This window comes from Crocuta crocuta, unplaced genomic scaffold (genome assembly GCF_008692635.1).
Source record: "Crocuta crocuta isolate KB4526 unplaced genomic scaffold, BGI_CrCroc_1.0 scaffold32, whole genome shotgun sequence".
NCBI classification, from domain to species: Eukaryota; Metazoa; Chordata; class Mammalia; order Carnivora; family Hyaenidae; genus Crocuta; species Crocuta crocuta.
In genome coordinates, this window is record NW_027529424.1 from 2,498,119 (window position 1) to 2,569,762 (window position 71,644).

General features: G+C 44.1%; 2 protein-coding genes across 4 annotated transcripts in view; both read left to right on the plus strand.

The window, feature by feature from the left end:
* The first annotated feature begins 10,476 nt into the window (after positions 1 to 10,476).
* PHYH (phytanoyl-CoA 2-hydroxylase) lies at positions 10,477 to 28,344 on the plus strand. Of its 2 annotated transcripts, none has more exons than XM_077758488.1 (10): positions 10,477 to 10,852; positions 12,070 to 12,128; positions 13,763 to 13,873; positions 14,510 to 14,678; positions 18,852 to 18,933; positions 19,674 to 19,855; positions 20,038 to 20,187; positions 22,527 to 22,661; positions 25,653 to 25,741; positions 27,485 to 28,344. In XM_077758488.1, the coding sequence occupies exons 1-9, from the start codon at positions 10,778 to 10,780 to the stop codon at positions 25,704 to 25,706; spliced, it is 1,017 nt and encodes a 338-aa protein (XP_077614614.1). In that variant the 5' UTR covers positions 10,477 to 10,777; the 3' UTR covers positions 25,707 to 25,741; positions 27,485 to 28,344. The 2 variants fall into 2 exon arrangements, with proteins under 2 accessions (XP_077614614.1, XP_077614615.1); XM_077758489.1 differs by lacking the exon at positions 27,485 to 28,344 and adding an exon at positions 25,995 to 26,445.
* Positions 28,345 to 63,028: 34,684 nt separating this feature from the next.
* Positions 63,029 to 71,644, plus strand: part of UCMA (upper zone of growth plate and cartilage matrix associated) — a 9,431-nt gene continuing 815 nt past the window's right edge. The window contains exons 1-4 of one of the 2 annotated variants that reach the window (XM_077758495.1): positions 63,029 to 63,086; positions 63,379 to 63,444; positions 63,531 to 63,626; positions 68,210 to 68,308. In XM_077758495.1, the coding sequence (XP_077614621.1) occupies positions 63,029 to 63,086; positions 63,379 to 63,444; positions 63,531 to 63,626; positions 68,210 to 68,308 (319 nt within the window). Of the gene's footprint in view, positions 63,087 to 63,378; positions 63,445 to 63,530; positions 63,627 to 68,209; positions 68,531 to 71,644 lie in introns of those variants that run through there. The other variant, XM_077758494.1, reaches the window with a different exon arrangement.

Consider the following 71,644-nt stretch of genomic DNA (forward strand, 5'->3'; position numbering starts at 1 on the left):
GTAACCTATTCTCAAAAGTGCAACATGGGAATATCCCTGCTTCTGCTTGGTCCAGTCTCCTTCAACCTAAACGTGGTTCAATGAAGTGAACCGTGGTTTCGCTCAGCCTTCACTGAGTGAAGCCATCGGTGCGACAGGGTGCTCATTCATGGATGTCTGGATGCACTCAGGAGTTGCTAGAATCCAAGCTGGCCCGTGGCTTTCAGTAAGTCGGTGGACACTGGGTGAGCAGGTCTTGGACCTGTTCTCCGCAGGGTTTCCTGGATTCCCTCTAAGTTACATGTTTGATGTCCAACTCTGGGTTCACAGTTGATGCTTTTGCTGGTTTCGGATTCTCCTGCCAGTCCTCTCGCCTGTGGAGGGGGCTTCCTGCTTGGAGGACTGCATCTAATGGAGCCCATCAAAACTTTGTGGAAGGAACTAGAAAATCCACTCCACCAGTGGTCTGGGTGCAGAAGAGCCAATGTATTTTGTGCTCTATATTTCAAGAACGGAAGCATATGCACATAGAAGTTGATGGAGATCTATGAAATGGTAAGTTAATTATCAAGTCCTATATTTTGCCTAGTTCCTAAAGGAGAATTGTATAAAACTGATGTCTAGAACATGGCCCTGCTTTGGTCCATTTTGAAAACTTAAAATTCTAGTAGCCCAGTCCCACTCTGCTGCTGCTGCTATGCTCACCACATCTGTCACTATATAACACTATCACAACACCCTGTATTCCACATGCTGGGCCTTTCACCCCTGTGTCCTGCCCTTTCCGTAACTGGAAGCTTGTACCTCCCATCCCCCTTCAGCCCGCTTAGCCCACCCTTTCCTCTGGACACTGTCAGTTCTCTGTATTTATGGGTCTGCTGCTGCTTTTAGTTTGTTTGAGAGTCCACACAGAAATGAAATCATATGGTATGTCTTTCTCTGACTGCACTTAGCATAGTACTCTCCAGGTCCGTCCATGAGCCCTCCGGTTTTTATTTTTTAAAGAAAAGACTGGAGGGGTGCCTGGGAGGCTCAGTCGATTGAGCATCCGACTTCGGCTCAAGTCATGATCTCTTGGTTCGTGGGTTAGACCCCCATGTCGGGCTCTGAGCTGACAGCTCAGAGCCTGAAGCCTGCTTTGGATTCTGTGTCTCCCTCTCTCTCTGCCCCTCTGCCTGCTCATACTCTCTCACTCTCAAAAATAAACATTAGGGGCGCCTGGGTGGCTTAGTCAGTTAAGCGTCCGACTTTCGCTAAGGTCATGATCTCGTGGTTCGTGGGTTCGAGCCCCGCGTCGGGCTCTGTGCTGACTGCCAGCTCAGAGCCTGGAGCCTGTTTCAGTCTGTGACTCCCTCTCTCTCTGACCCTGCCCTGCTCATGCTCTCTCTCTCTCTCTCCTAGAAATAAATTTAAAAAAAAATAAACATTAAAAAAATTTTTTAAATAAAGGCTAGATCTTATTTCTAGTACATTAAGAAATAATACAAAGGAGTCATGGGGCACCTGGGTGGCTCAGTCAGCTAAGTGTCTGACTCTTGGTTTCAGCTCAGGTCATGATCTCATTCATGAGCTCAAACCCTGCATCAGGCTCCATACTGGTAGCACAGAGCCTGCTTGGGATTCTCTGTCTCTCTGTCCCTCCTCTGCTTGTGTCCCCCCTCCTCAAAATAAATATATAAACATTAAAGGGCGCCTGGGTGGCTCAGTCAATTAAGCATCCATCTTTGGGTCAGGTCATGATCTCGTGGTTCATGGGTTCAGTCCTGCATCGGGGCTCTGTGCTGACAGCTCAGAGCCTGGGGCCTGCTTCAGATTTTGTGTCTTCCTCTCTCTCTGCCCCTTCCCCACTCACACTGTTTCTCTCTCTCAAAAATAAATAAACAACAAAAAAAATAATACAAATGAATCAGATACACATCTACAAAGGATTTCTCAAATAACAGAATAAGACCATTAATCTTAGAATAAAATTAAGTATAATATTAACAAGAATTGTGGAGCACCTGGGTGGCTCAGTCTGTTAAGGGTCTAACTCTTGGTTTCGGCTCAGGTCATGATCTCGTGGTTTGTGAGTTAGAGTCCTGCATCAGGCTTTGTAATGACAGTGTGGAGTCTGCTTGGGATTCTCTCTCTTCACTTCCCCTGCTCACTCTCTCTTTCTCTCAATATAAATAAATAAAAACTTCTTTTTAAAAACTGTGTACATGGGTCTGCTGTGTGGGGCTGGCAGGGAGGAAGATGTCACAGTCACTGGTTGCCAAGCCCTGTATCCCAGGCCTCCAGGCAGACTGTGGCATAATTTGCTTTCCAGGAGTCCAAGGAAAGCTAGCAGATTTCAGGCAGTAATTTTAGAGAAACGCCCAATCCTCACGTATCTGAATCGTAAAACAGCAGGGAAATTCTGGGCATGACACATCCCTGAGGTATCCTTCCCTCCTTGGGTTTATGGTATTTCCCTGTGGCCCATAAGCTTCCCGACTCACTGTTTTATCCTTCAACTTGACTCCTGGTTCTCAGAGGGTGGAGCTGGCCCCAGTCTCTCCAACTGTCAGGGCCACCATTATGGTCACTTCCCTCCCACTGGTGCCCTCAAAGGGCACAGGTTTTGGGTGGCAGCATCACAGAGCAGATGTGGGGACCCCTGAATCACTGTGCAAATGAGAGTTGCTGACTCACATTAATGGTGACATGATTGGGAAGCAAACTATTTTGTTGTACCACTAAGATTTCAGGATGTACTGGGGTGCCTGGGTGGCTCAGTCGGTTAAGCTTCCAACTTCGGCTCAGGTCATGATCTCACGGTTCGTGGGTTCAAGCCCCACGTCAGGCTCTGTGCTGACAGCTCAGAGCCTGGAGCCTGTTTCAGATTCTGTGTCTCCCTCTCTCTCTGACCCTCCTCTGCTCACGCTGTCTCTCTCTCTCTCTCTATCTCTCTCAGAAATAAATTAAAAAAAAAACATTAAAAAAAAAAAAAGATTTCAGGATGTACTTGTTCCTACAGTATAGCTTAACCTACCTGAATACAGAAATCTAGAGGCGAATCACAGAAATGCTGATACCAATGTATACATAGAAGCTTATTCATTCTCAAGAGGCAGGCAAGTTATGACAACAATATGAAGTTGTTTTTTTTTAACTTTCATAATTGGCAACGATTTAAAAATGGATAAAGTCCAGGGTTTTCTTATCAATGCTCATGATTACTGTCAAGTGGTTGAAAAACACAATAAAACTTTTAAGAATTATCTGTAATAAGTCCAGAGAGTAGAATGGTGGTTGCCAGGGGCTAGAATAAGGGAAATTGGCAGATATTGGTCAAAGGGTACCAACTATTTTTTTTTTTAGCATTTATTTTTGAGAGATAGACAGACAGACAGAGTATAAGCCAGGGAAGGGGCAGAGAGAGAGAGGGAGACACAGAATCCAAAGCAGCCTCCATGCTCTGAGCTGACAGCACAGAGCCCACCACAGGGCTCAGACTCATAAACCATGACATTATGACCTGGGCCAAAGTCAGGCACTCAACCAGCTGAGCCACCCAGGTGCCCCAAAGGGCACCAACTTCTATTTGGAAGATAAATAGGTTCTGGGGATTTAGCATATAAAATAGTAACTATATTAATAAAAATGTATACTTGAAACTTGCTGAGAGTAGACTTCTCACCACACACACATACATACAGAGATAACTCTGTGAGGGGTGCCCAGCTGGCTCAGTCAGTAGAGCATACGACTCTTGATCTTGAGGTCATCAGTTTGAGCCTCATGTTGGATGTAGAGAGTAATTAAAAATGAAAATCTTGGGGCATCCGGATGTGATATATATATATATACAATGGAGTATTTTTTATAAAAATTTTTAATGTTTTATTTATTTTTGAGAGAGAGAGGCAGTATGAGCAAGGGAGGCTAAGAGAGAGAGAGGGAGACACAGAATCTGAGGACAGGCTCCAGGCTCTGAGTTGTCAGCACAGAGCCCAACACGGGGCTCGAACCCATTAACCGTGAGATCCTGACCTGAGCCAAGGTCAGCAATTAACCGACTGAGCCACCAGGTGCCCTATATACAGTGGCATATTATTCGGTGATCAAAAAGGATGAAATCTTGCCATTTGCAACTACAAGGATGGAACTAGAGAGTATTCTGCTAAGTGAAATTAGTCAGAGAAAGACAAATATCATATGACCTCACCCATCTGAGACTTTAAGATACAAAACAGATGAACATAAGGGAAGGGAAGCAAAAATAATATAAAAACAGGGAGGAGGTCAAAACAAGAGACTCTTAAATATGGAGAACAGAGGGTTACTGGGGGGGTGTGGGGGGGGTGGGCTAAGGGTGAGGGGCATTAAGGAATCTACTCCTGAAATATTGTTGCACCACATGCTAACTAATTTGGACGTAAATTAAAAAAATAATAAATTTTTAAAAAGGAGTGATTAGATCCAAGAAGGAGTCACAGGAACTGCCCAATCCCCCCAGCCTCCGCCAAAAAAGAAGTGTGCAAAGCCTCGTTGGCTGATTTATCCTCATTTCCTGCTAGATAATTTACCCCCATCCTCTTGACATTCCTCAATCCACACAATCCCATAAGTGATAATTTGTCCTTTCCTCTTCTGCTGGATTTATGCATACATATATTTGAGATTCTAGTTTGTGCTGAAAGATTGCAGATCTCTCACCACACACCATGGTGGTTCTTCAGACTTGTTTTAATTATGGTTGACATCAGAAATGGGCTTGGAGAAAATATGCTTGCTTCTCTTCGTGTGGAAGTGACTTATAGAAAGTTTGTCTTACAACTCTAGCACACAGTTTATTTATATTTGTGCTCTTAGAAATATTTTTATCCTAAAAAATATCTTTATTCTGTTTTTCTTCAAATATTTTCATAAGAGAGGACCGAGATCTTTATGGGACAGATTCTGAAATTGCAATTCAGGTTTAAAGGAATGGAAATGAGTAGGGTTTGTGTGTGTGTGTGTGTGTGTGTGTGATTTTTTTTCTTGTTTCCTTCCTCTCTACCCTGACTTCACCACAAAATACCAGAGATCAGTGCTTCTCAACAGGATAGGAGTGGGGGTAGTGAGATGTCATTCACCTGGAAAGATTTTTCCCTGGGTTTAGGGTTCACTCAAATAATCCAAGGTGAATTCATTTTGAGATCCTTAATCATATCTGGCAAGACCCTTTTTTCAAACAAAATTGCATTTATGCTTTCCAGGGATTAAGATGACACATATTTTTTATCTTGGTGGTGGGCGGCCATGATTTGGGGGGTTGGTAGGTCAGGAATTCTGTTTTGAAATGTCTGTTAGAAATTCTGGTGATGGGGTGCCTGGGTGGCTCAGTTGGCTAAGGTACCAACTCTTGATTTCAGCTCAGGTCATGATGTCACAGTTTATGAGTTCGAGCTTTGTGTCAGGCTCTACGCTGACTGCACAGAATCTATCGGGATTCTCTCTCTGCCTCTCCTCCACTCAGATGTTCTCTCTCTCAAAATAAACAAATAAACACTAAAAAAGAAAGAAAGAAAAGAAAGAAAGAAAGAAAGAAAGAAAGAAAGAAAGAAAGAAAGAAAGAAAGAAAGAAAGAAAGAAAGAAAGAAAGAAACAACGAAAAGAAAGAAGGAAAGAAATCATGGTGATGGCGTGAAAGCAAGCAGTTGGATACAGAGCCCGGAATTTCAAAGGGTCCAGGCCAGAGATATAAATTTGGGGATCGTCAGTTTACAGAAAGAGCTTATAGTCAGGAGACTGGAGGAGATCACTGAGGAAACCCCTGTGTATAGAAAAGAGATGCCAAAGGAGTCTGGGGGATGAGAGTGAGCCAGCAAAGGAGGCTAAGAAGGAGCAGGGAGTAAAGTCATGTCAGTATCTCACTGGGTCCATGATGCTTGGGGGTCTAATAAGCTTCGAGATGAGAATCGACCCGTCGGTGCCTCACACGGCGATCCCTGGTGAACTTGAGAAGAGCAGTTTTGGTGGAATGAGGAGGGTAAAAGATGGATTGGCTTCCAAAGAAAATGAGAGGCGAAAAACCAGAGACAGTGAATTGATACAATTTTTTCAAGTTTTGCTGCAAAAAGAATGGAATGTCAAAAGAATGGAGAAATGTATGAGTGGAGACCTATGAAAGCGGTTTTGTAAGCTTGGGAAACAGCGACTGTGCATCTGCTGAAGGGGGGCGGTGGGGGGAGATCCAACAAGGTGGAGCGGGAGGGGAGAATCGCTGGAACCAGGTTCTGGAATAGTCAAGACAGGAGGTGGGAGTTAGGGCGGGAGGGCTGGCTTCTGCTGGGAGCGCTGGACTCCCCTACCCTATGGGCAGATATGCAGGGGGGATGGCCAAGGAGCTGGCCTCTGGTGCATGAATGCATTCGATGAACTTTAAAACTTGCCCCTGGGGTGCCTGAGTGGCTCAGCCGGTTAAGCGGTTATGCATCTTCTTACTTTGGCTCAGGTCATGATCTCACAGTTCGTGGGTTCGAGCCCAACATGGGGCTCTGTGCTGACAGCTCAGAACCTGGAGCCTGCCTCAGATTCTATGTCTCCCTCTCTCTCTCTGCCCCTCCCCAACTCCTGCTGTGTGTGTCTCTCTCTCAAGATTAAATAAATAGTAAATTATTAAAATAAATAAACTTGCTACTAAACCACTTCGCTACGATCATCTATTCTCAAAAGGAATGGCATTTTGAATCTGGGATTAACTGCAATTTTTCATTCATGTAATGGAATTGTTGTAAGTGTGCACACCCCTTGAACAATTTAATTCAGGGTTCTGAGGTCAGAGGTCAGACTGTTTTTTCTTAGCTGCTCCACTATTACTATTATTAAAAATCATTTTCTTTAACTTCTATACATTTGGAGAAAACTATTCCTTAGGTGGTTTAGAAAATCACTGCGTCTCAATATCTGTCTTCAAGGTTACTTTCAGTGTTTGAGTAAATCAAGCACATTGCTTGAAAGGGAGGGAAAAAGGTAATTTTGAAATAATCTTCAAAATTTCAACTTTAACAGGAAATGAATAAATACCAAATGCTGAAGGAGAAAGAAATTATTCTTGTGATAATGTTTGTGCTCCATTAATGTTCCATTTCAATCATTCCAAGATATTTTTATTTTAATAACACAATTGCTAAAATTGCCTACTTCGGGAATTTCCAAATAATCCAAATTGCTATTTTTTTTCAAGTTTATTTATTTATTTTGAGAGACGGGGGGAGGGACAAGAGAGAGGGAGAGAGAGAAAAAGAGAGAGAGAGAATCCCAAGCTGGCTCTGTGCGTCAGTGTCTAGAGACTGATTCAGGGCTCAAGCCCATGCACAGTGAGATCACGACCTGAGCCAAAACTGAGAGTTGGATGCTTAACCGATTGAGCCAACCAGTTGCCCCCAAAGTGCTATTTTTAAAAATAGTAACATTCATCAAATTACCTCTTTACCTAAGGGGAAATATTGTTTTAATTCCCCATGGGATCTTAAATGAAAAATTTTAAACCCAGCATCCTCTAAATTTAAAAAAAGGCAGATAACAAGTGGAAAACATTCAAGGAGTTCCTTCATGTCTTTTAACAACCATAAACTTTTTAAACATTTTTAAAAAAATGTTTATTTATTTTTGAGAAGCAGAGAGAGAGAGAGCACAAGCAAAGGAGGGGCAGAGAGAGACACACACACAGAATCAGAAGCAGGCACCAGGCTCTGAGCTGTCAGCACAGAGCCCTATGCGGGGCTCAAACCCACCGACTGTGAGATTACGACCGAGCTGAAGTTGGACGCTCAACCCACTGAGCCTCCCAGGCGCCCCAACCATAAACTTTTTAAAAAAAATTCTTAGTGTTTATTTATTTTTGAGAGAGAGAGAGACAAAGTGAGAGCAGGGGAGGGGCAGAGAGAGAGGGAGACACAGAATCTGAAGCAGGCTCCAGGCTTGAGCTGTCAGCACAGGGCCCGACTCGNCCGAATGAGCCACCCAGGCGCACCAACAACCATAAACTTTAAACACACCCGTTGTGAATGCCTTAGGGTAGGGCAGGGAATTTCACACACTTGTAAAACGAGGGTATTTGGGGGGACCATTAAAACTACAGGTGTAGGTGGAGTCACCTCACTGTATTTCCCAATGGTCAGGAAAGCCAGTACCTTTCAGGACCTGTGAAGGTAAAGGCCTTGACCTATAAAGAATCTGTGTTAGGGTAAACTTAATTTACATTTTCGTCCTTCTAGCAGTGCTCACTTTCCACCAGGCGAGGGCAGTAAGGAGACACCTATTCACTCATACCCATTCTGATCGTTTCTCTCAGAAGCAGAAAGAGAAGAGATTCTCTTTCCTGTACCTGCCAAAGGCCAAATACTTCATTTTAAACTATGCTAAACATAACTGTCTCTTCTGAAAACTCCTGGAAATCTAATTGACGATTTCAGGGCCAGGTTCCCGCCCTGTGATGATCAATTTGTGGGGGATGAGGCTAAGAGCTAATGAGGGAAGGCCAAAGACATTTCTGTTAGCCTAAAAAAAATCTGGGAGTCTTAGTAAGAAGGAGTTATGGAAAAAGAGAGAGACTACAAAGATGAAGGTCACAGAGCAAGCTTTGCTTTGGATGCTTTCTCCTCCCTACCTGAGAGGAAACAGGTAGCAGCTAATAATTCTGAGTCCAGACCTGCTTTTCTCCCTGAGTATGGCAGATTCACCACATTATATAAATATATCACTTAGGAAATGATAACATGTTGAGTGTCGGTGGCTCAGTCAGTTGAGCATCTGTCTGGCTCTCGGTTTCAACTCAGGTCATGATCTTGCAGTTCATGAGTTTGAGCCTGGTGTTGGGTTCCACGCTGACAGTGCACAGCCTGCTTGGGATTCTCTCTCTCTCCCTCCTTCTCTTCCTCTTTCTTTCCCCCTCCCCTGCTTGCACTCAGTCTCTCTCTCTCTCTCTCACTCAAAAAGATAAAAATAAAAAAGAAATGATAACATGTTTATAGGGTGAGAGATTCTGGAAGTAACTTTAAGACAAAGAAACAATGAGAAAAAGGAGAGAGAAAAAAGAAACAATGAGATGCTATGTCATTCATCTGCAGACTGTGGATGGAAAAGATCTTACAGAAAGAATTCTAGTTCTTATGACCATTATGGAAATCAGTATGGAAGTTCCTCAAAAAAAAATTAAAAATAGAACTACCACAGGATCCAGCAATCCCACTTCTGGGTATATATCCAAAGGAATGAAATGAGATTTGGAAGAGACATCGACACTTTAATGTTCAATGCAGCATTCACAATAGCCAAGATATGGAAACAACCTACGTGTCTGTTCAACAAATGAATGGATAAAGAAAATGTGGTTTCCACATACAATGGAATATGATGCAACCTTAATAAGGAAGGAGATCCTGCCATTGTAACTACATGGACGCAGTTTGCGGGCATTATGGTAAGTGAACTAAGCCAGTCACAGAAGGGCTAATACTACTGATACCACTTCTAGGAGGAGTTTAAGAGTTAAACTCATAGAAGCAGAGAGAATGGTGGTCACCAGGGGTTACAGAAGGGGCATGGAGAGGTGATGGTTTAAGGTACATAGTTTCAGTAGTGATACTACTACATAGTTTTGGAGACCTACAATACAGCACAGTGTCTATAGCTAACAGTGCCGTGTTATATACTTCACATTTGCTTAGAGAGAAGATCTCATGTTGTGTTCTTACCATAAACACCAAAAATACTGAGCTAAAGAATGTGGGAGAGGTGATGGGTGTTTATGATCTTGATGATGGTGGCTGTATCACGGGGACTTATCCCCAAAGCAATTGAATAGAAAGAAAGAAAGAAAGGAAGGAAGGAAGGAAGGAAGGAAGGAAGGAAGGAAAGAAAGAAAGAAAGAAAGAAAGAAAGAAAGAAAGAAAGAAAGAAAGGAAGGAAGGAAGGAAGAAAGGAAGGAAGAAAGAAAAAGGAGAGAGGGAGGGAGGGAAAAAAGGAACAGAAAAGGAAAGAAAAGAAAAAAGAACGGAAGGAAGGAGGGAAGAAAGGACAATAATTTCTAGTTCTTTTTTTATGTGTGTTTTTTAAAAAATTTCTGAGAGAGAGAGAGACAGCGGGAGCAGGAGAGTGTCAGAGAGAGAGGGAGACACAGAATGTGAAGCAGGCTCTGGGCTCAGAGCCCAACTCGGAACTCGAACCCACGAACCGTGAGATCATGACATGAGCCAAAGTCAGACACTTAACCGACCTAGCCAACCGCGCGCTCCAAGAATTTTTAGTTCTTTAGGAAATTTAAAATAATACTAGACCTGGCGGATCAGACGTTACACAGAGTCATTTATTTCATGTACCTTTTAAAAAAATTTATATGTTTCTAATATTTCAGACTGGATTCCCAACATATTAAACGCCCCTTTCGAATAACGTACTTCCAGGGCCGAACACGTGAATTACTCCTTCAGCAGCATAGTGAAAGTCACGGTCACATGAAAGAAGACCAGAAACTATGCACTTGGGAATGTGGGTATGTTCTGGATCATGTTCTGGCTCCTTTGTCATTGGACGACCTTAACCCCCTCACTGAGGCCTTCAAAACTCGCTTTCCTGTTCTGTGCGGCAGGGATGACCTTTGTGATCGCTTAGGAGCGGGGCGTGTGGGCAGCAAGTCCGCACCGTGCGGTCGCCGAGCGAGTGGGCCTGGGAGGTAGGGGTTTCGCCGCGCAGGCGGGGCGGGAGGGGCGGCGCTTCCCGGGAGTCGCAGCAGCCGGGAGTCGGAGTCGGGGCCGAGGCCGGGCTCCCTCGTCCGCTCGCCGGAGCCATGGAGCAGAGCCGCGCGGCCGCCCGCCTGCGCACCCTGCTGGGACACCTCGGGAGACCCTCCGCCAGGGCCGCAGTATCCTTTGGGCTGCAAGGGCTGCGGTCTCCAGGGCTCTTCCCCTTCCTCCGCGCCCGCGTCCCCGTCACGGTCACAGCCCTTCCGGGCGCCGGGGCCGAGGGGGCCTCCGCTCGGCTGGAGCCTGGCCGCGCCGGCCTCGGTGGCTGCTGGGGGCCGCTCCGCCATTCCGGGGCCTCCCGGGGCCTCGCGTTTCCCTGCTGTGCGGGAAGGGAGGCTGGAGGTCCTTACTGAGGGGCCTGCTCTCAGTTGCTTCGGCATTTTCTGCACTTGGCCGCTCGTGACCCGGCCGCCCGGAGCCCGGGAAACGCGAAGCCGGGTGGCCCCGCACACGGGAGAGCGCAGAGGGGCCAGCAGTCAAGCCCGGCGCGCGGGAGGGCGGCAGGCGGCAGGGCCCTCTGGCCGGACACCCGGCCTCCGCAGGTGGGGCCTCCGCGCCTCCCTCNGCCGGGGCTGGTTCCAGGACGATGTCACTCTGTGACACGCAAATCCAACTGCTTTATAATTTTAAATTTTTTAATGTTTATGCATGCACAAGTGGAGAAGGGGCAGAGAGAGAGGAAGACACAGAATCCCAGGCAGGCTCCTGGCTCCGAGCTGTCTGCACAGGGCCTAACACAGGGCTCGAGCTTGTGAACTGCAGGATCATGACCTGAGCGGAAGTTGGAGGCTCAACCGACTGAGCCACCCAGGCGCCCCCTCCAACTGCTTTAGAGAATTGTTTCTCCTGCTCAGATTCAGTGTCCTCATGCAGGGGGTAACTTTTGGAAGCGTGTGGAAAAAACACTGCCTGGGATTTTTCCTTACCGGACGTGGTTAGGCCCCCCAGTGGGCCGCCCTGTCCAATACAACTTTCCGTGTTGGTGGGAATGATCGTGTATACCAGCACTGTCCAGTATAGTTAGTAGCTGCTAGACACATGTGCCCCGTTGGGCGCTTGAAATATGGCTAATGCAGGTTTCATTTTATTCTCTTCCATTTAAATAGACATGGCGGCCCCTGGGTGGCTCAGTCGGTTAAGTGCTGGGCTCTTGATTTTAGCTCAGGTCATGATCTCATGGTTTATGAGTTGGGGCCCCACATTAGGCTCTGAGCTGGAAGTGCAGAGCCTGCTTGGGATGGTCTCTCTCTTTCTCTCTCTCTCTGCCTCTCCCCTGCTCTCTTTCAAAAATAAAGGTAAAAAAATTTAATTTTATTTGCCTTAATTCACATACTAGATAGCTCACTTCACCTCAGGGGCTGTTTCTTCAACCAGTTTCCATCCTCCACAATTCCAGTAAGTAGAGCTAATTCTCATTTTTAACCATAAAATGTATATAAAGCTTTTTCTAGTGCTAACTAAGATATAAAATACAATATATCATGTTGCCTGGTGAAAATTCATTATACAAATCCTCTGTTGCTAGGACCTGTTCTAATTAGAACTGTGGAAAATTGTGAAGACCTGGACTTTAATTTTTATATATACTTTAAAATTTGGAAAAGAGAAAAAATATATCAGAAATGTATAATCTGATTTTTTCCCTTCAAATTCAGGCATGGTATACTTCATATAGGTTAGCTTGTAGTCTGGTCATATTGCTCTATTAGCTAGTGTCTTTGGTTTATCTTAAATTACCTTAGTAGGGGAAGACATTGATCTCCATAGAAGATCCTCAGAGAGCCACAATTCTGATCTACAAAAATGGACTGGGTGATTTGGGTTTGTGCATATGCTGTACACTTATTTGGATTTTGTCACTTTGACTTTCTCTGAGAATGTATGATCTAGACAATATAAAATATAAAATCTATTGAACCTGTTTCCCATCTGAAAAACCATACATATTCATTACAGAACAAAAATTTTTAAATCACAGGGGCGCCTGGGTGGCTTAGTCGGTTAAGTGTCCAACTTTCGCTTGGGTCATGATCTCGCGGTTCGTGGGTTCGAGCCCCGCGTCGGGCTCTGTGCTGACTGCCAGCTCAGAGCCTGGAGCCTGTTTCGGTCTGTGACTCCCTCTCTCTCTGACCCTCCCCTGCTCACGCTGTCTCTCTCTCTCCTAGAAATAAATAAAACATTTAAAAAAATTTTTTTTAAATCACAGAAACAAAAGGAATTAAGAAAAAACCATCCACAAATCCATTATGTAGAGGCAATCACTTTTTTTTTTTGTATTTCTTTGCATTTTTTACAGGTAGTAAAAAATTTGGTTTTACACAAGTCTAACCATATTTTATTGTAATAAGCATCCCTATTATATGCTCTTCATTTTTTAAAAGAACTTTTAATGTTTATTTATATTTGAGAGAGAGAGAGAGAGAGAGAGAGAGAGAGACAGTGTGCGAGCAGGGGAGGAGCAGAATGAGATACAGAGACAGAATCTGAAGCAGGCTCCAGGCTCTGAGCTGCCAGGATAGAGCCCTGTGTGGGGCTCAAACTCACGAACCGTGAGATCATGACCTGGACCGAAGCTGGACGTTTCACTGACTGAGCCAGCCAGGCGTCCCCCTCTTCATTTTTAATGCCTGAATCATATCTCATTAAGTGGATATAATTAATTAATTTTTCTCCTATTTTTTGGTACAGTATTTCATGCTTTGGATTTAAACCTTTTTAAAAAATACTCAGATTAGAGGCACCTGGCTGGCTCAGTTGGAAGAGGATATGACTCTTGATCTCCGGGTCATGAGTTTGAGCCCCACAACAGGTATAGACATGACTAAAAAAAAAAAAAAAAGAAAAAGAAAAAAAATCCTTAAAAAAAAGCCCAAAGACATGTTTTAAAAACTGTTTAGATTATTTTCTTAGAGTAAATAAAAAATAGAAATGCCAGTTGGAAAAGTATGAACATCTCTCAGGTTCTTGACACATATTGTTGGGTTGGGATTTTAAGTTGGACTTATTTGAGATTTTTTTTTCTCCCTAAGGTATACTCAGGATAATGATGTTCTAAGCCTAGAACAGAGAAAATTTTATGAAGAAAACGGGTTTCTCGTCATTAAAAATTTGGTATCTGATGCTGATATTACACGCTTTAGGTACAGTAACTCTTTGTTCTTTTACAGAAAGATGTTATATGTATACAAGGAGAACCTGAATAAGATTAGCGTGTGCATGTTCAGATCATTCTCGGTGATTGGTTCTCAAGGAAGTGGTTAGGACCATGAACTCTGGAGCCAGACTGGTTGGCTTTAATCTTGGCCCTACTACTTACTGTCGTATGTCCTGGGCCAACTTACTTTCCATGCCTCTGTTTTCACATCTGTAAAATGGGTATGGTAATAGTATTTCTGCCCTAGTGGTGTTGTGAGGACTGAATAAGGCAAAATACACAGAGAGTACTTCAAAAGGGGCCTGGCCCATGGGAAGTGTGAGAGAAGTGTTTGCCATTATTACCTAGATGTTGCCAAATCAGATTTTTCCCCACTGTTCTGTTAGGCTAAGATATATTTGAGTTCCAGCACTGGATTCTGGTCTCACAGTGGGAGGCAAGGGCTTTTGAGTTGGCCTTTTTCTCCGCCTCCACCCGTCCTCAGAACTACTCACCCTGGACTGGAGGTCAACCTGGCGCACAGAAACCACCCCCTCCATCTTTGAGAAGCTTCCCACAGAATGGGCCAGGCAGGTGCTTGGAGCCTGCAGTGATGATGTCTTCTGCCAATTTAATCTTCCAGGAACCAGTTTGAAAGAATCTGCAAAGGGGAACTGAAAGTCGAAGGGATGATGATAATGAAAGATGTAACCACTGAAAAATCAAAGTTTACTTGGAGTGAAAACTTGATTACAAAGGTCCAGGATTTCCAAGGGGATGAGGAGCTCTTCAGATACTGCACGCTCCCTGAGGTTCGAGACCTTCCTGCATTTTCTTTTTCTTTCAGTTAACAGCCCACCTGCATGCTTGCCTCCGGAGTTGCTGCTTTTTAAATTTTTTTATATGATGTGTTTTTTATTATTTATTTATTTATTTATTTAGAGAGAGAGAGAGAGAGAGAGAGAGAGGGAACAAGGAGACAGAATCCGAAGCAGGCTCCAGGCTCTGAGCCATCATCACAGATCCTGACGCGGGGCTCGAACCCATGGGCCCTGAGATCATCACCTGAGCCGAAGTCGGACGCTTAACCGACTGAGCCACCCAGGCGCCCCTGGAATGGGCAGACATTTGGCAGTACCTGCAGCCAGGTTGGGGGGGGTGTGCTCCTGGCTTCTGATGGGCAGAGGCCAGGGATCCTATAAAATAGTCTCCTTGCCCCCAAAATAATGATCTACCCAGCCCCCAAAGTCAGCAGTGCCTGCTCTGGAGTCTGGTAATTATCACTGGTCGAGAAGGGCAGGACCTCTGTGTTAGAGACACCCTCTCCCCATCTCAATATGGGCCTATCAGCCGGAGTGACAGCCCGGAGGCTATTCACTATACATCCATTGATTTTGTGCTTTTTGTTCTGTGAATCTGGTCCATAAAGGTTTAAGTTTATGTTTAGATTTAAACTTTTTTTTTTTTAATTATTACTCAGGGCACCTGGGTGGCTCAGTCGGTTGAACGTCTGACTTTGGCTCAGGTCATGATCTCACGGCTCGTGAGTTCAAGGCCTGCATTGGGCTCGCTGCTGTCAGTGCAGAGCCCGCCTCGGATCTTCTGGCCTCCTCTTTCTGCCCCTCCCCACTTGCATGCTCTCAAAAATAAAGAAAAACCAAAAAATTATTACTCTTTAACTAATATTGATGAAGATAGCACGTAGTACAGACAGGCACAAAATGAAAAACAAAGGCTCCCACTCCCTGACCCCGCTTACTGCTGAGCTTTTTGCTATATTCATCAGGAATTCTTTCATGGGTATGAAGTGCGTCTGCACATCTTCCCTTTTATAACATGGGAACGTTCTGGTTGTCTCCGTGTCTTTTTCCACTTCTAGTAGATCTTAGACATCTTTCTATATCACTTATCTACTAATCTATATCATGCTTTGCTTTGTTTATTTTTAAAGTTGTAATTATTTAAGTAATCTCTACCCCCAACGTGGGGCTAACGCTCACCACCCAAGAGATCTACAGACTGAACCAGGAAGGTGCCATGAGCTATATCATACTTTTAAACTACTGCCTGGAATCCTGTTACATAAAGGTACCATAGCTTATGAATCATTTATTTAGAATGCTTTCAAAAGACACTTTTTTTTAATTTTTTTTTTAATGTTTTATTTATTTCTAGGAGAGAGAGAGACAGCGCGAGCAGGGGAGGGGCAGAGAGAGAGGGAGACACAGAATCTGAAGCAGGCTCCAGGCTCTGAGCCGGCAGTCAGCACAGAGCCCGACGCGGGGCTTGAACCCACGAACTGCGAGATCATGACCTAAGCGAAAGTCGGACGGTTAACCGACTAAGCCACCCAGGCGCCCCTCAAAGGACACTTTGTATAATACTTGTTAGAGATTATAAGCCCAAGTGGTGTTAGAAAATTTGCCTCATGGGGATGCCTGGCTGGCTCAGTTGGTAAAGGGTCTGACTCAGATTTCAGCTCATGATCTCATGGTTTGCAGGTTTGAGCCCCACTTTGAGCTCAGTGCTGACAGCGCAGAACCTGGTTGAGATTCTTTCTCTGCCCTTCCCTTGCTCACACACACACTCTCTCTCTCAAAATAAACACACATTAAATTTTTTAAAAAATCTTTAAAAAAAAGAAAATTTGCCTCATGAGAAAAGACTGTACAGGTAAGCCACCTACAATGTCCAGGCCCTTTGGGTTGGAGACTAGATGGGGCGTGGCCCCTCTGAACCATCCATTCTTCTCAATGTCAAGTCCTGCTCTGGAAAGAGAAGTTGTGAGCTGGGATCAAGGAGGAAAAACTTGAAATTAGTGGCAACTTGTGGTAGTTTGAGCACGACCAGGACTTCCAGGTTTCCACCTCTCTAAAGTGTGAAGCAGGCACCTGCTGCTTCATGCAGTGAGTTTTGGGAGGTAGGCATGATTTTAGTAGTTAGGTGTGCATTGGAGAAAATAATGAGCACATCAAACCTACAACTTCAAGAATATTATTAAATTAAAAAAATTTTTGTTTTATTTTTGAGAGAGAGAGCACAAGCAGGGGAGGGGCAGAGAGAGAGGGGGACAGAGGATCCAAAGGGCTCTGCACTGACAGCAGAGAAGTCAAACGCTAAGCCAAAGTCAGATGCTTAACCAACTGAGCCACCCAGGTGCCCCAAGAATACGATAAATCAAGGGGCACCTGGGTGGTTCAGTCAGCTGAGTGTCCAACTCTGGATTTTGGCTCAGGTCATGGTTTCACGTATGTGGGATCAAGCCCTTCGTTGGGCCTACTTGGGGTTCTCTCTCTCTCTCCCTTCCTTCACTTGTGCACTCTCTCTCTCAAAAATAAATAAACAATAAGAAAAGAATATTATTAATCAGGATAAGACATGAGTTAATTTAGAAAATTACTGGCTAACTATATTGAACAGTTCTATAAACTATGACAGAAATGGTGACATGGCTCTTGAGTCTGAGGTTTAGAAAATACTGGTCTGGGGTACCTGGCTGGCTTAGTCAGTAGAGCGTGTGACTCTTGAAACTGGGGTCATGAGTTTGAGCCCCACGCTGGGAGATGACTTAAAAAAGAAAATACAGGTCTAAGGGAATACCAAAGGGGCACCTGCATGGCGTAGTCGGTTGGGCGTCTGACTTCAGCTCAGGTCATGATCTCACAGCTCATGAGTTAGAGCCCCCCATAGGCCTCTGTGCTGACAGCTCAGAGCCTGGAGCCTGCTTCGGATTCTGTCTCCCTCTCTCTCTGCCCTTCCCCGGCTCACACCCTGTCTTCTTCTCCTTCAAAAATAAATACTAAAAAAAAAAAATTTCAGGGAATACCAAAGAGTGACATGCTTTATAAAACAAATATGGGGCCTGACTCCTAGGATTTGAGCATTTCATGCTCAGACTGCCAGTATCCGTTATACAGAAGATCAAATAGTGAGAAAGTGCTAGAGAATGCTTCAGTTTTTGGAGTCTGGACAAATTGGAGAGTGAAGACCATCTTTTTCATTTGCACGGCCACCTAGGCCAGTTTCTGAGCCCCAGGCTTAAACGTGTGGGGCGTTCACTTTAAAGGATGATTCATTCATGGGGGCACTACTTTTCGGGGTTGTTGTGAGGTCTGATGGGGGAAGCATAAAGTCCCTGGCAGCTCGGAGGCACACAGGGCCTCTTGTGCTGTGTGCCCCTCCCCACATGGGTTAGATGCAGGAGGCCGCGACCCCAGGCCTAATCCCGCCGTCGTGTCACGTGTTCTCATAAACTGCGTCATGGGCTCATGTGCCCGTGTCATTATTTGTTCACCTCCTCCCACCAGAATACAGACAAGGACAAGGGCAGGGACCTGCTCATCTCGTTCCCCGCTATGCCCCCATTTCTTGTCACTCTGTCTGGTTCCTAGCCCTCAGTAAGGAGCGGTGGAGTAGGCGGTGCTCTGATTGTGAAGGGTCCCCAGTTCCTGTCCTTCCCTTCCTTCCTCTGGGCTGTGCCTGCGGCTGCATATGTGTTGGGACCTCTCATGGTCCCCCTTTTTTTTTTCTTTAAAGTAGACTCTCGGCCCAACGTGGGGCTTGAACTCATGACCTTGAGATCAAGAGTTGCACGGGCTACAGCCTGAGCCAGCCAGGCGCCCCGTATGGTCCCTTCCTGTGAATAGTCTCCGTGACGGGAAGAGGGAGCTGCCTCGTCATCGGGCAACTACGGACGCTTCAGTTGAAAGACGGGGACTCCTGTCCTTCCTCCCAGCTGACATCTCAGAGAAACTCCCATCTTTCTTGCAGAAAAAGTGGTTAAGTTTCCAACTGGCTCAAAAAAAGCCTGTTTAATTCAGACGGTTGCAGATTTCCAGTTGCTCATGTTTTGTTTGCAGTGTTGTGAAATCCCAAATAATTGTTTGCACTGTTGGCATCTTGGTTCTTCTCTAGATCATTAGACTTTGTGTCACCCACCTGTGCATTTGGTATCTCATGGGACTTTGTTCCCCCTTTTCTCTTAGATTCTGAAATATGTGGAGTGTTTCACTGGACCCAATATTATGGCCATGCATACAATGCTGATAAATAAACCTCCAGATTCTGGTAAGGGGCTCTTATCTGTTGAGAAGAAAGAAAAAAGTTTCAAGCATTCTAACTATAGCTGTGCATATAACTGCTAAACTTTGATAAGTGAATATATATGTATTTTTATTTAAGTCTTAAGATAGCTTACATCTGGGGGTGCCTGGGTGGCTCAGTCAGTTAAACATCTGACATCGGCCTAGGTCACGATCTCATGGTTCGTGAGTTTGAGCCCTGCAACAGGCTCTCTGCTGTCAGCACATCACCTGCTTTGGATCTTCTGTCTCTCTTTCTCTGCCCCTCCCCTTCCCTCTCTCTCTTTCTCTCAAAAATAAGTAAACATTAAAAATTTTTTTTTTTAATTTTAGAAAGAAAAAGAGCACGTGGGGGAGAGAGGCAGAGTAGGGGAGAGAGAGAGTCTCAAGCAGATTCCACACCTGCTTGACCCTGGCATCCCATGGCCCTGGGATCATGATCTGAGCCAAGATCAAGAGTCAGATGCTCAACTACCTGAGCCACCCAGCCGTCCCTAAAATGTAGCTTCTAAGATCTCACTCTGAGAGAAACTGATTTGGAAGCTAGAACCCCGGAGTCTGCACTTTTTACGCTATCCCCAGAGTCTAATGCAGATGGCCATGCTGAGAAATTCTGCTATACCAGCAGTAATCAATTGGCCCTTCCAGATTCTTGTTTGGTTTTGTTCAGGCAAAGAAGAATAATTCTGAGATGCAAGTATCTTTTAACAGTAGGTTCCGTTGCAGGCAAAAAGACAAGCCGTCATCCTTTGCACCAAGATCTACACTATTTCCCCTTCAGACCTAGTAATAAGATTGTTGCTGCGTGGACGGCCATGGAGCCGGTGACCCAGGACAATGGCTGCCTGTCTGTGCTCCCAGGCACACACAAAGGCTGCCTGAGGCCACACGTTTATCCCCAGTGGGAGGTATGTCTGCCTAGAGAATACATCTTCATTGGAAAATTTATTGTTTTGATTTCCTATCGGTATACATAAAGAGCTTTAACGATGAGACAGAATATCCTTTCTTAGCAAAACATTGTTTTAAGATTTGGAATTAGGATCAGTTAGTCTACAAATACTGACTTGGGTTCTCTTCTGCATTCCAGGGGGGGGTTAACATAATGTACTATGGGATCCAGGACTATGATGAAAACAGCCCCCGAGTTCACCTTGTGATGGAGAAGGGAGACACTGTTTTCTTTCATCCTTTGCTCATACATGGATCTGGTCTGAATAAAACTCAAGGATACCGGAAGGTATGCAACAACATGCCTGTACTTTCCAAGATGAATAGATTAGAAACAAAAATGTCAAGATATGTTAAAATTTATGAGATTTGTGACCTTTACCTAAACTGGCCTTTTGTCTGGTTTATTTACCATGAAATCTATTTGCTACCTCATGCCTTTTTGCTCATATCAGTAAGAAGCCAAGTGACTTTAGGATTCCAATCCCTCTGGTACTGAATTACGAACATTCACAGTATTGCTTCAGGGAAAGAGCTTACTTAGTAGCCCCGTAGCCTGTACTTTTGGAGGCAAAAATAATGGCTGACGTACTAAAATAATAAAATTTGGAATGTATACAGTTCATAATAACTATATAAGAGGAAAAGTTATAATAGCATTGTTATTGGGAAAAATATGTCCGATTCTAAACCAAGTTTCTGAACTGACTTCCCAAAAGTCAAATTTAGCAGGCAGCCATATTTTTCATTCCTTAGCCCCAGAATGTGTTAAACCTAATGATTCCATTGCTTACATTAAAATCTGAGCAACATTTCTCATATTCCCAGATTTCTTGCTTCTTGAAAATTCAGCAGATCTGACAGTACAGTGGATTCACATTTCCCCCATGATAACATAGGTCTCGATACTAAATATTGGGGGCTTCTTTGGGGCTGAGTGAGGTCTTTCAGTTTGTCACACCAACCCCTATTGTCTCCCTGAGGTCATGGTCATCTTCTATTCATTCATATTTGTGCCAGGGCCAAGATGAGGGTGTGAGGCAAGAAGACACTCTCCTCTGGGGCAAAATTTAAGGATGAGGGGAAGGTTCTAAGAAAAAAAACCCCTCAACAATCAAGTTAAATGATATTTAATGTAGTATTTAAAAAAATCAAAGTTACTGCAAAAATATCCATGGTGAAGACAATGCCAAAATTTTAAATAGAGACTAGATCAGGGGCAGCTGGCTGGCTCAGTCAATGGAGCATGTAACTCTTGTTTTTGGGGTTGTGAGTTAGAGCCTCATGTTGGGTGTAGAGAATAGAAATTACTTAGAAAAAGAAAATCTTTATTTTATTATTATTTTATTTATTATTTTTGTTTTTATTTTAAAAAATTTTTAATGTTTATTTTTGACAAGGAGACACATACACAGAGTGCAAGCAGGGAAGGAGCAGAGAGAGAGGGAGACACAGAATCTGAAGCAGGCTCCTCGCTGTCAGTGCAGAGCCTGACATGGGGCTTGATCCCATGAACTCTGAGTTCATGACCTGAGCCAAGATCAGGAGTTGCATGCTTAACCAGCTGAGCCACCCAGGTGCTCCTGTTTATAACTTTTTCAAGAATGGGGAGAACCAAGTAACCTTCATCTTACCTTCAGAAGGAAACAAGATGGGTACCATATGTGAATGCTATTGGATTTCACATGTCCTTTTGATCTGAAAGGGGAGGGTGTGTGTATTATTTCCCTTTGCAAGGTATTTTTCTTTCATGATCTGTAGCCATTAAAATAAAAACCCATCACAGACTCAGCTGAGTAACTTGTGAGACCAAGTAACTTTGGAACACATTCCTTTTGAGGACCTGAGGACATCTGCTCTTTAGAAAAATCACATGCTAATACATTAAAGTCCCCTTAGCATGTCATTGTGTTCCCTGCCCATTTTGAGAACAATTATCACAGGTAGCTACAACCTCTTGTAGGAGACCCTGGGTGGTTCAGTTGGTTAAGCCAACTTCAGCTCAGGGCACCATCTCATGCATGGTTTGTGAGGCGGAGCCCCACTTCGGGCTCTCTGCTGTCAGCATAGAGCCCCCTTCAGATCCTCTGACCGCCCCCCTCTCTGCCCCACCCCAGCTCATTTTCTCTCTCTCCCTCTCGAAATAAACTTTTAAAAAGTTTTTAAAAATTAATAAATAAAGATAAAACATAAAAACCTCTTGTAATTTCTCAATCAGCCTTTAACTATACTTGGGGAAAAAACTACTGAACACTGAAGAGATTAATACAGGATATAGCTTTCAATCTAGAAATCAGACTTCCCTTCAGAAGTCTTCTTTTTTTTTTTTAAGTTTTTTTTTAATGTTTTATTTATTTCTAGGAGAGAGAGAGAGAGAGACAGCGTGAGCAGGGGAGGGTCAGAGAGAGAGGGAGTCACAGACTGAAACAGGCTCCAGGCTCTGAGCTGGCAGTCGGCACAGAGCCCGACGCGGGGCTCGAACCCACGAACCGTGAGATCATGACCCAAGCGAAAGTCGGACGCTTAACCGACTAAGCCACCCAGGCGCCCCAGAAGTCTCCTTCTTTAGTTGCTGGTGTTCGTGGAATGTTTTTTCTTCCCCAATATTAATCATCTCACTTGGCACAGACAATTTCCTGCCATTTCGCCAGTGCCGACTGCCACTACATTGATGTGAAAGGCACCAGTCAAGAAGGCTTTGAGAAGGATCTCAAAGGCATAATGCAGAAACAATTCGAAATTCCAGAAGACACCAGCCTGCAGGTACGTTTGTATGAGATGACAGGTAAGATCTTTTTTATTTTTCCCTTTTCTTCAGATGCTTAATAATTCTCATACCTGATTTCCTTTGGAAGTAGTGCTTTGTTTAGAGTGCCTTGCTGAGATCTGCTAACAAGGACAGTGGAATTTCAGTTTGTTTTTGCTTCCCATTGGGGGGGAACCGAGCACTGCGTGCTTCTTTATGTCCTTTGGTAGGCAGGCTGTCCTGTTCCAGAACTGACAGGCAGGAAAGGCAACATAAAACAGAAGTGGAGGAGAGGAAGTGACGGACAAAGGTGACCTTCTGAATGCACGTAAGGAAAAGTGAAAGGTTTGGAGGGAGTATCTACACTTAATGTAATTCTTACTGGATTTACATTATTGAAGTCTTATTGGACTCCCAGAAAGCAGTTCTCAAGCAGGTTTCTGTTTGGGTCAGTTAGCATCTGGAGTGTCATGAGAGGCACAGCTTGGGTGGAACAGACATCAAAAATCATTGATGCTTATCGATAGGGGGTATGAGACCACATTTCATATGCTCTCTGAATGAGTACACATCACTTGTAAATTACTCGTTTTTAACTAGTGGACATTCAATGCTGATGATCATCACTGGACAAATTATAGTGAAGGCAAACAAATAAACATGTTTGGGGCACCTGGGTGGCTCAGTCAATTAAGCATTTGACTTCAGCTCAGGTCATGATCTTACAGTTTGTGGGTTTGAGCCTCATGTCGGGCTCTGTGCTGACAGCTCAGAGCCTGGAGCCTGTTTCTAATTCTGTGTCTCTCTATCTCTCTGCCCTCCCCAGCTTGTGCTCTGTCTCTGTCTCTCTCTCAAAAATAAATAAACATTAAAAAAAATAAACATGTTTGCTTTCTAGACAAAGTACATTTTAGCCTCTGAACCAAGAGGCTGATCCTATTTTTAAATGTGCATTAATTGTAAATGCATGCATCTCCCATGGGGGTGACATGGCCCCAAACAGCCTGAGTGTGATGATGACTCTGGGCCTTCCAGGCCTGTGAAGGGCACTGGACACCAACGCTAAGTGACCAGCCGTGGCTCTGGGAGTCCCATCTTCTGAAACTCCTCAGTTTAAGAATCTTACTTCTCCCTTGGCCCTTGACAAGGCACTAATTTCACGTTTGGAGACCGCAGAAAGTCTTGTCCTTCTCCCCTCTGTCCAGTGCTTAAAAAGCTTTAAAAGGCATCATATTTTGTCCAGTGAGGCTTCTGTGCTTCACTCGGAGCTTTATTTTATTTTTTAAACATTAGCAAGTAGCAGTTAAAAAATGTTTTTTATTTAAAACCTTTTAAAAATAATTTTTAATAATTTTTTTAAAAAGATTACTTATTTTGAGAGAGAGAAAGAGAGAGAGACTGCAAGCGAGGGAGGTGCAGAGAGAGGGGGAGATTCTGAAGCAGGCTCCGCACTGTGAGCCCACAGCCCATGTGGGGCTGGGACTCATGAAACTGTGAGGTCATGACCAGGGCCGAAATCAAGAACTGGAGGGTTAACCGACTGCGCCCTATTTATATATTTATTTTTGAGAGATAGAGCAAGCAAGCAGGAAGGGGCAAAGAGAAGGGGACAGAGGATCCTAGCAGGCTCCAGGCTGACAGCAATGAGTCTGATGTGGGGTCTGAACCCACAAACCATGAGATCATGACCTAAGCCAAAGTCAGATGCTCAACCAACTGAGCCATCCAGGCACCCCTGACTCCATGCTCATTTTTTTTTAATTTTTTTTTTTTAATGTTTTATTTATTTCTAGGAGAGAGAGAGAGACAGCGTGAGCAGGGGAGGGTCAGAGAGAGAGGGAGTCACAGATTGAAACAGGCTCCAGGCTCTGAGCCGGCAGTCAGCACAGAGCCCGACGCGGGGCTCGAACCCACGAACCGCGAGATCATGACCTAAGTGAAAGTCGGACGCTTAACCGACTAAGCCACCCAGGCGTCCCTTCGTGCTCATTTTAAAAAATGTTTAATAAATGTTTATTTTTGAGAGAGAGAGACAGGGCGCAAGCAGGGGAGGGGCAGAGAGATTGGGAGACACAGATCTGAAGCCAGCTCCAGGCTCTGAGCTGTTGGCACAGAGCCCAACACGGGGCTCAAACTCATGAACCACCAGATCATGACCTGAGCCGAAGTCGGATGCTCAACCAACTGAGCCACCCAGGTGCCCTTGGCTCTATACTGTTAATGAGAAACTTAAAAGTCCAAGAGGTCGGCCTAACTGACCTGAAAACAGAGCTGGATTTTGGAGTCAGGTGAAATTCCACAATCATTCTTCCCATCATACCTTGCAGTTTGCTCAAAAATAAGCAATAAGAAAGATGGAATTGTTTTATTAAGAACAATGAATAAAACAAATAAACCTGTAACTCATGACATTATTTTCACTTAGAAGCAGATCACTCTAAACGGGGCAGCACAATGGGGCGTGTTGGGCATTGTGACCAAACACCATGCTCAGCCAGTCCACGATCCCTATAGACAAGAGGAGCACGAAATAACACAGGCTAACCGTTTGGGGACTCTGTTCTCTCAGTTTCTTCAACACTGTTTTAGATGTTGGCAAGTAAATTATTTGGAGTCTTAGAATGTGTTTATTTACTAACTGATAAGACTACTGTCGAGGTTTTTTCTCTTTCTTTCTTTTTTTTAATTTTTAATGTTTTCTTTCTGAGACAGCGGGGCAGCATGAACAGGGGAGGGTCAGAAAAAGAGGGAGACACAGAATCCAAAATAGGCTCCAGGCTCCGAGCTAGCTGTCAGGACAGAGTCTGACGCGGGGCCTGAACCCACGAACTGTGAGATCATGACCTGAGCTGAAGTAGGACGCTTAACCGACTGAGCCACCCATTTGCCCCTGTCGAGGTTTTTTTTCTATGACACCATTTGTACATGCTAGAAATCTACTTTGTCTTGTGCTGAACAAACAGATTCTCAGGGTTCCATTAACTGATTGGGTTTGGCTTTATTTACAGGATATATTTAGATTCAGAGCACGGCTCGTGAAAGGAGAGAGGACCAACCTTTGAAATAGCCCTTTGAGAGAAAAGCACAATTAATCAAGGTGCCTAAGGAGAATGTTTTACTAATAAACTGTTGTAATCTTTTCCATCATTTGTTAACAAAATCACAATGCACACATCAGCTACTTTGGGGCATATGATTAATTCTGCACACAGTGGTGTTGCTTTGATGGATGAATGAATAGTAACAATGACATACTACTGTTTTAAGGAAAACTAACTTAGGGTTGCAACTAATAAAGGTGATTGATGTCTAGTTTAAATGTATTAAATCAGTTTCTTTCATTTATTTAGCTCTTTGATCAATCAGAATGAAATGCTTTGAAGCTCAGGGTATGCTGGTTTTGCATACCTCTTCTGGAAAACCCACTGCCACCAATTTCATGTCATGAGAGACTTAGCAAATTGAAAACAATGTCTAACACAGGCACATTTAATGAAGGGCAGCGTGGAGTGAAAATAAGGGTGGACGCTCGTGCCTGGACACCAGATTCCTTCCATGACTTCTCCAACCCAACAAGCCTCCTTAAAACAAAAACTAGGCTGGGGATGCCTGGGGGGCTCAAGTCTCTTGAGCATCGGACTCTTGGTGTTGGCCCAGGTCATGAGTCAAACCCTACATCAGCCTCCTTGCTGATGGTATAAAGCCTGCTTGTGACTCGCTCTCCCTCCCTCTCTGCCCCTTCGGCGTGCACTCTCTCTGTCTCCCTCAAAATAAACTTTAAAAACAAAAACAAAAACAAAACTAGGCTGGATCTTTCTAAGTTCTTTTCTCTATTCCTAAAGAATGAAGACAGAGGTAACTTCATCTGCTATGTATTTTTTTGAGTAAGGCAGCTGAAACACACAAATTTAAACACAAATTTTCTTAAACCTAGTTCCACTGTTTTTGTCAGTTGTTTTGTGAAGACACGTGGTGTAAACTCAGGTCCAGCTGGAAAATGGAGAAGGCAAAACTATCGCTGACAGGGTTTAAGGAAACTGGATCACAGAATACTTGGACATAAAATGTACATAAGAAATATCCGTGTAAATAGCACGTATGGAGCACTGTTCCACAAAACACTTTTCAAACTCATTTCACATTTAAAATAAATCTGAAAGAATAAACTTCAGTAGAAAAACCAGACAACACAATTTGTTATTTTCTTATGCATTTTTTTAATTTATTTTTTTTTTTAAAAAGGTTTTTTTATTTATATTAGAGAGAGACAGCGTGAGCAGGGGAGGGTCAGAGAGAGAGGGAGATACAGAATCAGAAACAGGCTCCAGGCTCTGAGCTGGCTGTCCGCACAGCGCCCGACGCGGGGCTCGAACCCACAAACCGTGAGATCATGACCTGAGCCGAAGTCGGACACTTAACTGACTGAGCCACCCAGGCGCCCCTCTTATGCATTTTTAAAAGTTTATTTATTTCGAGACAGAGAAAGAACATGAGTAGGGGAGGGGCAGAGAGAGAGAGAGAGGGAGAGAGAGAGAATCCCAAGCAGGCTCTATGCTGTCAGCACAGAGCCCAACGTGGGGCTCACGAACCACTGAGATCATGACCTGAGCCGAAGTCGGATGCTTAACTGACTGAGCCATCCAGGCGCCCCTCTGAGCGCATACTTCTAAGGATAACTGAATGTTAACTATGACTTCACAAGGACTCAGTCAAGAGCCCATTTTGAAGACAGTTAAATTTAAGCTAGAGGATTAGAGATGTGAAAAAAAAAATGAGCTGGTGTTAAGAAGGGGGTGATGGTAAGTTGAAAAGCTGTTTTCTGTGTTTATTGCTTAAGCAGGACGATGCTGATACAGCAGGGAAGATTTTGGGTTGACTCGAAGGAGGAACACCTTGCAAATGAAACACGGAAGCAGTAATTCTGGTGTCCCCCCTCCCTGAAGACAGACGGTCCTCTCGGGTGCTTTGGAGGAGGGGGCGATTCACAGGTAGAGGTAGGGCTTTGGGATTCTGGCTCTCCCACTTCCTAGCAAGTTAACCTCCCTGAGCCTGTCTCTCCTCATCGCTAAAGTAGCCACAATTAGGGACACCTGGGTGGCTCAGTCGGTTAAGCGTCCGACTTTGGCTCAGGTCATGATCTCACAATTTGTGAATTCGAGCCCCACGTCGGGCTCTGCGCTGACAGCTAGCTCAGAGCCTGGAGCCTGCTTCAGATTCTGTCTCCCTCTTTCTCTGACCCTCCCCTGCTCATGCTGTCTCTCTCTCTCAGAAATAAATTTTAAAAAAAAATTAAAAAGAAAAGTAGCCACAATTATGACTGTCTTCTAGGGTGATAGTAGGGGTTACACAGTAGATATACTACCCAGGGCACTGCTGCACAGCTCAGATCCCTTTTGGGAATAAAAAATATGTATCCCAATGTTGGAAGTGCTGTCTGCAGATGTCCTTCAGCTGTCAGCCCTCTCAGCCCCCAGGATGGGCCTTGGCCGCAGAACTGCCTCGGCCGAGGTCATGTCCCTTCCTTATGTCCATTGCCTGGTACAGTGTTGGCGGTATGAAGGCTGAGACTTAGCCCAACTTAAGGCAGCTCTAAAGGGTCATCCCATTTCAGAGAGGCTCTCACTGTGCCTATTTCTTTGCACTCTGCCAGCATTCGATGGTCTAAATCCTTTTAATTTTTCATGACCTAATAAAAGAGCAATATCTAAAAGATGATTAGAATTTGCATTTATTTGATAATAATGAGATTGAGGATTTTTCTTATCTTTAGAGGCTTTCTGTGACTGGCCTACTAAATGCTGGTCTCTTCTTAGTCCTACACATTCCTTCAATAAAGACTGTAGAAAAGATTTCAAATAGCCATACATGGCTTGAATGTCTTGAGAGATTAAGCTTACTTTTCCTTCTCATTCATTGCATGCCTGACCCTCATGTTGTAATTCTCAGCCTCCGGGATTTTAATAGAAATAGAAGGTGATATCAAGTCCTAAACCCACTGAGGGGTGCTGATATGTGTCCTGGAAGGTAGGAGAGAAAGAAGGTGGGGACAAAGGTTTGTGCAGGGGTGATGTTTGAAATACGTAGCAAGGGCATGATTAATTAGGCATTGTGCAGACAGGAATGTGGCACTTCTTGACACTTTGTGAAGTTCCTGAGCAGTGGGTACCTCATCAGGCTCACTGGAAGCACCCCAGGAAAGTGGCCAGACTCCAGAAGTCTCCTAAGGAAAGGCTGGTCCCATTGGCAGGTTGGGGCCTGGGTTATTCAGGCTGGCTCAGTCCATGTTCACTATTTCCAGAGCAGCATACCCCCCTGCTCTCCCTCCCTGGTAGCTAACTCAGGGTAATTCTCAGGCACCTTCACACAGGTAGGTGAGTACTGGACACATCATCCAGAGAAAAAGATCAATAAGGCAACAATGGCCATAACTGACACATTAGGCCAGATTAACTTACATACAAAACATTCCACCCCAAAGCAGCAGGGAACATGGAACATTCTCTAAGTTAGAGCACATGTTAGGACACAAAACAAGTCTAAATTCAAGAACATTAAAATCATATCAAGTTTCTTTTCCAACCCACGATGGTATGAAACTAAAAGTTAATTACAAAAAGAAAACAGGAAAACCCACAAAAATGTGGACATTAAACAACACGCTACTGAACAACCAATGGGTCATCAAAAAATCAAAGGAAAAATGAAAAAATACCTAGAGACAAATGAAAACAGAAATACAACATACCAAAATTTGTAAGAGGCAGCAAAAGTGATTCTACGAGGGAAGATCACAGAAATATAGGCCTACTTCAAAACAAGAAATATCTCGAATAAGCAATATCACTTTACATTCAAAGGAACTATAAGAAGAAAAAGCCCAAAATTAGTAGAAGGAACGAAACAATAAAGATCAGAGCAGAAATAAAGGAAATACAGATTAAAATGACAATAGAAAATATCAATGAAACTAAGAGCTGATCCTTTGAAAAGTCTAGGTAGACTAACCAAGAATAAAAGAGAGAAAGCTTAAATAAACAAAATCAGGGGCACCTGGTGGCTCAGTCAGTTAAGCGTCTGACTTCGGCTTAGGTCATGATCTCACAGTTTGTGGGTTGGAGCCCCGCATCAGGCTCTGTGCTGACAGCTCAGAGCCTGGAGCCTGCTTCAGATTCTGTATCTCCCTCTCTCTCTGCCCCTCCCCTCACACGCTGTCTCTCTCTCTCTCAGAAAGAAATAAAACATTTTTAAAAAATAAGCAAAATCAGACATGAAAAAGTAAAAGTTATAACCAATACCACAGAAAGACAAAGGATCATAAAAGACCACCACAACCAATTATACACCAACAAGCCAGACATCCTGGAAGGAATGCATAGGTTCCTAGAAAACATATAATCTTTCTAGATGGAATCATGAAGAAATTGAAAAGCTGAATAGAGCTATTACTAGTAAGGAGTTTGAAGCAGTAAACAAAAGTCTCTCAACAAACAAAAGTCCAGGACCAGATGGCTTCACTGGCAAATTCTACTAAATATTCAAAAAAGATGTAATACCTGTCCTTCTCAAAGTCTGCCAACAAGTTGAAGAGGAGGGGCGCCTGGTATGCTCAGTCAATTGAGAGCCTGAATCTGGATTTCAGCTCAGGTCATGATCCCAGGGTCATGGGATCGAGCCCCATGTTGGGCTCCATGTTGAGGATGCAGCCACTGAAGATTCTCTCTCCCTCTGGCCATTTCCCCTACTTGTGCTCGCTCTCTCTCTCTTAAAAAAAAAGTTGAAGAGGAGGGATATCTTCCAAACACATTTTATAGCATTACCCTGATACCAAAACCAGACAAAGACAAAGGCAGCAGCAAAGAAAAAAAAAAAGGAAATTACAAGCTAATATCCTTCATGAACATAGAGTTGAAAATCCTCAACAAAATATTAGTGAATCGAATTCAACAATACATTAGAAGGCACATATGCCACAATCAAGTGGGATTTATCCCAGGGTCTAACAAGAATGGTTTAATATTGGCAAATCAATAAATGTGATACATAACATTAACAAAATGAAAGAGTAAAATCATATGGTCATGTCAATAGATGCAGAAAAATCATTTGACAAAATTCAACATCGATTTGTGGTAAAAACTCTCAACAAAGTGGGTATAAAGGGAACAAACCTCAACACCATAAAGGCCATATATGACATCAAACTCAATCATGAAAAAGCTGAAAGCTTTTGCTTTAAAAACAGGAACAAGATAAGAATGCTCACTCTTGCCACTTTAATCAGCATAATACTAGAAGTCCTAGCCATAGCAATCAGGCAAGAAAAAGAAATAAAAGGCAGTTAAGTTGGAATCAAAGAAGTAAATTGCCAATATTTCCAAATGACATGATACCCAGACAAAGAAAACCCTAAAGAATCCACCAAAAAACTATTAGGACTAATAAATAAATTCAGTAAAGTTGCAGGATATAAAATCAATATACAGAAATCTGTGGCATTTCCATACACAAATAATGAAACATCTGAAAGAGAAATTAAGAAAACAATCCCACTTGGTGCCTGGGTGGCTCAGTTGATTAAGTGCCTGACTCTTGATTTCAGCTCAGGTCATGATCTCATGGTTTGTGAGTTCAAGCCCCACAACAGGCTCTGTACTGACAGTGTGAAGCCTGCTGCGATTCTGTCTTCCTCTCTCTCCCGCCTGCCCCTGCTTGTTATGTCTGAAAAGAAATAAAAATAAACTTTAAAAAAAGAAAGAAAACAATCCCATTTATAATTGCATCAAAAAGAATAAAAAGAATAAATACCTCTTTTAACCAAAGAAGTGAAAACTGAACACTATAATCTATAAAACACTGATGAAAGAAATTGAACATTTAAATAAATGGAAAGATAATTTGTGCTCATGGATTGGAAGAATTAATATTATTAAAATGTCCACCCTGGGGGCGCCTCGGTGGCTCAGTTGTTTGAGCGTTCAACTTCAGCTCAGGTCAGGATCTTGCAGTTCGTGGGTTCGAGCCCTACATCGGTCTCTGTGCTGACAGCTAGCTCAGAGCCTGGAGGATGTCTTCGGACTCTGTGTCTCCCCTCTCTGACCCTCCCCTGCTCATGCTGTCTCTATCTCTCTCTCAAAAATAAATAAAAACTATTAAAAATAAAATAAAATAAAATATCCACACTACCCAAAGCAATCTACCAGATTCAGTGCACTACTTATCAAAATTCAAATGGCATATTTCACAGACTAGAAGAAATAATTCAAAATTTGTATGGAATCACAAACGATCCCAAATAGCCAAGCAATCTTAAGGATGAAGAACAAAGCTGGAGGTATCACTCTCCCTAATTTAAACTATAATGCAAAACTATACAAATCAAAACAGTATGGTATTGGTACAAACATAACACACAGATGAAAGGAAAAGATTGGGATCCCAGAAAGAAAAACACGTACATGGATAATTAATCTATGCAAAGGAGCCAAAACCATACAATGGGGAAAAGACAGTCTCTTGAACAAATGGTGCTGGGAAAACTGGACAGCGACATGCAAAAAAATAAAACTGGGCCACTTTCTTACACACAAGAGTTAACTCAAAATGGATTCAAGACTTAAATGTAAGACCTGAAACTATAAAATTCCTAGCAGAAAACAAACGTGGTAAACTCCTTGACATGAGCCTTAGTGAGTTCTTTGTGAGTCTGACTCCAAAGGCAAGGAAAACAAAAGGAAAAATAAACAAGTTGGACTACGTCAAACTACAAAGCTTCTGCTTGGGGCACCTGGGTAGCTCAGTTGGTTAAGCATCTGACTTCAGCTCAGGTCATGATCTCAGAGTTTATGGGTTCGCGCCCTGTGTCGGGTGCTGTGCTGACAGCTCAGAGCCTGGAGCCTGCTTTGGATTCTGTGTGTGTGTGTCTATCTCTGCCCCTCCTCCACTCACACTCTGTCTCCCTCTTTCAAAAATAAACATTAAAAAATTAAAATAAAACAAAAAAAATTAAAGTCTTCTGCTTAGTAAAGGAAAGCATCGGCAACATGAAAAGGCAACTTGCAAATGGGAGAAGATATTTGCAAAGCATATTATCTGATAAAGGGTTAATGTCCAAAATATACAATGAATTCAGATAACAACAAAAAAACACTGATTGAAACGTGCATAGAGGATCTGAACAGACATTTCTCCAAAAAAGAGACATGGCCAAAAGGCACTTGAAAAGATGCACAACATCAGTAATTATTAAGGAAATGCAAATCAGAACCACAATTGAGGTATCACCTAACACCTGTTAGAATGGCTTATAAAAAAGACAAGAAATAACAAGCGTTGGTGAGGACAGGGAAAAGGGAACCCTCATGCACTGCTGGTGCGATTGTAAAGTAGTGCAGCCACTATGGAAAACACTATGGAGGCTCCTCAAAACACTTAAGAACAAAACTGTCATACGACCCACCTATTCCACTTCTGGATATTTATCCAAAGATCACAAAAACATTGATTCAAAAAGATATCCAGCTTTATGTTCTCTACAGCATTATCTACAATAGCCAAGATATGGAAACAACCTAAGTGTTCATCAATAGATGAACAGATAAAGAAGATGTGATTTATTATGGAATATTACTCAACCCTAAAAAGGAAGTCTTACCATTTGTGACTACATGGAACTTGAGAGTATTCTCTTAAGTAAAATAAGTCAGGTAGAAAAAGACAAATACCATATTTCACTCATATGTGGAATCTAAAAAAAAAAAATTAAATTCTAAGACAGAGAAAAGACTAGTGGGTACCAGAAGAGGAGGAGGGTGGGGAGTAGGCAAAATGGTGTGAAGAAGGCCAACTGTATGGTGATGGATGGTAACGTGATCTGTAATAGTGATTGCACTGTAGTGTATACAGAGATCGAATTAAGTAGCTATACCCCTGACTCTTACAAACATACATGTGTGTACTGGGTGTAATGTGTATGTGTGTGTGTGTGTAGGTGTGTGTGTATACACAAATGAACAAAAAGAAACTGTGAGTGACCCTGAAACTGGACCCTCAGGAATATAACCCTTCCCTTGGTTGGTTTGGGGATTTCTGCTCTAGTTTGGGAGTCAGTGATCCTTTTCTTCCAAGAGCCAGACAGTAAATATTTTTTGATTTGCAGGCTGTGCTGTCTCTGTTGCAACTACTCAGCCCTGCTGTTGCATCAGGAAGGCAGCCAGAGGCAACACGCAAATGGACAGGCGGGCTATGATCCAGTGAAACTCTATTTACAAAAACAAGCACTCTGCCATGTTTGACCATGGAGCTCTTATTTGCCTGCCCTGTGCTGGATGAACACACACATTTACTAACGCAATCGAGTCTTTGCACCTTGGCCAACAGCACCTGGCACAGCAGAAGTGGTGCTTGAGCACACCTCGCTGTTTTTTTGAGACAAGCAGGGAAGGTGCAAAGCTGGCCCTGCCAACTGTAAAGTTTTTTTGCCCTTCATGTGGCCAGTTGTGAATCTAGATTAACTTCGGGACACCATGTGAAGACTCTGTGGTGCAACCTGTAGCGCAGAAATCGGTTGCTGTGAGATGGGGTGGGAGACACTGATCTACAGTTTGCAAGGAGTCCACTTATATATATGCGTTAGTATCCGTCAGACATCTTGGCTGCAAACCACGGAACCAGACAGCGGACCATTAGTGGGCTCTCCAGGGCTCAGGGAAATGCCATGTGCAGCAGAAAACGGCATAGCCCAAAGGAACAGGCTGCAGTAGCGGTTATGGTGATGGATGTGCCCCCCGCACCCCCGTCCCTGGGCCCCTGCTCTGGAATCAAAGCCCTGGGGACAGGTTCTGGGGACAGAGGTGGAAACAGATAGAATTTGGGCCTTTCTGGTTCTGTGCTTTGGGATGTTACCACTGACATACACTAAGACCACACACACATCAAGGTGGGGTGGGACAGCCTCGAAGCAAGATCAGGTTGCAAAAAGAAAGCAAGACAGACCCAGTGTCATCATCTGCTACGACACCCTTCCAGCTTGCGCCCACACATCTGCATTTCATAGCTTGCCTGCATGGGAAAGGTAAAACCCATTCTGAACTCCATGAAGGGAAGGGCTGTGTCCTGACTGACTCTCTCAGGACTGTGTCTTGGCCCTCACGTGACACAGGCTCATCGCCCCTCATCCAGGAAGTATGCTGGGGCCCTCAGCAGCTCTGGCCTGGGGCAATGCTTCTTGGGCAGCCTTGGTGACCCATTCCAGGGTCACTGTCAGTACTTCTGGAGGCCACACCCTCAATTTCTAAATAAAAGAATATCAAAGAACAGAATGAAAAAACAGAAGAGAAAATCAGAGAGCACCATTTTAAATGTGCATGTTGTAGAGGGCGCCCTGGTGGCTGTCGGTTAAGCATCAACTTTGGTTCAGTTCATGATCTCACTGTTCAAGAGTTCAAGCCTGCTTTGGATGCTCTGTGCCTCTCTCTCTGCCCCTCCCCTGCTCAGGCACTCCCGCTCTCCTATCTCTAAAAAATAAACATAAAAAAAGATAAATGTGCGTGTGTAACTTGGGTCATGATGCAAAAAGGATTTCCTACTCCTGACTGTGGTCACCGAGTGTGGACCTTGGTAGCCTGTCCATGACCCCTACACTGTATTAGTGTGCGGCTGCCATCACAGGTACCCCAGGCGAGCGGCTTCATCACACAGCCTCCTAGTTCTGGAGGCTGGAAGGCTGAGGTCAAGGTACAGGTAGGGCTGTGTGTTCTGAGGCCTCTCTCCTTGGCCTGTAGCTGGCCGTCTTCTCCCTGGGTCTTCGTGTACCTTCACGAACTCTTCCTTCTGTGTGTCTGTGTCCTGATGTCATCTGATAAGGACACCGTCACACTGGATTAGGCCCATCTCAATGATCTTATTTAACCCTAACTGCCTCGTTAGTGATCCTATCTCCAAATACAGTCACATGTGGAGCTACTGGGGATTAGGAAGTCCGGGAAACACATCAGCTCCTAACACACACCTTGGACCTTCTAGGCAGACAATGAAGCTTCCACTTTATTTCTGTTCTCTTTGGTAGCCTGCTTCCAAACACTGATACTTTTCATACATGTCTTTATTTTTCCAGCATCCAGATTTTTTTTTAAATGTTTTATTTATTTTTGAGAGAGAGACAGAGACAGAGCACAAGCAGGGGAGGGAGAGAGAGAGAGAGGGAGACACAGACTATGAAGCAGGCTCCAGGCTCTGAGCTGTCAGCACAGAGCCTGATATGGGGCTCGAACCCACTAACTGTGAGATTATGACCTGAGCTGAAGTCGGACACTTAACTGACTGAGCCACCCAAGCACCCCTGGATTCTTTTATTTCTTGGTAGAATTGGTATTTCTTGGTATCGTTTATGCCTCTTTCAGGTTAGAGAAAGCCAATGTTTGTTAGTGGCCTGAGACAATTTGAGAAATTATGGCAAGGATGGTTTGGAGATACTTCTAGGGGAAAGACAAAGTTGGGGTCAAGAGGATAGAAACACCTTTTGTTGGGGTGCCTGGGTGGCTTAGTCGGTTAAGCGTCCGACTTTTGCTTAGGTCATGATCTCGCGGTTCGTGGGTTCGAGCCCCGCGTCGGGCTCTGTGCTGACTGCCAGCTCAGAGCTTGGAGCCTGTTTCAGAATCTGTGTCTCCTTCTCTCTCTGACCCTCGCCTGCTCACGCTGTCTCTGTCTCTCTCTCCTAAAAATAAATAAAAATATTAAAAAAAAAAAAGAAACAACTTTTGTCTTCCTAAGTCCCTGATTTTTGTGTCTTATTTCCTGAGCAAAATGCCTCAAAGAACAAGGCCTTTCAGTGTTCAGTTAACAGGGTCTTCAACTCCCAGAGTACCTTTTATTATGCATTTATTATTACATTATTATTACAGGGTTTGACATCTTTTCACATGCATTTTGTTTCCTTGGACAAGCAGAAGAGCACCATGGAAAGATAATGAGCTTGGAGGTCAGATAAAGCTTCATTTAATCCTGGCTCTGATACTAATGAGCTGTGTGGCCTTGGGTAAATTACTTAACCTCTCTGGATCTTACAGTGTTCATTTGAAAATTGGAAGGGATAAGACCCGTCTTTTTAAAAAATTTTTTTAAAGCTTATTTTTCTTTGAGAGAGAGATAGAGAGCCAGCAGGGAAGGGACAGAGAGAGGGAGACAGAACCCCAAGCAGGTTCCATGCTGTCAGCACAGAGCCTGATGTGGGGCCTGAACTCACGAACTGCGAGATAATGCCCTGAACTGAAAGTCAAGAGTCAGATACTTAACCGACTGAGCCACCCAGGTGCCCTAAATAAAGCTATCCAGTTTGTTGGTGCAATACCAAGGAATCATATAGTAGAGCAGGTGCCCAGAAAGTGCTAGTTGTAATGCATATGGACCCTCACAAACGTGCAGGGAGGTCAAATGTATGTTGCTCCATTTTATGGGAATATGTTCTCTGAAAAGTAATTTAGTTTGACTTAGTTTGTGCAAGAGACCAGACAGGCAGGCGGTGCAGTTCTGATTCCCAGCCCGGGCACACACCACACTCAGACTACCTGCTCCTGCTCTTTCCAAGAAAATCAGGGGCTATGGTTTCGTTTCCTTGGTGAAGCCTGGGGGGTCTGCCACAGGAAATGTTTCCCTTAGCCCTTAACTCCTTAAACATCAGGGCTGGAGGCAGAAGCGGATGTCCCAACTCTTTATGGGGAAGTGAAACCCCAGGAAACAAGCGTGAGGGCGGGGGCTTGAGGCAGCAGAGGGGAGGGAGTGAATGCCAGGTGGCTGGCGTGACACTGTTACGAGAAAAGAGCCTGTGGCAAAGGTACAGAGCATTTACACAAAGGCTCCCTGGAGTCGCTGCCATAGGAGGAAAGGTGAGCAATGAATTTAGCTGCCAAGTCTTTCCCTTCTCCCAAGGTAGCGACACCCTGCCCTTTTGGGTTGCGTTTCTGGCCCTTCAGAGATTTGCTGGAGAAGTCAGCCTCTGAGATCGCAGTCCGCACCAGGCATGGGGGTGTCTGGGCAGTCCATTAGGTTTGAATAATACCCATTTCTCCTTTAACTGGTAACAGCAGTAGCAGCTAACACTTGTATCATGCCTTACTATATGACCAGCACTGCTATGAGCACTTAATTTGCATGGATGCTTTTAATTCTCACGACTCTACAGGCGAAACACAGTCAGTATGCTCATTTTACCGATGAGACCACTCAGGTGCAGAGAAGTTAAGTAACTTGTCTAAGATCACACAGCTAGTAAGCGCTGGAGCCAGGATTTGAACCCTAGCAGTTGGGCTGCGGAGTCTTTGCCCCTTCATCATTGGAATGATGCACTAAAAGATCATTTACACGTTTTTAGTGAATTTTTTCACTACATTTCCCTGAAATTTCAGCTATACTACAATTCAACTTATATGTCTTGAAAAGCAACAGTGGTAGTGAGTAATCTTTTATATAGATATTCTTTTGGATAATCTTTTATATAGATACTTCTTTTGATCGTGTTATGGAAGATGGTGTTGTAAAGGAATTCTACGACATGCACAGAAACTGTGTCCAGCAACCTGCTGCTAAGTAATCATGGGTAAGTGAGAAGTTTACAGAATCAGAATACACAATTCAGCAATGTTGCAGGATACAAAATCAATGTACAGAAATTGGTTGCATTTTTATACACCAATAATGAAGCAACAGAAAGACAAATCAAGAAACTGATCCCATTCACAATTGCACAAAAAACCATAAAATANCATAGAGAAGGACAGATACCGTATATTTGCACGTATAGGTGGATTAGGAGGAAGTTAACGGAGGATGATGAGGGAGAAGAAGGGGAAAAATAGTGGGGGAGAGGGAGGGAGGCAAACCATGAGAGACTCTTGAATGCTGAGAACAAACTGAGGACTGATGGGGTCGGGGAGAGGGGAAGTGGGGTGATGGGCATGGAGGAGGCCACTTTTTGGGATGAGCATTGGGTGTTATATGTAAACCAATGTTGACAATAAAGTATTTAAGAAAAATAAATAAATAATTAAAAATTAAAAAAATTAAAAAATTTAAAAAAGAATCAGAATACATAGAACATAAAAGAGAGGGTCTTGTGAAAAATGTAGTCCAATCGCCTGATTTCATTCATTCATTCAATTATCAAAACTCTGTGCACTTTTTACGAAGTTTATTTATTTCTTTTGAGAGAGAAAGAGAACACGAGCAGGGGAGGGATGGAGAGAAAGAGAGAGAATCCCAAGGAGGCTCCATGCAGTCAGTGCAGAGCCTGATGCAGCGCTCAAACCCATCACCTGAACCAAGATGGAGAGTCAAACACTTAAGTGACTGAACCACCTGGGCGCCCCTACTCTGTGAACTTTTTGTGAGTCAGGTATATGCTGTGTGTGAAGTACATAAAATGATTAGGACATGCTTTCTGCCATCAAGGGACTCCTCTCGGGGCTATAAGCCCTGAGCTCAAAGGGGCCTCTGTGCTGACACATGTGTCTGCAATTTAACAACTGCTAACCAAGAAACGAGAATTAAAAACCACTAACAAACCTTTATGACCTTAAAATGTCTATAATAGTTTAGTTCTATAAAGAGAATGTATTCATAAATTACTGTGATTAAAAATTAATTTTTAAAAGTTCATGCAAATTACTCTTGGTAGTAAAACCACAATGTATTTCATTGGGTTAATAAGCAAAGATGTTTGAAGGTTTTTTTGGTCCTACTGAAAACAGCAGATACTATTGCAAAAACAAATCATTGTGTCCAAAATCTGTTAAGCTGGGCATGCGCATTTGGTTGAGTGAACTTTGGTTGCAGGCACCAGTTTGGGCACAATGGGACTTTAGAATAAGGACCCCTGGCCACTCCATGACATCTAGAGAGCTGGCCAGGGGCAGGGTGCTTCAGGGAATCCAGGTCTCCTCCAGCAGCTGCCTCATCCCCTCTCCCCACACATTCGCTTCTCCTGAGTCCCACTGATGCTGGAAATGGGCTTTCACCCCCCAGTTCTAAGGATACGTCCACCCCCCCCATTCCAACAGAGCAGATAGATGGTGAAAATCCCAGCTCCAATTCCAGATTCCTTGCAAACCCCATTCAAATACCAGCAGCATTTCTCACAGAATAAGAACACACAATCCTAAAATTCATATTGAACCACAGAAGACCCCGATTAGCCAAAACAATTTTGAAAAAGAAAAACAAAACTGGAGGCATCACAATTCCGGATAAAGTTATATTACAAAGCTGCAGTAATCAAAACAGTGTGGTGCTGGCACAAAAGCAGACACATAGATCAATGAGACAGAATAGAAAGCCCAGAAATAAACTCACAATTATATGGCCAATTAATCTTCAATAGAACAGGAAAACATGTGCAATGGGAAAAAAGACAGTCTCTTCAACAAATGGTGTTGGGAAAACTGGACAGCAACATGGAAAAAAATGAAATGGGACCACTTTCTTTTTTTTTTTTTAAATATTTTTATTTATTTCTAGGATAGAGAGAGACAGCGTGAACAGGGGAGGGTCAGAGAGAGAGGGAGATACAGACTCTGAAACAGGCTCCAGGCTCTGAGCTGGCAGTCAGCACAGAGCCCGACGCGGGGCTCGAACCCACGAACTGCGAGATCATGACCTAAGTGAAAGTCGGACGCTTAACCGACTAAGCCACTCAGGCACCCCGGGACCACTTTCTTACACCATACACAAAAATAAACTCAAAATGGATGAAAGACCTAAATGTGATTAAAATCCTAGAAGAGAGCTCAGGCAGTAATGTCCCTAACCTTTGTAACATTTTTCTAGACATGTATCCTGAGTCAAGGAAAATAAAAGCAAAAATAAACTATAGGGATTACATCAAAATAAAAAGCTTCTGCACACTGAAGGAAAAAATCAACAAACTAAAAGGCAACCTACAGAATGGGAGAAGATATTTGCAAATGACATCTCTGACAAAGGGCTAGTATCCAAAATACACGAAGAGGGGTGCCTGGGTGGCTCAGTTGGTTGAGCATCTGATTTTGGTTCAGGTCATCATCTCCTGACCTGAGATCTGACCTGACCCCCACTTCGTGGGCTCAAACCCTGCATCAGGCTCTGTGCTGACAGCTCAGAGCCTGGAGTCTGCTTTGGATAATGTCTCCCTCTCTCTCTCTGCTCCTCCCCAGTTTGTGTGCACACTCTCTCTTTCAAAAATAAATAAACATTAAGAAAAAAAAACCCCAAATATATGAAGAACTTCTATAACTCAACAACCAAAGAACAAATAATCCAATTTAAAAATGGGCAGAGGAAATGAACAGACATTTCTCCAAAGAAGACATCCAGATGGCCAACAGACACATGAAAAGATGCTCAACATCACTCATCATCATCATCATCAGGAAAATGCAAATTAACACTACAATGAGAAAGCACCTCAGGAGGGTGAAAATAAAAAAATACAAGAAACAGCAAGTGTTGGCAAGGATGTGGGGAGAAAAGAACCTCCTTGTGCTGCTGGTGGGAATAACTGATGTAGCCACAATGGAAAACAGTATGAAGGTGCCTCAAATAGTTAAAAATAGAACTATCCTATGACCTAGCAATTGCACTACTAGGTATTTACCTAAAAAATACAAAAACACTAATTCAAAGGGATACATTCACCTCTATGTTTACTGTAGCACTATTTACAGTGGCCAAGTTATGGACGCAGCCCAAGTGTTTATCGATTTATGAATGGATATATGTGTGTATATGTATGTATAGTGATATGTACACACACACACACACACACACACCCACACACACTGGAATGTTATTCAACCATAGAAAAGAATAAAATCTTGCCACTTGCAACAACATGGATAGAGCTACAGAGTACAATGCTAGCTAAGTGAATTAAGTCAGAGAAAGACCAATACCCTATGATTTCATTGTTATGTGGATTTAAAGAAAAAAAAAACAAATGAGCAAAGGAAAAAAAGAGAGAGAAACCAAGAAACAGATTCTTAACTATAGAGAACAAGCTGAGTGGGGGTGGGGGTGAAGGGAATAGGAGAAATAGGTAAAGAGGATTAAGGAGTGCATTTGTCTTGCACAAAAACAGACAGATCAGTGGAACAGAATAGAGAACCCAGAAATGGACCTACAAATGTATGGCCAACTAGTCTTTGACAAAGCAGGAAAGAATATCCAATGGAATAAAGACAGTCTCTTCAGCAAGTGGTGCTGGGAAAACTGGCCACCGACATGCAGAAAAATGAACCTGGACCACTTTCTTACACCATACCCAAAAATAAACTCAAAATGGATGAAAGACCTGAACTAAGACAGGAAGCCTTTAAAATCCTTGAGGGGAAAGCAGGCAAAAACCTCTTTGACCTCGGTCGCAGCAACTTCTTACTCAACACATCTCCACAGGCAAGGGAAACAAAAGCAAACATAACTACTGAGATCTCATCAAAATAAAAAGCTTCTGCACAGTGAAGGAAGCAATAAGCAAAACTAAAAGGGAACTGATGGTATGGGAGAAGATATTTGCAAACAACATATCAGATAAAGGGTTAGCATCCAAAATCTATCAAAAACATATCAAACTCAACACCAAAAAACAAATAATCCAGTGAAGAAATGGGCAAAAGACATGAATAGACACTTCTCCAAAGAAGACATCCAGATGGCCAACTGACACATAAGAAAATGCTCAACATCATTCAGCATCAGGGAAATACAAATCAAAACCACAATGAGATACCACCTCACACCAGTCAGAATGGCTAACATGAACAACTCAGGCAACAACAGATGTTGGCGAGGATGCGGAGAGAGAGGACCTCTTTTGCATGGCTGGTGGGAATGCAAACTGGTGCAGCCACTCTGGAAAACAGTATGGAGGTTCCTCAAAAAGTTAAAAATAGAACTGCCCTACGACCCAGCAATTGCGCTAAGTATTTATCCTCTTTCGAAGGGGCACATGCACCCTAATGTTCATAGCAGTGCTATTGACAATAGCCAAAGCATGGAAAGAGCCCAAATGTCCATCAAAGGATGAATGGATAAAGAAGATGTGGTTTGGACAAGGTGCATGGGAATGAGACAGTCAGAGGACTGGGAACCAGGACTTACACGATGGCAAAGGCGGCTTTAGAAGACCTTAGGCTGACCACACGCTTGAGTGATGTGAAAAATTTACATATGTTCCTGCCACACTTATGACTCACCCCTCCGAACTGCACTCCAAACAGCCTCACAGACGTCCCCAGTCACATGAACAAACTCCCTTTCACACGTCCTTACACGGAAGACTGCACTTGCACAAGCCCACATTCACCCGCCTGTTGACACTTGTACTGTCCACACAGACACCCTTTCATGAGTTCCCTCAACAGAGAAACCCAGATGGCGGCCAACACGTGCGTGAGCGCCGGCACATGCATGCCTCACCCTCGCCTTCCAGACCGCCTTCCCTCATGACTGTCTGGACACTGTTGCTGCTTCTTGGGCTGTCCTCCAAGTTCTCCACATAAATCCCCTGCAACAAATATCCATGGTGTGACTGTGCTGCGCTGGGCACTGTCATGACCCCCGGGGAGCAACAGAAATGAGGAAGAGGTGGTCTTTGCTCTCCGAGAACTCAGTCTACTGGAGAAGGGGAACTGTGGAAAAATCTAAATGCCTGGGCTGAAGCTGGTCCTAAAACAGAGAGGTAGGGACAAGGAAAAGGGATGGCAAAGGGAGTGAGAGGGAGAAGTGAGGCTATGGGAAGAGAAGGTCTCTGTTATCTGGAGAGGTGGGGAAACACAGGCGCTGAAGAGAAGGGGGTGCCGAAGAAGCATCTGGAAAAATGAGAAAGACTTTTCCAAGTGGGCAAGGAGAGGACGTTGCTCCCTGGAGAGACTGTGAAGAAACGGAGAATCCGTAGGGATGGACAGGGTGTGATACGCCAGAGCACAGAGGAGAAGATGCNAAAAACAGGATGCATGAGGAAAACACTTTTTCGCTGTATGAAGTAATTCGGAATTTATTCACTATTCAGTGCTGAGGCACTCAGGATGCTTTTCAGGGCAGGTAACCAAAAAGGTGGATTCTGGAGGTTTAACCAGTAACAAACTGGGTAACTCCTATAACTGGAAGCCCAGAACAAGGGCACAATATGGTCCTTGTATGATCCTTGTGTAATCTACGCCCCAGGATGTTCTCACCCATTTCCTACTCCATCTTCATCACGTTGCTCACAATCACAAAATGGTTGCAGCAGCTGCGTGCACTGCATCCTCACACAGCATCCAGAGGCAGGAAAGAATTTTCTCTCTTTTGTGTCTCCTTTTCATCCTTTTGTTTTGTCTCTTTTTAAAAACTAGGAATCCTGTTCCAGAATCTCCCTCATTCCAGCCAGTTTCCTTGCACCCCTCAAGTTCATAAGCCATTTTCCAAATGAAGGATTAGCAAGAAGATTTACTTGATTGGCCTGACCAGATCGAGACCTGTCCCCTGGGGCTGAAGAGGGCAGTCCAGGGGTCCCAGAAGCTCACAACCTGACAGAGGAAGGGACGAAATCTTGGCTCTGCCAGCAAAGAAGTGGGTGGCAGCCACCAGCACTGTGCCCTGCATCCCTGGACGGAGACGGTGGGATGCAATCATATTTGCAATGCAGAACAGTGACTCTGACAATAGCCTGCAGGTTAAGTAAGAGACAGATATGAGACTAGAGGCAGGAAAGCCAGTGTTGGAGGTGTGAAATGACGGTTTCTATCAGGACAAAAGCATTCAGGGGAAAAGCGACAAGAACGGATGCTGTTTAAGACATGGAAGAGATGGGGGCGCCTGGGTGGTTCAGTCGGTTAAGTGTCTGACTTCAGCTCAGGTCATGATCTCACGCTTCATGAGATCAAGCCTCGCATCGGGCACTGCAGGGACGATGTCAAGCCTACTTGGGATTCTCTCTCTCTGTCCCTCCCCCCTCTCAAAATACATACCCACATACATAAAGACATGGAAGAGATGGAAGTCCAACAGGCCATGAGGGAGAAAGAGGAGCCCAGGTGATTGATTTCATCGCAGAGGCAAACTCGAGGCGGGGCTCTGTGCCTGATCTCTTTATCTTAGAAGGAGAATTCAGAAGATGGTTGTCCCAGGAAGTGTAGTAGCAGATTTATATGATCTGGGGGGAAAAAGTCAGACTTTTGATGACAGAAAGTCTGCGGGGGGCTGGTTTGACTTTACAAGGGGGCCACAGGATGTCCTCTGAGATCTGGTGAGATGGAATGTCCCTTGAAGCAAGTAGTAAAATCTGTAGATCCGGTGGTTAATGAAATTAACAGAAGGCATGCTTCTGATGACTTTTTTGTTAAAATATTTTATTAGCAAATGTTTAATAACAAACAGTTTTAGAAGACTTGATAAAATCCTTCTTATTTTATTTTCTAGAAGCTGAGAGAGCAAATGACTTTAATGACAGGTAACAAATCTTCTTCCAACTACGGTGGTTTCCAATTTTTGACTTTCATCAAAACTGAAAGAAGGTCTAATAGATCTGTCAGCTGACAGGTCTTTATAAATAATGTTTTTATTCATTTCATTTCATTTCATAGAAAGAAAGTGTGTGTGATGGGGAGAGGGGCAGAGGGAGAGAGAGAATCCGAAGCAAGCACCACACTCCGCACAGAGCTCAATACAGGGCTCAATCTCACAAACCGTGAGATCATGACTTGAGTCGAAATCAAGAGGTGGACGCTTAAGGGGCGCCAGGGTGGCTCAGTCGGTTAAGTGTCTGACTCTGGCTCAGGTCATGATCTTGCGGTTCACAAGTTTGAGCCCCGCGTCAGGCTCTATGCCGACAGCTCAGAGCCTGGAGCCTTCTTTGGATTCTGTGTCTCCCTCTCTCTGTGCCCCTCCCCCATTCTCTCTCTCTCTCTCTCTCAAAAATAAAACATTAAAAAAAAATTAAGAAGAGTTGGATGCTTAGCCAACTGAGCCACCCAGGCACCTCTACAAAGAGTATTTGATGATAGATCATTACGTGATTTTTGGCCCATAGCTAAGAAAACTTCAAAAGAATTGGGTGGCAGCTACTATACTAAAACTCCTTGTCTAATTTATTTATAAGACAAAGTTTCATCAGCTCTTCTAACAATAAAAAAGGAAAAAAAAAAACCAACCCCAGGAGGAATACTATTGCTGATTTGGTCCCAATGCAGCAATAACAGTCAGCCACACACAAACAACCTGATCTGCAAACAACACACTCACTTCACAAGGAAACAACTAACATCTACAAATAATCGTTGGTTGTTTCTAGCTTAATAAACAGTAATTACGTTGCTTGGTCAGGTATGCACTAAGAGTGACTCTAATGACAACGTAATCCAGAAGAAAACATTCTAACACCAGGAATCATGGTTTCAGAAAAAAGACCACCATAAATGAAATACAGGCAGAGAAGTATGACTGGGTGGTAAATGAGTGGCTTACAGGCTTAAAGATATACTGCATTAGGAGAACAGTGTGTGAAGAGGTGGAATGGAAAGGCTCTAGGATCTTGGGACTTGCCAGTTCATCCCAACGGACTGAAAATAAGAGTTCAGGGAGAAAGAGGAAAATATGTCACATTTCCAACTGTTAAAGAAGTCCCTATTCATGCATGTTTTAAAGATATGGATCATGGTGACTGTAAAATCACTACTGTATTTGGATTCCCCTGGATAAATTTAAAAGAGCAATACAGTAGCTTCACTTAAAAATGTGAATGCCTATGATATGCCTAAAATCATTTGCAATTATTTAAACTTTTGAGCAAGCTGCAGCTACCACCTTAAAATGCATGAAGAAAATCATAGTTTTCCCCCCCACATTTTTTAAAGTGGGCTCTCTGCCCAACCTGGGCTTGAACTCATGACCCTGAGATCAAGGGTTGCATGCTCTACTAACTGGGCCAGCCAGGAGCTCCTCGAAGTATTTTTCTTAGACACTGATGTTGATACAACATGACACTCAACAACTGCAGAAATCAAACTGAACCCAAATTTTTATCAACACACACCAAATACTGACCATATGACAAATCTCCATAAATTTCAAAGGGCTGAAATCCTACTAATAGATTCTCTGACCATAAAATTTATCAGGAAGAGTTCTCTGGAAAATCCCCAACTATTGGGGGTCAAAAGAGGAGGTTAGAAAACATTTAGAAACCAATGACAAAAACACAACATATCAAAATTTGTGGTAACACCACTAAAGCCGTGCTCACAGGGAAATCTATGACTTTCAATTTTATATGAGAAAAGAAGAAAGCTACTTAGACCCGTGACTTAAGCTTCCCTTTTAAAAAGCTAGAAAAAACAAGACAGACAAAAAAAAAAGAGAGAGAGAAAAGAAATAATAAAGAGTCGAAATCAAGCAGAAATGGACAAAAAATAGGGGGGAAAAATCAATGAAAACAAAAGCTGGTTCTTCTAAAAGATGAATAAAATCAACAAACCCCTAGCAAACTGATAAAGACAAAAGGAGAAAATGTGAGTTTCCAATTTTAGGAATGAAAGAAGGAACCTCAATACACAGCACAGAAAACAAATAGGTTAAAGAACAGGATATTATGTACCAGCTTTCTACCAATAAACCCTGCAGCTTGGGTTAAACAGAAGATGGGAATAGCTGCGTGTGTGTATACACACACACACACACACACACACACACACACACACACTTAAGAAACTGAAGCTATAATTTATTTAAATGTTTATTTATTTTTGAGAGAGAGAAAATAGCTGAGAGAGCAAATGACTTTGTGCGAACACAAGCAGAGGAGGGACAAAGAGAATGGAAGACTAAATTTGAAGCAGAGACTCTGAAGCAGTCACTAGGCTCTGAGCCATCAGCACAGAGACCAACATGGAGCTTGAACCCATATACTGTGAGATTATGACATGAGCTAACATTAGATACTTAACCAACTGAGCCACCCAGATGCCCCAGAAGCTGTAATTTAAAAATTCCCACAAAACTCCAGGCTTAGGGAAAACTTTAAGCTGATGGCTTCACTGGTGGATTTTATCAAATATTTAAAGAAGAAATAACATGAATCTTAGACACAGTATTTGAGAAAGCAGAGGAGGAGAAAAGACTCCCTAACTCATTCTAGGAGGCCAGCATTACCATAACCCCAAGACAATCTTCAAAATGTATTACAAAGTAGGGTCACCTGGGTGGCTGAGTAGGTGAAGCATCCAATTCGCAGTTTTGCCTCAGGGCATGATCGTACAGCTTCGTGAGTTCCAGCCCTGCTTAGGGCTCTGTGCTGACAGTGTGGAGCCTACTTGGGATTCTCTCTCTCCTTTTCTCTCTGTCCCTCCCTTGCTCAGGCTGTCTCTCAAAATAAATAAATAAACTTAAAAAAAATAATACAAAGTAATCACAGACCAATAGCCTTAAACACATAGGAAAGAACTCAGAGAAAATATGAGCAGTAGAATTCAGCAGTAAATAGTAAGGATAATCCATCACATTAACAGAATAAAACAAAAAAGAGGGAAAATGGTCACATTCACAAACATGAAAATCCTAAAGCCTACTATAATAAGGGAATTTAGTAAGATTGTTGGATAAAAGGTCAATAAACAAAAGTATATAGCATCTGTGTATATTAGCAGCAAACAATTAGAAAATAAAAAATTTAAATTCCATCCAAAAAAATCTTAAATTACTTAAGAATAAATTCAACAAAAACTGTGCAGGGCTTCTATACAGAACAGTATAAAACATTGCTGAGAGACACTGAAGATCAAAATAAATGGAAATAGGGGCACCTGGGTGGCTCAGTCAGTTGAGCATCCAACTTCAGCTCAGGTCATGACCTCATGGTCTGTGAGTTCAAGCCCCGCATCGGGCTCTGCGCTGACAGCTCAGAGCCTGGAGCCTGCTTTGGATTCTGTGTCTCCTTCTCTCTCTGTCCCTCTCCCACTTGCACTCTGTCTCTCTCCCTCAAAAATAAACATTAAAAAATTTTTTTTAATTATTTAAAAAAAATAAGTGGAGAGAGACATTATGCCCATTGATGGGAAGACCCAATATTTAGGATTGCAGTTCTCCACAAATTAATCTTCCAAGAGTACTTCTAAAATGTATATGGAAGTAGAAAGAACGTAGAACGGCAAAAGAAGAACACAGTTGGAGGTCTTCTGCTGTGTGATTTTAAGACATAAAAAGCTATAGAAATCAAGACAATTGGTATTGACATAAAGGGAGCAAAGGGATCAATGGAACAGAAAATCCCACAGATACATGGTCAGCTGATTGTCAAAAACCCTATGGGGAATGGAAAACGTATTTCATCAAATGTGGTGGAAGAATTGGATATCCATAAGGAGAAGAAATAAATCTTGTCTCCCATCTCATACCATACGCAAAAACCAGTTCAAGATGGATTATAGATCTAAGCATAACACTTGTATAAGAATATGGAGGAAATCTTTGAAACTTTGGAATAAGTGAAGAGCTCTTAGACCATAGAAAGTACAAACCATAAAAAAAAATCCACTAATCATACTCTGTTAAGGTTAAAAACTGCTGCGGGTGCCTGGTTGGCTCAGTCGGTTAAGAGTCTGACTTCGAGCTCAGGTCATGTTCGAGAGTTCCAAGGTCCAAGAGTTCGAGCCCCACGTCGGGCTCTGTGCTGACACAGCTCAGAGCCTGGAGCCTGTTTCGGATTCTGTGTTTCCCTCTGCCCCTTCCCTGTTCGTGCTCTGTCTCTCTCACTCTAAAAAATAAACAAACATTAAAAAAACAAAACCAAAACCAAAAAACTGCTGTTCATCAAGACACAGCTATGAAAATGAGTCGGCAAGCCACAGACCTAATATATTTACTGGCAAAATATTTTAAAACATTAAATAATTTATATCTGAGAAAATGTATCAAGAACATAAACAATCTATAATAAAAATACAAAACAATAAAAAAATGAGCTAAAGACTTGAACAGCAACTTTGCAAAGGAATACATACAAATGGCCAACAAAAACATGAGAAGGGGCTCAACATCCTTCATCATCAGGGAAATGCAAACTGAAACCATAGCGTAAGATGATTTTATTAACACTCACTCATGCAGCTAAATTAAAAACAGTAATGTCGGGGCGCTTGGATGGCTCAGTCGGTTAAGTATATGACTTCAGCTCGGGTCATGATCTCACGGTTTGTGGGTTTGAGCCCCACATCAGGCTCTGTGCTGATGGCTCAGAGCCTGTTTCAGATTCTGTGTCTCCCTCTCTGCCCCTTCCCCAATCATTCTCTGTCTCTCAAACCTGAATAAATGCTAAAAAAAAATTTTTTTTTAAACAGTAATGTCATCAGATATTGGAGAAGATGTAGAGAACTGGAACACATATACATTGCTGGCTCATTGCACTCCAGATTTTGAGTCATAACCTTTACCTACTGCTCTGCTTTATTCTCTAATTTGTCTAGGACCCCAGTGAGAAACAGGGGGCCCTCAACAATCTTATCTCTGAAATGGGGATAACTGACCCTCCATGGGATTGAGGGTTGTACTGAGAATCAAATGTGTTAATTCTGGTTCTGGTGCAACACAGACCCATACACAATCATCAGCTCCTTCTCATCTTTTCCTTGAACAGCTATTCCTATGCTTGGAGAATTGTGTCCCTACTCTCTTCGTGCCACACAATAGCCAGTCTCTGCTTCTCTCGGTCCCCAGCTATTTTTTTTAATGCAGATTTTATTTTTTTTTTAATTTTTAAAAATATTTATTTTTGAGACAGAGAGAGACAGATCGTGAGTGGGGGAGAGACAGAGAGAGGGAGATAGAATCTGAAGCAGGCTCCAGGCTCTGAGCTGTCAGCACAGAGCCCAACACAGGGCTCAAACTCACCAACTACAAGATCATGACCTGAGCTGAAGTCAGATACTTAACTGACTGAGCCACCCAGGCGCCCCAGTCCCCAGCTATTTCTATAAGGGTGAGAGCCTCAAGGATCAGCCCCCTCCCACCCAGGCTTCTAGAGGCTGCTTCTCTGCCGGTGCATCACTAGCTGCCCTCCCAGGAATCAGCGGTGCCAAAAAGTGCAAGTGACAAAGATTTGGGGCACTTTTTTCCTTTTTAATTTTAATAATCCCACTCACGTTGACAATGCATGCTGTTACGACACTGTAAGATCTTAGAGTAGCTACTTCCCTTGTTTTAACTTCAGTGCAAACAGAAAACAAATCAAAACAATGTAAGAGCCAAACTCCTGAGCTAGCTAGAGGCATCAGCCTTCCTTGGGGACTGTCCGACAGCAGTGAACAGGGGCAGGATCCTGTCGTGGCAACAGTGGTCAGAGCCTGCCTCTTGTCTTGAGTTCCCAGAGATGTCTGAAGAAGCGATGACATGAAAATATAGTGTGCATGTATGGTATGTCAAGGGTTGGTGTTTCCAGGACAGATTTATTATATGCCTAAGGCTTTGGTTATATGCAAATGAAGAATGATTTTTGAGCTGGAATGCCCTAACTTGGGCTGTTTTTCAAAAAGGTTTTAATCGGAGTCTGCTTAGGTCTTAGGACCAGACGCCATTTTTTCCTTGACATTCTCTCTGGTCACAACAGATGACCCCAAATTCAGAATCTTTTCAATTTGGTCCAAAGTTGAACATAGGGAGGGCATGACTTTCCTTCTTTTGTGTGTCCATACCTATATTGTCCTTCCTATGTTGGATTTTTTTTTGCTTTATCAAAAGGTAAGACCAATAACCCGTATAGCATGCTTCTCCTGCTGTGTTCATCCTTCAGAAACTTGCAACTTCCTCTACACCAGAGCTTCGTTGGAAGCTTTCCTGTCTTCTCTGACCACGCTCTTTCCTAGACAATTCTTTGTCCCTATCAATGACTTTGGTCTTCACAATTATGTTGTCATAAAACAAAACAAAACAAAAACTGTTTCCAGTTAGTAATCTGCCAATTGGCTAATATGCTATTTGAGAGTAGTGGCCCAAACATGTAATACTTATGAAATTATGATTTAAAAATTATTTTTAAGTAATCTCTATACCCAGGGTAGGGCTTGAGCTCACAACCTTGAGATCAAGAGTCACATGCTCTACAGACTAAGCCAGCCAAGTGCCCCAAATTGTGCTTTTTCTTGGAAATGGAATTGGATTATTGACAAATATTCTAGCTACAGGCTCTCTTGCCGTAAAGTAGCCAATTCAGATCCGCCCAAAATAGGTGCTGGATGTTAACAGGTGCTCCATGAATAGAGATGGTATGGTCAGTTAGGTCTGGAGGGCTGCTGCAGTTTTCCAGCTACACGATTTGTCAGAGTCTTTAATATGCTCCTGCATGGTGAATCTGGCAGAGACAGCAGGATAGCCTATTAGTTAGTTTCCAAACTTCTTTGATCCTGGGATCCTTTCATCTTGGAGCATCTTGTAGTGCTAGTACCGTCCAAACTTCACGGAAGGTACATCCAATTACAGTCCCCAGTGCTAGGGTACCGGGGACTCACATAGAACAATGCTTTCTTTTTCCATGTAAAATGTATTTTGACGTCTACTAGGAGGAAGAAGGCCAGGGGTCTTACTGCCATTTTCCCGTCCTTCTGGTTTCCCAGGCCTGTCACGTAGGACTTAGCCTGGCAGAGCACCCACAGACGCTTACATTCAAAGCCATCCCCACGAGACTGTGTGCCTGTTTTCCTCTGGCATGGCTCGCCCCTGCCCGGGCTTTCCAAGCTGACTCAGTTCCTCTCCTCCCTGGGTCTGCCTTAAGCCATGCCGAGCCACCCAGAACTGTGAACTCGGAATATAAGCCATACATTCACCAGATTCCTGGACAGACAGGGACCCTGGCCAGCTTGGCTCATGCTTCATCTCACAGACCTCACTTGTATGTTCTTCCACGGGCCTTGCCAATGTATCCTTTCCCTTCCGTTCTCCTAGACAGCCCGTGCTGAGACCAGAAGAGCACTCTGTGTTTCCTCTCCAGAGAGAGAGAGAGAAAGAGAGAGAGGGAACGTCTTTGTTCAGAGAACTGAACAACTCCAGGCCCAGGTTACCAATAATAACCCTGTCCCCGCACAGATACGCCAGACCCTGCCCCTCAGGCGCTCCTTGGCTAGGGGGAGGCACGATCCCAGCATGGAACAAAGAGGAAAGGTCTGTAGTCCCCATGAAGTGCTAGGTGACTGGGCTGGTCACAGGCTGGGAGGAATTGGGGGGAGCGAAGACAGGCAGGTGTTGAAGCGGCTCATATAGAGAGCTGAGCTGTGTCTAGAAAGATTAGTAAAGTTATTTAGAAGATAGCACTTTTGGCTTCTTTCCTCATGATTATAAATGACTGCATGATCACTGTACAAAATTTGAAACAGAAACGCCCAAAAACTAAAGGAAGAAAATTAAGACCACTCTGATTACAAGTTTTTTTCAATGCATATATATATTTTTTAATAAAAAACTGCATGAGTCTGTGAATGTGGGTACATATATGCATGTGCATCTGTACGTATGCATAATCAGTATATATATCCTTGCATGAGAGTTTCTCACCCTTAGCTGTTCGTTATAACCACCCGAAATGTTTAAAAAATACTGATGCTTGACCCCACATAAACTGAACAAGAACCTTAGAAGCTGGGGTGATGCATATGTTAATTAGTCTGACCATGATGATGATTTCACAATGTATACAGTTTACATATACTGTATAGTTTAAATACATACAACTTCCATTTGTCAATGATATCTCATAAAGCTGGAAAAAAATAAAAGGATTCAGGGAATTTTAACCAGTACTTACTGATCTCTCTCTCTCTCTCTCTCTCTCACACACACACACACACACACACACAGGTTGAGGCCTAGGCACTGTGTACTTTTACAGCAACAGGGAGATATGAATGTACAGTCAAATATGAGGTCCACTTCTCTAGGCCCTTCAGAGTAAATTAAATTCACCTCCATCCAGCCCAAGAGTGAGAACATCTGAGTCCCCCCCATCTGATGGCGATAGCAGAGTCCGGAAATTCAGTCTCTGTCCTGAATATCGAAGGCAGCAATACGACGTGCCTTGGCTGCGTCTTCGAGTTTAGTCTTGGGACGGTGGCCTGGTGAGGCTGGGGTTTGTGCTAGAACTTGGCCTTGGTGAGATGCACCCAAGTGTTGCCAGCTGGGTCAAGTCCTCGGTTCCGAAAGTAGCTGCAATTTGCTAAGCTGTCGTCATCTCCTAGAGCAGTAAATCCTTAGGGGTGGGCTTCTTCCCCTCGGGTGTCATTTTCAGAAGGGCTTCGAGCCACTCTGACCAGGATGCTCTTTAGATTCCTGATGGGTCCAGCTTCTGAGCTGTGAAGATTTAGGTTGTGATACACCACTGTGCCACTTCCCAAGCCTGGGGCAGCGCAGGAAATGGGCAGTGTTTCAGTCTCTTCGGTGAAGGTGCAAGAGGCCGCTGGGGAAGGTGGGAGCAAGCGAGCCTCAGTCAGAAGGCTCAGGGCCCTAGAGATGGGGGCACAGGATGCCATGTTGGAGGATACATGATGCTGGCTGAGTGTTCTGCTCTAGTAAAGCAAAGGTCCTTCACTTCATATCTTAGGGGCAGAGACAAGGGGCAGGAGACAGTATAACGAATCTCAGCAATCTTGGTGATCAGCTCTTTCTGGTCCATGGACAAGAAGCCCAAGGAATGCAGTCAGGACCTGTCCAAGGCTCTCCCTTACTGATCTGAACACCTCTCCACCCTTCCTCTTCCTTCTGTGCTCTTCCTTCCCATCCCTACCCACAAAGTGTGAGGCTAATTTTTTTAAGTTTATTTATTTATTTTGAGAGGTGGGGGCGGGGAGACTCCCCAGCAGGTTCCATGCTGTCAGCTCAGAGCCTGATGTGGTGCTCAAACCCACGAACTGTGAGATCATAATCAGAACTAACACCAAGAGTCAGATGCTTAACTGACTGAGCTACCAGGGTGCCCTAAGAGTGAGGCTACTTTTTGTCATTTGGCGTGCTTCTGAAAAGATCTTTTCACACGCTTTTCCTAGACCAGCCAAAGTGATTCATTTTCAGAACAGTAAAGACCTATCTCTTCATTCAATGTGATCTTCTTCCAGAAAAATGGGGTCAACTCACCCTTCCCTTACACCAGTAACTTACTCTAGAACATTCTAGAACAATCAGCAAACCAGGAGAGCTTGTTGTGGCCAACCTGTTGTAGTCAGATACCTACACTGTTATGGCTTCCCCCGTCAACACCTATTATGATGTCATGTTTACAAGGCTATGAATATAGTTCCAATACATACATACCCTCTTCTCACACATATACTGTAAAATGCGCACCGCTTTTTAAATTTAGACTGAAATCCACTTTTTAAAAACATAGTTTATTATCAAGTTGGTTTCCATACAACACCCGGTGCTCATCCCAAGTGCCCTCCTCTATGCCCATTTTTGTACTTTTATAAATAAAGATACTATGAACCTCCTTGTATGTGGGCTTTGTGTTAGATGCGGGATTTCTGCTGGTGGTTGGGGGTGGTACTTCATACCGAAAACAGAACAGAGGCGGTAGGTAAGGAGAGGTGGACAACATATAAGGCAAGTTCACATGAACTGTCAGTTATCAGAAAGCCCCGAATTCAGAGTGATAGGAAATACATTTAGCTGGCATAGGACAGGCACTGATCAATCAGAACTGAGGCTAGTTGTGGGAGCACAGCAGGTTCTGGGTTTCCTGTTGGGCCAAACAGCACCCTTTATTTATTTATTTGAGAGAGAGGGGAGAGAGAGAGGGCACAAGTGAGGGAGGGGCAGAGAGATAATCCCATGAAGGAGGGAGGGAGGGAGGGAGGGAGAGAGAGAGAGACGGATTGATAGAGAGAGAGAGAGAAGTGGGGCTTACCCAAGGCAGGGCTTGTGTTTTACCCAAAGTGGGGCTTATGTTCACCGGAAGCAGGGCTTGAGTTCACCCCATGTGAGACTCAGATTTTCAAACCGTGAGATCATGACCTGAGCTGGTCAGATGCTTAATGACTGAGCCACCCAGGCACCCAAGCATCACCCCTTTAGAGAATGGATTGTGGAAAACGGGGTTCTGAGGGAGAGCCTGGGGCACTGGGGCAGTAGAGGGCATTGGGAAGATGGCTCAGGAAAGTGGCTATTTATCCACTAATAAAGTATTTTACTATTCTAGTGATCTTGGAGCCATTATAGTGCTTGTCTACTGAATAGCAACCCGGACATGGGTGATCTCATGGCAGTATTCTATGCAGTTCTAGAATGTTCCATGCCTTTTTCTGAATGGAGACATCCCCTGTCAGACTTAATTCCACAGCGAGACTTGTAGGGACCATTTTTCATAGGAACTGATAACACTTCTCTGTAGCATGTGAGGGGGAAAGCTGTAGAGAAGCCCCATGACACCCTGGCGAGCTGCTTAGAAAAATGAATGGCTTTTACAGGAAAATAAACCAGAGAGGTTTTAGAAATGTTGTCCAGACTCACGAAGCCCTCATTCTCTACACCCTCCTGTGTCAACACAGTTGGCTCCAGAGGGACATCAAAGGAGTTGAGACTTTGAGTTTGCAAACTGTCACTCTCTTGTCCAACAAACAAGCCTACTCTTTCACATCTAATGTGTTTGCTTCTCACTGCTCCTGAGACATGAGGACGTGGCAGGGAAAGTGTTCACCTATATCTGCTATGGGGGCTCCTGAGGAAGTTGGGTTCCAGGGGGCCCCTTGTTCCAAGGGTCATGAGTTGCCCTTTTAACATAATCCTTCACTCACCCTACCATATGGACGGGGGAAGGGCTCAGGAACATAATTAGTACATTGAGAATGACATAACATGAAAGAACATAATGTATTTTTTTTTTAATCTTTTTTTTTTTAACTGTTGAGAGAGAGAGACAGAGTGTGAACGGGGGAAGGGGAGAGAGAGAGGGAAACACAGAAGCAAAGCAGGTTCCAGGTTGTGAGCTATCAGCACAGAGCCCGATGCGGGGCTCAAACTCACAAGCTGTGAGATCATGACCTGAGCTGAAGTTGGACGCTCAACCGACCGAGCCACCCAGGTGCCCTGAACATAATGTATTATTGATGTCAGATACAGAAGATGGACCTTTACATATTTATTCTGGAAAAATGCTTACCATGGGCCATAGCATCTAGCAACCTTATTTGCCTGGACACACTGTTCCCAAGGGTCATTTCTACTTACACCAGTTATGCCCACAGATCCTGGTGGATCGGGTGATAGGCTGAATCAATGATCTTGTCCTAGTTAAAATTGTAAAAGTCAAAGATAACAGGTAAGGAAGACTTTTCTAGGACTAGTGCATCAGAGGAACGAAACGATGCTCAACTCCACTGAAACAAGAATATGAGAATTTTTGAGAACTGGGGTGGAGGGATCTCAGGCCACCTGCAGTTTTTTTTTTTTAATTTTTTAATGTTAATTTATTTTTGAGGGAGAGACAGACAGAACATGAGCAGGGGAGGGGCAGAGAAAGGGAGACACAGACTGAAAGTAGGCTCCAGGCTCTGAGCTGTCAGCATAGAGCCCGATGCGGGGGAACCCATGAACCGCGAGATCATGACCTGAGCCTAAGTTGGACGCTTAACTGACTGAGCTACCCAGGCACCCTGGGTTTTTCTAAAATTAATCTATTTTGGGGGGCACCTGGGTGGCTCAGTTGGTTAAACGTCCAACTTTGGCTCGGATCATGATCTCACTGCTTGTGGGTTCGAACCCCGTGTTGGGCTTTGTGCTGACAGTTCAGAGCCTGGAGCCTACTTCAGATCTGTGTCTCCCTTTCTCTGCCCCTCCCTCACTCGCACTCTCTCTCTCTCTCTCAAAAATGAATAAATGTTTTAAAAAGTTTAAAAAAGAAAGAAAAATAAAATTATTTTTAAATTTACATCCAAGTTAGTTAGCATATAGTGTAACAATGATTCATGAGTAGATTCCTTAATGCCTCTTACCCATTTAGCCCATCCCCCCTCCCATAATCCCTCCAGTAACCCTCTGTTTGTTCTCTATGAGAGTCTCTTATGTTTTGTCCCCCTCCCTGTTTTTATATTATTTTTGCTTCCCTTTCCTTATGTCCATCTGTTTTGCATCTTAAAGTCCTCATAGAAGTGAAGTCAGGTGATATTTGTCTTTCTCTGACTAATTTTGCATAGCATAATACCTTCTAGTTCCATCCACGTAGCTGCATATGGCAAGATTTCATTCTTTTTGATAGCTGAGTAATACTCCATTGTATATACACCACATCTTCTTTATCCATTCATCTGTTGATGGACATTTGGGCTCTTTTCATACGTTGGCTATTGTCGATAGCTTTGCTATATACATTGGGGTGTATGTGCCCCTTTAAAACAGCACACCTGTATCCCTTGGATAAATACCCAGTAGCGCAATTGCTGGGTTGTAGGGTAGTTCTTTTTTTTTTAATTTTTCTTTTAATGTTTTATTTATTTTTGAGAGAGAGAAACAGTGTGAGCAGGGGAGGGTCAGAGAGAGAGGGAGACACAGAATCCAAAGACAGGCTCCAGGCTCTGAGCTGTCAGCACAGAGCCTGATGTGGGCCTCAGACCCACAAACCGTGAGATCATGACCTGAGCCAAAGCCGGACACTCAACTGACTGGGCCACCCAGGTGCCCCAGGGTAGTTCTATTTTTAAGTTTTTGATGAACCTTCATACTGTTTTCCAGAGTGACTTGCACCAGTTTGCATTCCCACCAGTAATGCAAAAGAGATCCTCTCTCTCCGCATCCTCGCCAACATCCGTTTTTGCCTGAGTTGTTCATGTTAGCCATTCTGACTGGTGTGAGGTGGTATCTCATTGTGGTTTTGATTTGTATTTCCCTGATGCTGAATGATGTTGAGCATTTTTTTATGTGTCAGTTGGCCATCTGGATGTCTTCTTTGGAGAAATGTCTATTCATGTCTTTTGCCCATTTCTTCACTGGATTATTTGTTTTTTGGTGCTGAGTTTGATAAGTTCTTGATAGATTTTGGATATTAACCCATTATCTGACATGTCGTTTGCAAATATCTTGTCCCATTCTGTCAGCTGCCTTTTAGTTTTGCTGTTTCCCTTGCTGTGTAGAAGCTTTTTATTTTGATGAGGTCCGAATAGTTCATTTTTGCCTGTTTCCCTTGCCTCTGGAGAGGTGTTAAGAAGTTGCTGCGGCCGAGATCAAAGAGGTTTTTGCCTGCTTTCTCCTTGAGGATTTAATGGCTTCCTGTCTTATGTTTAGGTCTTTCATCCATTTTCAGTTTATTTTTGTGTATGGTGTAAGAAAGTGGTCCAGGTTCATTTTTCTGCATGTCACTGTCCAGTTTTCCCAGCACCACTTCCTGAAGAGAAGGTCTTTATTCCATCAGATATTATTTCCTGCTCTGTCAAAGACTAGTTGGCCATAGGTTTGTGGGTCCATTTCTGGGTTCTCTATTCTGTTCCATTGATCTGAGTGTCTGTTTTTGTGCCAGTACCATACTGTCTTGATGATTATAGCTTTGTAATGCAGCTTGAAGTCCGGGTATGTGATGCCTCCAGTTTTGTTTTTCTTTTTCAAGATTGCTTTGGCTATTGGGGTCTTTTCTGGTTCCATACAAATGTTAGGATTGTTTGTTCTAGCTCTGTGAAGAATGCTGGTGTTATTTTGATAGGGTTTGCAGCCACCTGCAGTTTTTAATTGCCCTACACAGTTGGAGCAGGGTGCCCACGAGAGCCAATTGTCTATGCTCCCAGAGAGATTGGGGGACATGGGTGATATCTCCTTTGATGTTTTCAGTTCTTTCTCTCTCTCTCTCTCTTTTTTTTTTTTTTTTTGAGAAAGAGAGAGAGCGTGCACATGTGATTGTGTGAGCAGGTGAGGGGCAAAGAGAAACTGAGAGTGAGAGGGAGAGACAGAGAATCTTAAGCAGGTTCCATGCCTAGCACAGAGCCTGATGCAGGGCTTGACCTCATGACTGAGATCATGACTTGAGCTGAAACCAAGAATCAGATGCCTGACTGAGCCACCCAGGCACCCCAGTGTTTTCATTCCAAAAAGATGGCTCCCAGGTCCCTGAGAAAGACATTCTTGGATTATAAGACCATCAAGAGATTGGGAAAAGATCTGTATATATGTCAAAGGGGCAGAGAAAGAATTTACAATTTCAAGTTTTCTAAAGTAAATGCTCTAAGAAAAGGGAGGTTAGGTGCCTATCATCAGGAAGAAACCTATCTAAACTTTAGTCAAGCTGAGGCAAATGTTAAAGCCATCTTGGCTGCACTCTAAGCAATACATAAATGCACCACAAAATCTGTTCCTGCTGCTTGAGAACAATCTTGAACCCAGGGATACATTAACTTGGAAATTTTGGGTCCCTGTGTGTGTACTTACAAATCACCATTGAAATAAACTTACTTTTCTTTTAATGCTCTCACCCAAGAGTATTTTCATTGATTAATTCAATAAACACTTATGAAGTACATATTCTGTGCTGGGCATCATTTTAGTAGAACAAGATAGAAACTTCTCTTCATCAAAGACACCTCATAGCACTAGAGGAGAAAGATGAGTAAAGGAACATGCAAGATATAATGTGAGATTTCCTCAAAGGTTAAATATGAAGGTACCATTTGAACTAATAATTCTGCTCCAAGGTATCTACCCAATAGAAATAAAAACAGATGTCCACATAAAACTGTGCATAAGAATGTTCATAATAGCATTACTTTCTTAATAATTAGAAACAAATTTTTAAGTTTATTTATTTTGAGAGAGATAAGAATGTTAGTGGGGGAGAGGCAGAGAAAGAGGGAGAATTTCAAGCAGGCCCCACAGGGCAGAGCCCCATGTGGGGCTTGAAGCCATGAAACCATGAGATCATGACCTGAGCCAAAATCAAGAGTTGGACACTTAATCGACTGAGGCACCCAGGCATCCCATATCAGCCTTATATTATGACAGTCAAAAGGCAGAAACAACCCAAATGTCCAGTTAAGTGATGAATGGATAAATAAAATATGGCATATCTGTACAATAGAATATTTTTCCGCAGCAGGGAGAAATGGAGCACTCATGTGTGCTAGAACATAAATGAACCTTGACCACAGTATCTAAAGTGAAAGAAGCCAGACATGATGGGCCATACATTGTATGATTCCATTTAGAAGGAATGCCCAGAACAGGGAAACCCATAAAGACAGAAAGCAGATTAGTGGTTCTCTAAGGCTTTGGGTTTGGAGAAAATAGGAAGTGACTGCTAATGGGTATGGGATTTCTTTTTTGGCTGATGAAAGTGTCCTAAATTGATCATGGTGATGGTTTAGTATATTTACAAAATTATGGTTGTGGAGAAATGAGAAGAGCACTGGATTTGACATTAGACCGGTTTGAATCCCACAAGTGTTGGATACTTGATTTGCCCGATGATATGTCCTTTCTCCTGTGTTCTCCACCTCACTGAATGGTCTTGCCATCCATCCCCCAAGCTACCCAAACTAGAAACGCGGGAGCCATCTGAAAGCACATCTCTCACCCTCTCCTCTCATTTCTCTTAGCTAATTAGTTGAGTCCTACTGATTCTTTTTTTTTTAAGTTTGTTTGTTTGTTTATAGAGAAAGAGAGAGAAAAAAAGAGAGCACCCATGTAAGTTGGGGAGGGGCAGAGTCTCAAGTAGGCTCCATGCCCAGTGCAGACCCTGGATTCATGACCTGAGCCAAAATCAAGAGTCAGGTGCTCAACTGACTGAGCCACCCAGTGTCCTACTAATGATTCTTTCTTCAGTCTTTTAAATGCTCTGTGTTCTCCATTCCTGCTCCTCCTACCTTTCACTGACACCATCTCCCACTGGACTACTACAAAAGTCTTCTCTAAGTCCTAGTTAGCCCTTTAACATAATCCCTCCACCCTCCACATCACTGGGAGGGTAGTGTTCCTAAAAACAAAACAAACAAACAAAAAAATCCAAACACACACACACAAAATCCCTCCTGTCACTTTACTCAAGATCATTGAATGGTTCATGATTGTGTCCTGATAGCAAACACATATCTAGTCATCCATGAATGCCAGGCATCATTCTAAGGACTTTGGATGCACTAATTCCAATCCTCAGGTCAGTCTACATGGCAGGAGAGGGGATTAGGCACAAAGAGGTCAAATGACTTGCCCAAGGCCATGCAGATGGCCAAGTGCGAACCTGGGGTTGAATCCAGGGAGCCTGGGAAGGCTCTGTGCTTACAGCCCACACACTAGGCTGCCTCACAAAGATGGAGACCAAACTCCATCCTTTGACCTCAGCCCTGCCTACCTCCAGCCCCCCACATGCTCCTGGGCTCTGGTATTACTGAACTGTCTCCATTTCCTCAAAAGGGCCTCACTTAGCCTTGCCATCCCAGACATGGCCAAGAAGTTCACTGGTGAGACAACCGAGGGACAGGCCTCCCACGAGTGCCCCCCACTCTCCCTACACCTTTGGGTAAGTGTGGGCTGTGCTCTAGGCCTAGTGATGGTCACCACTAAGAAAACTCTCAACAATGACCAAAGCACAACTCTTCAGCTAGTAACAGAGTCGAGTATGGTTCATAATCAACGACAGTGTGAAGAACACATTTCCAGAGGGGCCGCATTCTGATAGCCCCACAGAGCTGTGATCCATTAGTGTTCTCACTTCTAGGAACTCATTTTCTCTCCCACATGGGGTGTGCTTTTGTCTCCTTCTAAACACCCATACTCCGCTGTGAGCTTTTCACACACTGTGTGCTGCTCTCCTTCCACAGTGAAAGGCTCACTGCCTCTTTTCCTCAAAGTCTTGGAAGGGTGCTGGGAGGCCCGGAGCTGGGGTCTGTGTTTTGCTTGACAGTGACCATCATCAGCTGGGCAACATGTCAAGGTGAGGCGTACTCTGGTTACAGTCCTAAAAGCCCATGTATCCACGTGAGGGTTGCCTGAGGGTGTCTTCCAGGCTCTCTGGTCCCTCCTGGCCTGACATCTCAAAGTCTCCCACTAAGGCCCTCTTCCCACCTCCCACCTTAGCCTCCAGGACCAGGGTCTCCTCCCCTGAAGCAGATGCCAGGAGGTCTTTGAAATCCTGAGTCTGGGGCTGGGATTCCAATAGTAACTCCTTGGGTGCGGATCTTGGAAAGGCCTCTTCAAAACTGTCTCGGCTGGGGCCCCGATGACAGGCTCTGCTTCACTGGAGGTTTGCAGGACGCCAAAATCATCTCCGGTGCTCCAGGAGGAGCAGCCAATGGAAGCTGCGGCTGAGACCCCTCCCACTCTCCCCCATGGGCACCCGGGTCTCCTGCCTCCTCCCCACTGGCACGCCTGGCACAGAAGGGAGGACCTGGCAGCTGGCGTCAGGGTCTGCAGAACCCTCTCCGTCTGCCTTGTGGTTCCAAAGATGGCCTGGAGACAGCTGCTTCTCGCCTCCTGTCTCTCCGCTGCTGTGCTCCTCACCAGTGAGTATGGGGAGGTTCCAGGAAGCACCGGTGTTAGGTGAGGCTGCTCAGGTGGCCCAGGTGGAAAGGGGGGTGCTTACTGTGCAGATGGCTGTGTCTGATGTGTGTGTGTATAACACAATACAACACAGAGGAAACAGCCTGCCTGCTGGCTTCCTGGGGAGGCTGCTCCGTGGCTGCTCTGTGAGGGGCCTGGGACCCCACACTGGGGCCTAGGAAGGACTGTCCCAGCCCAGCTCAGGGCGAAGGCTCCCCTGGGGTGCTGCAGAACTCACGCTGTGCTCTCCCACAGTGCTGCAGGAGGGCACTAGTGCATCGGTGGGCAGCCAGCAGGAGGCAGGACAAGACACCCAGGAAGGTGAGTGCAAGGGCCACCCAGGGGTGCAGGACTGAGGTGCCCTGGTGAACCCGTGCTGGTCGTGACCGACCTCTCCTGGGTTTCAGATGTGGAACAGAAGATCTTCATGCAGGAATCAGATGCCTCAAATTTCCTCAAGAGGCGTGGCAAGCGGTCCCCGAAGTCCCAAGACGAGGTCAACGGTAAGGATGCTGGAGGTCTGCCTTCTGCTTGCCCCTCCCGTCCTCTCTCTCTCCCAGTGGGCTGGGTTGTACGGACAGCAAGGAACCCAGGAGGGTTCTTGCGCAAACTGGGCCGCCGGGTATCAAAGTGACGGCAGCTCTGAATTAGAAATTACACATGTCCTCAATTACAGGTCACGTCTTTGACTACACTGTCAGGGTAAGAAGCAGAAAGGGCCAGTGCTACATCAAATGCACTTAATAGAGGTGAGATGCATCCCAATCTTGGAGAAGTTTAAAACATTAAGGAGACTGGAGCGCCTGGGTGGCTCAGTCAGTTAAGTGTCCGACTTCGGCTCAGGTCATGATCTCATGGTTCGTGGGTTCGAGCCCCGCATCGGGCTCTGTGCTGACTGCCAGCTCAGAGCCTGGAGCCTGTTTCAGATTCTGTGTCTCCCTCTCTCTCTGACCCTCCCCTGCTCACGCTGTCTCTCTCTCTCTCAGAAATAAATAAAACATTAAAAAAAAAACCATTATGGAAAAACAGTGCCTCATGTGTGAGAGAAACAGCACTGCAAACAGGGAGAGGGCACCTGGGACTAGGAGCTGGGAATTTGGGTCTGGTGACAGCTGTGCTAAGTGGCCTTGGCCACTTCCTCCCCACTGGGCCCAAGTTTCCTTATTTATAAGCCCCTGAAATTGTGGTATTCAGCCGGCAGTGGTTTCTTTTTTGCTTGCTTTCTTTTTTTAATTTTCATATCCAAAGCATTTGGAAGGCTTTTGAGCTTGGAAGTGTGTCTCCTTCGTCTGAAGTAGGCCCTGGTGTCCCCTGCCTGCCTGGCAGGGACCCTCATTTCCATGACCTGCCGACCCTTGAAGGCATTTGAGTTTTCTGCTCTTGAACTAGATTCTTCCAAGGACTCTTGAGCTCTGTTTCCAAGACTATGACTTGATTCATTACTTGTGTGTGTGCCTGAATAAACTCTTTGTGTCCCTCGGCACACTCGGCAAGGTAACTAGCACAGTAAAAAGGAGAGGACTGCTTTCAAATAATGAGAATGCTTGGAGATGAAATTCCTTCCCCCCCACCCCCCAACTGAGTTAAGTATTAGCCACACTGGGAAAACCTCCAGGCCTCATACAACTTGAGATTTAGAAGTTAACAAATGTTAAGAAACGCTAAAAGGGCTGTGATGGATGCAGCCTGGGCAATTCTTGATGGAAATCAGAGAAGCAACCTCCTGGCAGATTTCCAGTGGGGAGCAGGTGTAAATTCAGGACAGGCGAATAATTTCCATCCTCATCAGCTGGTTCAGAGCCATGAGGGGCGTGGTGAAGTCAGAGGTCCCTCACCTCAAACAGAAGCTCTGCATCAGTTGTGGGGGGCCCAGGACAGCCTGAAGACACAAGATGCCCCTCAGCGCACCTGCTGTCACTCCCGTGCATGGGAGCTGGCCAATCATGTCTGAGGGTGGGTAAAAGGCATGTGACACTGATACACTGGAATCTGGAATGAGGAAGCAGGCATTTGACATCGCTAAGCTTCTGGGTAAAGACGCAGGTTCCCTTTAGCATGAGGAGGAACTAATCCCTTCCTGAGAAGAGACACACACAGTGTGCACGATGCTCAGTGTCAACGTGGCATTTTGTCCCAACTTTCTTGGCCATTGCTAAGTGACAGGTCCCATTTGTGGCAGCTCCAAAAATGTAATTTGGGAAGACAATTTCTTTTTTGAAGTACATAGGAATGGCCAATGCTTCTTTAGGAATTGCTGATGGCTCCTTAAGGCCTTGCTTCCTAGACTCCTTCCCTCCCATCCTCAGTGGCTTTCTGGTACCTGGAGCAACAATGGAGCTCATGGTGGGTCATAAGGAAGATGGTGCCATGACAGGTATGTTCTGGGCCAAGGGGTGCAGTATGAGCGACTGGGGCTCTGGCTCGTCCCAAGTTGTGCCCCAACCAACTGTGTGACATTGATTAGGTCACTGCACCTCTCTGAGCCTCAATTACCTCCTAAGAACTGTGTGGATGTGGGCAAGGGTGGGTGGGTGGAGGTGTGGGAAAGGAAATTCCTTCCACCAGACTCAAGAGCCTGTGCCTTTACTATGTGGGTAAAGGCACAAGTATGGGATGAACATGGGATTTACTGAAGGAATCTGCACGGAGACCAAGTCACAGTCAACTGGATTTTTAATCTGAGTTAATAATAATATAATGTAATACAAACAACTAGTATTTAATTATTGTAAGCCCCAAACTTTTAAAGATTTCAGATGGTTTATTGTATAATTTCACAAAGGAATACTTGATTGTTTATCCTAATACCACTGTAATATGGAGTGGGGCAGGAAATCAATGGCTTTCTCAGTTTCTCTGCTTCCATCATCACTGTCCCCCCCGCCCCCGACTTCTTACATAGCAAGCTGGTGGGGGTGACAGCACATTAGTCTCCCCCTCTTTGATGTGATTGTACAAGGGGGGTGTGAGGTGTCCTTCAGGGTCCTGTTGTTCTTCCTGCACCAGACACGGCCTTCCTGATGTTGTGGATTTGTCCAGTTGATGCCCACTTAAAAAAATTTTTTAATGTTTATTTTTGAGAGAGAGACACAGAGCGTGAACAGGGGAGGGACAGAGAGAGAGGGGACACAGAATCCAAAGCAGGCTCCAGGCTCTGAGCTGTCAGCACACAGCCTGATGAGGGGCTTAAACTCATAAACCTCGAGATCATGACCTGAGCCCAAGTCCGATGCTCAAATGACTGAGCCACCAAGGCGTCCCAAGTTGAAGTCTAGTTAAAAGAAGTTTTTTGATACTAAGAGAGCTCTTGATAACTTCCTCCAGACAACCAGAGCCCTCACACCAAAGAGGTCCAGATTTAAGGGTGTAAGTGGATGAACTTGGAAACTACTTTACACCTAAAAATCTACAATCTAGAATGTTTTTTTTTCAGGCTAAATTAAATTGTGAAGTATGGTGAGGTGTGATGTGCTAGTTCAGATGGGGATTCCCCCTGGAGCTCAAGGTGCTGCTGCTGTAAGATTTCTCATTAAAAGAAAACAGCCAACTGGACTAGAATGCATCACTGTACAAAAGAAGCAATACGTGCAGTTGGTGTTTCCATCATCAGGGAGTTTACCTCATCACCTAACACCCTATTCCAGTTATCTATTGCAGTGTAGCCATGGATTCTCAAAATTTAGTAGCTTAAAAACCACATCTATTGCCTTCTAGTTGCTGAGGCCAGCAGTCCAGAGACGTCTTACCTAGGTACTTCAGGCTTAGCATCCTTCCTAAGCTACAGTCATCTCAAGGCCTGACCGCAAGATCTGCCTTGTCAAGCAAGCCCTGGGGCCTTGCTGACTATCAGTCAAGGCCACTAGTTCCTTGCCAGGAGTGGGACTCTCCTTAAGACAGCTTACAACATGGCAGCTGGCTTCCAGCAGAGCAGAAGAGGCCCAAGAAGGAAGCCACATTCCATCATGGTCTGCCATCTCCTGTTCATTAGAAGAGAATCATTAAGGCCAGCCCACACAAAGGGAGGGAAGTGCCTAAGGGAATGGAGAACAAAGATCATCTCAGACTTCCCAACTCATGCCATGATTGTGCCCTCTATACACTTCTATCACAGCAATCATAATGGTAGGTATGGTTTAAAAAAAAAACTTTTTAAATGTTTTATTCATTTTTTGAGAGACAGAAAGAGAGAGAACATGAGCAGGGGAGGGACAGAGAGAGGGACACAGATTTCAAAGCAGGCTCCATGCTGTCAGTGCACAACCTGAAGTGGGTTCAAACTCAAAAACCACAAGATCATAACCTGAGCCACAGTCGAACGCTGAACAGACTGAGCCAGCAAGGTGCCCCTGGGCATGACTTATTCTTTCTTTCTCCTAATCTGAACTATAGGCCCCTAAAGTAGAGGGACACAACCTTTCTTACTTGCCTTTTTAATCTCAGTGCCTAGCACACATTTTGGCTGTGACAGGTGCTCAAAGACATTGGACTTGAAGGTATGAATGTGAAATTGACTTCAAGTGGACGACTCCCTCTGGATTCACTTCTGATCACATTATTCCTAGTTTCTTTTCTTTTTTTAAAATTTTTTTTAATGTTTTATTTCTGAGAGAGACACAGCATGAGCCAGGGGAGGGTCAGAGAGAGAGGGAGATACAGAATCCGAAACAGGCTCCAGGCTCTGAGCTACCTGTCAGCACAGAGCCCGATGCAGGGCTCAAACCCATGAACTGTGAGATCATGACCTGAGCCTAAGTCAGATGCCCAACCGACTGAGTCACCTGGGTGCCCCAGGATTCCTAGTTTCTAACTGGCCCTGTAGACTTGGATGCACCATTAATTTGATGAGTGAAGTTAAACTGCTTTTCTCATTTGCAAAATGGGGTGTTTGGAGGGGGTGAGTTCCTGGGTCCCTCAAGTTTTAAAGTTTATGTCAGGAGAAAACCATCTAAGCGAAGCCTCCATCCTTTCCCCTCTCAACCCCTCCCAGCCACGTTAAGTTTCTCAGGCAAAACAATCGGGTGTTCCCCTAAATGCGTGCAGCTGCCCCCATTCTTGGAGGCAACTCTTGCCTTTTGCCCTTTCCCAGTGGAGAACAGGCAGAAGCTGCGGGCCGACGAGCTGCGGAGAGAGCACTATGAGGAACAAAGGAACGAGTTTGAGAACTTCGTGGAGGAGCAAAACGATGGTAAGAGCTCTCCAGCCAGGGCCGTCGGGGAAGTGAGCCTTCGCGGGAAAATCAAAAGTTGCCTCCACGTCTCCCTTGATTTAATTTTTTTTTTTTTTAATATTTTTATTTATTTCTAGGATAGAGAGAGACAGCGTGAACAGGGGAGGGTCAGAGAGAGAGGGAGACACAGACTCTGAAATAGGCTCCAGGCTCTGAGCTGGCAGTCAGCACAGAGCCCGACACGGGGCCCGAACCCACGAACTGCGAGATCATGACCTAAGCGAAAGTTGGACGCTTAACCGACTAAGCCACTCAGGCGCCCCTCGATTTAATTTTTTTTAAATGTTAATTTATTTTTGAGACAGAGTGCACAAGCAGGGGAGGGGCAGAGAGAGAGGAAGAGCGAGGGAATCCCAAGCAGGCTCTGCACCGTCAGCACAGAGCCTGACCCAGGGCTCAATCTCATGAACCATGAGATCATGACCTGAGCTGAATCCAAGAGTGGATGCTTAACTGACCCAGCCACCCAGGCGCCCCATCCCTAAATTTTAATTAGAGGAGGGAAGAGAGGCTCTTTTCAGTTCACATCTATGGGAGTCTTGAAGGAAGAAAGTCACAGAAATGGCCATAGACCTTGAGAAGGCGACGTAGAAGACACACATTTAGGTTTCCACTGGCTCAGGGAATTTTTGGCCGGTTCTATTGTCTCCTCCTATGTGGGGAACACTGTGTTCTCTTAGTGCCTCGAGCTAGTGGCTTAGCTCTGGTATAAGTGGGTTGTACCTTTGAAGTGCCTGGGATTCACATCAATTTAACAGTTCTAGGAACTATTCATTCTGGAAACCAAGGCCTTCATTTACCTATTCACTCTAACCAGCATTTTATTTGATGGCTGTAAGCAAGCTCTTGTGAAGCCCCCACACTCTCTTCAGGCAGGACCTTAAGTTTTTCAGTTGGCTCCCTTGATCTGACAGTGTCACCTGTCCTCAGAATAACTGCTAGTTGAGGTTCACCCTCCATCCCTTAGAAGCAAATGCTGAGGGACTATCATGGGTAAAGGAAAAGACCCGAATTTCCAAAGGAGGACGTTTAGGCAAGTGGTCTGAGAGAGACCAGAGTGACCTTCCTGAGAGCCTGAGAACCACATCTCCAAGGCCCATCAGCCCATCTGGGACACTGGACCTGTTCTGTTGTGGCACCTGGTTGCACCTCTACTCAAATCCACCAGCTTTACGAGACAAAGATACCTGTGAATTCTGCCCCTGAAAGTGCCAGGAGTAAGCAGTGTGCTGAGCCCCTACTTGTGAGGTCTGTGTGGCAGCACCTATCTGCTTCCACCTTCAAAGCCAGAATGCTGAGTCAGGCCATCTAGGCTTGGCTGCAGATGCTCAGGTACAAGTGCCTCCCTGCACAGAAGTCACACTGCTTGGGCCTTTGGGCCTTTACTAGGGAGGCCTTCCCTTTGTGTAAGTGAAATGGGGTAAGAAATGTTTGGCATGACCTGGAGGAAAAAAACTTCTATGTCAAAATCACGCTCTCAGAGTTGGCAGAAAGTAGCTGGTCTAACTGGCCTGAAGAGGGGCTGAAGGGCTGAAGGCTAACACCCCTAAGCTCCAGCCTGGACCTGACTCTGAGCTCCGGGCTGTCTGGGATACCAACAAGCCCCAAAGGGGATTTCAGCATCAAGGGCTGCAACCGATTCCAAGCTCGCATAGGAAGAAAACATACCCAGCAGCCATGACTCCCAGTACCCAGTGGTAACAAGGGGCCTTCCTGTTGAGGGCATCTGGCTTTCGTGGTGCTAAGGACCATTGGGTCCCTGCACCCTGAAGTCACCAGGCTATCCTGCTAGCCCAATGCTCCAGAGAATGAGGTTCACAAAGTCTGGTTTCACAGGCTTTTTGGTGATGAAGCCCACATTTGAGAAAACATAGGCAAGGAAGACTTTTGGGGTTCTGAATCCTTGATACAATCTTCTTCTGTTAGAACTTCCCATCCTCCCAATGTTTCCCACAAATACTTATAGATTGTGATAAGATACATAAAATTTGCCATTTTAGCCATTTTTAAGCATCCAATTCAATAGCACTTAGTAGGTTCACACCATTGTGTAACCAACACCACTATGTATTTCTAGAATCCTTTCATCCCCTCAAAGAGAAACTCTGTACCCACTACACAAAGTCATTCCCCTTTCCCCATAGTCTCTGGTGACCTCTCCCACATTTTGGTCTCTAGGAAATCTTTCTAGGTATTTTACAGAAGTGGAATCACTTCCGGTGTATTTCACTGAGCACATTTCGAGGCTCACTCATGTTATGGCCATGGCCTGTGATCAAGAATTTCACTCCTTGTTATGACTGAATACGTACACATGTGTGTTTAACTTTTTGTTTACCTATTCATTTGTTCAGTATTTTCACTTCCCTTAGGAATATACCTAGCAGTGGAATCGCTGGGTTATGTGGTGATGCCTTACAGGTGCTTTTTTACACAGTGAAGGAGTTGTGAAGTATGCTTGTGCTTTAATGGTACCTAATGACAGGCAATACAGACTTGGCATCACCTAATTCTACAACTGAACAAAGGTGTTACTCAGAAACATGTCGTATTGAAGAAAGCAAAATCAAGACTTTCTTAATCATGAAACAAGACCTTATCACTCATTAAAAGTCCCTTCTGTTCTTGTTTTATTCTTTAAAGTTTATTTATTTTTGAGAAAGAGAGAGAATGTGTGCATAAGCAGGGGAAGGGCAGAGAAAGAAAGGGAGACACAGGATCTGAAGCAGGCTCCAGGTTCTGAGCTGATGCAGGGCTTGAACCCACGAACCACAAGATCATGACCTGAGCCAAAGTGAGACACTTAACTGACTTAGCCACCCAGGCGTCCCTTTTCTGTTCTTTTTAGCCTTTTACTTTGGAAAAGTTTAACACATGATTATCAAATTTCCCCGCACTTTGCTTCATCCATGCCCTTTCCTAGTTTTTTAAAACATGATTTTAGGGGCACCTGGGTGGCTCAGTCAGTTAAGTATCCGACTCTTGATCCTTGTTCAGGTCATAATCTTAGTTTCGTGAGTTTGAGCCCCACATCGGGCTTTGTGCTGACAGTGTGGAGCCTGCTTAGCATTCTGTCTCCCATTCTGTCTACCCTTCCCCCGCCTGCTATCTCTAAGTAAATAAACTTAGAAAAGTAAAAATTTTAAAAAAGCCACATAATTTTTAAAGCCTGAGGAAAAATTTCAATGCCATTGCTTGAAGCTGACAATTATTTTCTTCCATGATTTTTTCTGTCTGTAATGCCCATCATCTCTTTTCATTACTGTTCTGTTACCTTTATACTTTGTTTCTTAG

Bases quoted from the DNA above. Each gene is read 5' to 3' on its own strand.
- PHYH (XM_077758488.1), top strand. From the start codon at position 10,778: ATGGAGCAGAGCCGCGCGGCCGCCCGCCTGCGCACCCTGCTGGGACAC. The intron at 14,679-18,851 runs GTTCGAGACCTT...CTTTTCTCTTAG, and splicing joins GATACTGCACGCTCCCTGAG to ATTCTGAAATATGTGGAGTG. The intron at 20,188-22,526 runs GTATGCAACAAC...CACTTGGCACAG, and splicing joins AAACTCAAGGATACCGGAAG to ACAATTTCCTGCCATTTCGC.